At 43.3% G+C, this 69,410-nt stretch overlaps 1 pseudogene; it reads right to left on the reverse strand.

The window, feature by feature from the left end:
* Window positions 1–41,381: 41,381 nt before the first annotated feature.
* On the reverse strand, window positions 41,382–42,871 carry LOC139831551 (uncharacterized; annotated as a pseudogene).
* Between the last annotated feature and the right edge of the window lie 26,539 nt (window positions 42,872–69,410).

A 69,410-nucleotide genomic window follows, 5' to 3' on the forward strand; every position in this document is an offset into this window, starting at 1 on the left:
AGTAGATATGTGTTCGTTGACCATCCTAGCTTGCCTCAAGTTACCGTTGAGTCACCACTTCTCCCCAAGAGTGAGACAAGCATCCAATGCATATCCATTGTACCTAACACAAAGGTAAGTACAAAAAGGTCCCCAAACTAATTGGGTCCAAAGTAGTTAGACACACTACAACATATAGGACAAACTCCACAATACTATGTGCATATAGATATGAAATTGAATTTCATGCACATCTTAGCCAAATTAGGATTTGATGGAGTTTACCCTATATATTGGATTAAAGAAAGTAACACATGCCATAAGATATACATATATTAAATATGCATGCACAATACTTTCAAGAACCAAAGGAAGATACAATTTGGACAAAACACCAAATAAATCAAGAGACAATGGTTGTCCAAATTATATCAAAGAATCAAATCAACACAAGATTGACCCCAAAGACTTATCTCATTATAAGAAGCTAATTAAACCTAAACACAAATGAATGAGATAACCAACTCCCAAGAGAGCAAGGTTCCAACAAATAAACCAAACCCTCGAAACTTTTTATGATGGCATAAAGTACCCAAAAAAATTATGTCTCCCAAAACCAAATTTTTGATAATGATCAAGAGATGTTAAGCATTCTAACAAATATAGGAGAGCTCCCCCAATATTAGTGCATTATCTAGGATTTTGCATATGAATACAAAATGCACAAAACTAAGATCATCACGCTACCTATATCTACTAAAATGCTAAGAAAGTTTGAATAGACAAATTAGATCCATAAGATGCAAGGAAGACACATGGGAGTCAAAGCACAACACATTAATGGCAATAAATAAGACAATTTAAACACAACACTACTAGGAAAAGGCCTAGCCGTAAGATGGGTGTTAGTGGCGCACCAGGAGGGCCGTGCGCCACTACTACTTAGCAGTGGCGCACCGGAAAGTGGTGGGCCACTATTAAAAATGTAGTAGTGGCGCACCTCTTCTGTGGTGCGCCACCACTAAGTTTGACCATGGGTTTGACCCAGCCTTATACATAGCAATGGCGCACCATGTAGAGGTGCGCCACAGCTATTTTATGTAGCAGTGGCGCACCTCTACATGGTGCGCCATTGCTATGTAAAGGGGATGATGGACATGTTTGGGCATCACTTAGTAGTGGCGCACCATGCTTGGTGCGCCAATGCTAAGTGGTGCCTAAACATTTCCACCCCCCCCCCCCGTGATCGCAATCGCCTTTTCGGGTTTGGAAAAAATAAAAGAAATAGATAGAAATTTCAAAAAATAAAATCCTTCGAGATGCCCATGTAATATGTCATCTAGGTTTAGTGAAATTTTAAAAAAATGAATTTTGATATATTATGCAAAATGGCGTCATCTTTCGGTAAAACGGGTTTTCTGGTTGCATACGACCTCCGATGAAAAACTTTTTTATATCAAAATCTATCTACGCGAAATTTCCTATTCGAATTCAACCGCCTACGGCCGTTTCGACAAAAAATGGATTCCTCAATTGGAAAACAGAAACAGGACTTTTTTCAGGTTTTAGATTTTGGGCAAAAAATAGAAAAAAAATAGCGGTGGCGCACCCATGCCTTGGTGCGCCACTGCTAAGCTTCCCGCCCACGATTTTCAAAATGGGAGGAGCCGGCCACTTAACCCCCTCCTCCCTCCTCCCTCCTTTCATTCTCCTCTCCTCCTCCTGCTCTCCTCCTCTCCTCTCCTCCTTTCACTCCGACGACCTCCTCCTCTCCTCTCCTCCTTTCACTCCGGCGACCTCCTCCTCTCCTCTCCTCCTTTCACTCCGGCGACCTCCTCCTCTCCTCTCCTCCTTTCACTCCGGCGACCTCCTCTCCTCCTTTCACTCCGGCGACCTCCTCCACTATGTCGAGCTCCGGTGACCTTACTTTCCGGCGAGCTCCTCCACTATGGTGACCTCCGGTGACCTTACTCTCCGACGACCCTCCGGCGACCCTCTAGCCTCCATTACCTCTGGCCTTCGTCCTCTTGTTCATCCTCTCCTACATCTCCTCACCTCTCTTCACCTCTCCTACGTCCCTCATCCATCATCACCGGCGGCTAGGCTAAGAAAAATGAGAATGAACATTGCACAAATAATTCTAGGAACAAGAACGAGAAAAAATAACGAGCCAAAAAAATCGAAACAAAATGTGCCAGATCCAGATCCAGATCCAGATCCAGATCTAGAAATTTCAAATTTTAGTAGTGGCGCACCTTTTTTCTATCCAGTGGCGCACCTCAGACGTTTAGGAGTGGCGTACCATGAAGCTAGTAGTGGCGCACTACCTGGTGCGCCACTGCTAAGCCAAATAGCAATGGCGCACCACTAGTGCGCCACTACTAAAAGTTAGCAGTGGCGTGATAGCAGTGGCGCACCACTAGTGCGCCACTGATGGGTAAAAGTGGTGCGCCACTAATTGCCCTTTTCCTAGTAGTGCAAGAGCCAATGTAAATATGATCAATAAATTTCTACCTCATAATAGATTGCCAATTGTCCTAGGACAAGAGTTATTAGGAAATATTTCCCGGTGGTAGTTTGTAAGTATATGTAAGATCATATTTACACCAAATAAAGCATATCGTAAAATATAAGAGTTAAACATCATGCAAAGAGAGTTTCTTGATAGCTTCAATTAGTCATACCAACATGCAAAGCAATTAATAGTATTCATACCAACATGCAAAGCAATTAATAGTATTCATACCAACATGCAAAGCAATTAATAGTATTCATACCAACATGCAAAGCAATTAATAGTATGACTTGAAGCATATGGTATTCCAAAAATGTATTGAGGGACACATTGTGAAAAACCATGCCAAGAAAAACTTTCACAAATAAGATCCACAAAGATATTAGCAATGAAGCCATTTAAGCAAATTGGAACTTGTTTGAGAAAACATGCCACATATGAGAGATAATTTACAATATCAATTCTATGTGATACAACCTCAAATGTTCACATTTCCTAGGCTTGTAATATGCACAAAGCTTATTACTCCCCCATAATGTGATAAAGAATTTATTTTCACAAGAGGCAAATAAGATCCAACTAGAGATATTAATGGACATTGGAATTTGAATTTCTCATGAAGATGACATACCACATAGAGACTAGATAATCTTGCAATATCAATTCTAAGTGATATTCCTCATGTACACACATTGTTAGGATCATGAAATTCCCAAAGGAATATCACTCCCCCAAAACGGGACAGTCCATTAATCTCTCATAAGATCCATATAAGATACAACAAGATGCAAAGAGGCTCCAACACAAACACAAGTACACGGTGTGCAACCCAACATACATAGAATTGATTTCTCAAGAAAAGGAATTAGGAAGCACAACATATACAAACACATGCTAGGAACAAAACTAACACATGCAAAGGGGCGAGTAACTTTCAATATAAGTGAGTTGAGAACATGTTACCGCAAGGAGGAACATTGAAAACATGATAGAAGCAAGATAACCAAAAGACTTGGCTTGAGATAATATAAATGATGAAGATCCCTTAATTCTTCACGATGTAGCCAAGTCTCCAATGCCCTCCAACAAGCACCTATTGATCAAATTTTGGATTGTTGGTCCCCAACTAAGTTGGGTCCTAAGAGGTTAGTCACAATAGGCTTGGCAACCCAAATGGTTCTTTTCTTGACACCACTTTGAGAACCAACATATTTGGCAAACACATTGCCACCCTCATCCTTACGAAGAGAATAAACATCATCAACGGTGATAGAGTTGGATGAGGTACCAATAGTGCACAAGGAGGAGATGTGGCCCTTCTCACGGCATATGTAGCAAGTTCTTTTCTTCTCCTTCTTCTCACTACATTTCTCCACAATGGGAGCATTGGCTTGTTCCTTCTTGGGAAGTGGCATTTCTTCAACTTGAGGTTGAATATGAGTTTGAACCTGAGGCCGCTTCCCTTTTTTCTTCTTCTTCAAAGGGCAAGATCTAACATGGTTCCCTTCAATTTTGCACTTGAAGCAAACAATCTTGGCCGGGTCTTTGACTTGTACTTGGCCCTTCTTCTTCTTCTTGTTGTTGTTCTTGGACTTGTTTTTGTTGTTGGATTTGAATCCAAGTCCACTCTTGTCATTGGGGGATTGTTGCATTCTTAACATCGTGTCAAGTTTGCATTTCCCTTCATGACTCTTTACCAAGTCATTCTTCAAAGAATTGGCTTGGGCCTTGAGCTCTTTGATTTCCTCTACATGGTTAGTAACAACACAAGTACTAGAGGAAGTAGAACCTTCATTTTTAGAGCAACAAGGCAAGGAAGAGAATTCATCACAAGATTTAGCAATATTATGAGTGGATGAATTACTAGGACTAGCACATGGCAATATAACATTTTGAGTACTAGTGCTAATATCCACATGAGGCTCACAAGGTGTTGCCTTTGATATGATAGCCTCATGAGCTAACTTTAGCCTATAATGAGAAGCTAGAAGATCCTCATGGGAGCTAGAAAGCTTTCCATGATTTTCTTCCAATTTCCCATAATTTCTAGTTAGCAATTCAAGTTGAGCCCTTAGCTCAACATTCTCCTTCAAGATAGATGCTTCACAAAAAGTAGAGTTAGTAGCACAAGCATCATCACAAGACATATCAAGAAGAGAGGGTAACATAGCATGCTCTTTTAAATAGGAAGCTTGAAGTTTCTCATGGGACTTGGTGAGGATAGAGTGATCGCTCTCCAAGACCTTGTGGGCCTTGTCTAGATCATCTAGATCCTTAACAAGTTTATCATGACCAACGCCAACTTTGGAATTTTCCTTTTTAAGCATTTTTACTTGAGCTTTAGCATGGTCTCTTTCCTTAGTTAGTTTAGAAACTATTTCATTTTGAGACACTTCAAGGGTTTCAAGTTGCTCTTCAAGAGAGGCTACGGTCTCTTGTTCTTCTTCAAGATCATTCTTTAGGGATGCTACATCATTGGCATACTCTCGCTCAAGAGCACCCTTTTTATCAATGGTGTTCTCATGCATCCAAATAAGTTTTTGGCTCTCAATAGCGATAGTCAAGATTTCAAAGAAGTGGGAGCAAGCAATTTTATCTTTGCAAAGAACCTTGAATACATTCTTACCCTTATCGCGTAGAGAGACAACCCAATCATCTTCTTCATATTCATCCTCATCCTTATCACCACGAGAAATATTAGGTTCCATGGTTGGAGGTACCGTGGAACCCTTGGCCATAAGGCATATATGAGGACCGTGAGATAAAGATGAGGAGTTACTTGAGGCTCCTTTTAAGATCTTGTCTTGACCAATAGAATTTTTGGTTTCCTCTACATTGTTAGTCACTTAACAACTAGAGGAAATAGAAGTATTTTTATCATGGCCACAAGACAAAACAAGCATATCATCATGAGATTTATTCAAGCAACTTACACATGATATGCAAGGACTATTAACACAAGCATGTAGATGATTTATATTGCTATATGTGTTTATGTCCATAGATGAAGCATTGCAATGAGCTAGATATGAAGATTCATCAATACTAAGCTCAATATCAACATTGCAATTTTCATCACCACTCACCATATCATTACCTTGTGTCTTGCCACACATTGGTGAAGTGGAAGAAGATGAGAACTCATCACGGCCGGAAGTGGAAGCAATACAATCATCCTCAATAATATTGGACACATCATATTTGTCTTGAATCTTTGTCCATAATTCATGAGCGCTCCCAAAAGGCATGATTGAAGAAGTAACTACATTGCTCACAACAATGGAAAACACATGAGAAGCAAGAGCATCGAAACAAGAGTTTTTCTTCTCCTCATAAGATAAATTTTGGGGATCCTTAGGAGAAGAAAAACCCATGTCAAGAAATCGCTCCATGTTCGGGGAAATACCCCGCAAAATATTAAGCACATAAATTTTCCATAGATCATAATTTGTGCCATCAAATATAAACAAGTTATTGTGATCTAATCCCCTAACCGACATCTTTACTCTCAAGGCGGTGAAGCCTAACAATGAGAGACCTTGCTCTGATACCAATTGAAAGGACACAGATGTCGCCTAGAGGGGGGGTGAATAGGCGATTTAAAACTTTCACGAGATGGGCTTAACAAATGCGGAATAAAACTAGCGTTTACTTTTTGTCAAGCCCAAAGCTTATATACTATTGTTCACCTATGTGCACCAACAACTTATTCTAAGCAATGGTTCACCTATGTGCACCAACAACTTATGCTAAGCAATACAAGCAAGTATGTGATAGCAAGATATATATAACTTCAAGCACGATGGCTATCACAAGGTAAAGTGCATAAGTAAAGAGCTCGGGGCTATCACAAGGTAAAGTGCATAAGTAAAGAGCTCGGGTATAGAGATAACCGAGGCACGCGGGAGACGATGATTTATCCCGGAGTTCACACTCTTGTGAGTGCTAATCTCCGGTGGAGAGGTGCGGTTGCTTAGTGCTCCCGAACGCCACAAGAGGCTCACCTTGAGGTGTGGTTGCTCGATGCACACCAACGCCACAAAGGCCTCACCCCAAGATGCGGTACTCACACCACACACCGAACGCCACGAAGGCGCCTCACCTAAATCTCCGGTGACCCTCGCCACAAAGGCCTAGGTCACGGTTCCACTAAGGGATTTCCTTCGAGGCGGAAACCGGGCCTTACACAAAGGTTGGGGCACACATCCACAACTTAATTGGAGGCTCCCAACAAATCACCACAAAGGTCTAGAATCCGTCTAGGGTTCCAAGAACCCAAGAGTAACAACTTTCTTGCTTTCAACTCCACGAATCACCGTGGAGAACTCAAACCGATGCACCAAATGCAATGGCAAGAACACCACAAAGATGCTCAAGTCCTTCTCTCTCAAATTCCAACAAAGCTACAAAAGCTATTGGAGGAATAAGAGAGGAAGAACAAAGGAATTCACAAAGAACACCAAGATCAAGATCTAGAGAGTTCCACTCACAAAGAGATGGATTTGATTGGTAGAAATATAGATCTAGATCTCCTCTTCCTTTTCCCTCAAATGGATTCAAGAATCATTGGAGGAGTAGAGGGATGTGGGAAGCTCTCAAGGTCAACAATGGTGGAGAGCAAAAGGGGGAAGAAGAAGTGGGGAGAAAGAGGAGGAAGAAGGGCTTAAATAGGGGTCTCAGATTTCTGCCCGTTGGGGCCAAAATCGCGACAGGCCGGCAGTGCCGGCCTTGAACCACCGGCAGTGCCGGGGTGGCCGGCAGTGCCGGCCTTGTTCCACCGGCAGTGCAGGGGTGGCCGGCAGTGTCGGCCTTGGCCACCGGTAGTGCCGGGGTGCTCCCGGCGGCAGTGCCGGGGTGTTCCCGGCGGCAGTTCCGGCCCCCCAGTTTTTGCCCAAACACCCGATACGAAAACCTTAATAACTTTTACATCCGGACTCCGATTTCGATGATCTTGGGCTCGTTGAAATCACAACAACGAGCTATACAACAATATGCATAGAAACATCATAGTCCAGCAAAGTAGGATAGAAACAAATGGATAAAGGTTTTACCTATCTATAAACAGCAAACCGGTAAAACCTCCAATATGGAAAATGCAACAACTTGAGTTAGGAAACTCGCATTTAGGTGAAACCAATTTTGTTGTAAAGAAGATGACAAGAGCTACCCCACAAAGATTGAAAAGCTTAAGAACAAGTGGGGTAGGTTTTTCTATGTATTTTAGAGTGAAACCTCTCAATACGAGAAACCGAGAAAAACTCCAATATCGAAAACGCAACAAGTGATTCATGCGGAATCCGTTTTCGATGAACTAGAGCTTGTCATGAGAATAAGCACAAGCTCTAAAACACCATATGGATAAGATCAAATAACAACCAAGAAAGATGATGCAAGGATGCAAAGGTTTGAACTCTCTCCAAACGATACGATCGAGTTACTCACTCGAGAGCCCTCTTGATAGTATGGCAACTAAACTATAAACCGGTCTCCAACTACACTATGAGACCGGTGAGAAAGAAACCCTATCAAGAGAAAACCTTATAATTGCGCATTCCACTTGAGCTCGATGATGATGATCTTGACCGCAACAAGATGGAACGCCTTTCTTGATTGTGCTTGCTTGATGAAGTCTTGTGGATTGCTCCCCCATAATCCATCATGGGAGAGCTTCTTCTTCGGCGCATCTTCACATATCCATGAACACTATATGGATGGCAAGCTTTAAGCAAATTATCTCTTCGAGATGGCTCATCTTTAACTTGCACATCATTTCTTCATTCTTCATCATGTTGATGTCTTGAAGTAACTTGAGGGCTCACTTCATCTTCATCTTCAAGACATACTTGACACTTGATATCCTTCATCAATTTCTTCTTATTGCAACCTTGAAGCCAACATATGGTTCAAGCATTGCCTATGGACAACACCTACAAATATAACTCAATGCAAACATTAGTCCATGGGGATTGTCATTAATTACCAAAACCACACATGGGGGCTCCATGCACTTTCACTAGTGGCACATCCGCTTATCCAATAATTTTGCAAAAAGAGCTGGCAACGGGGTTCCCAGCCCCAATTAATTAACCTTCATTAATAATTCTCTTCACGTGTTTTGCCCTGATTTATCAGTAAGCAACTTAACCTGCAAATAGACACTCCCCCATGGTATGTGAATGTTGGAAGGCACCCGAGGATTCGGTTAGCCATGGCTTGTGTAAGCAAAGGTTGGGGGGAGTGTCATCCATAATGAAACTAAAATGCATGTGTAAACAAAAGAGAAGAGGGATGATCTACCTTGCTGGTAGAGATAACGTCCTTCATGGGAGCCGCTCTTGAGAGTCTGGTTGGCGAGGTAGCTAGAGTACCCACTATCATTCGTTGACAACAACAAACACCTCTCAAAACAATTTTACTTCTGTCTTTGAAAAAATGAAAAGCTCTAGCACATGTTAATCACTGCTTCCCTCTGCGAAGGTGATGACCCACAAGTATAGGGGGTGTATCGTAGTACTTTCGATAAATAAGAGTGTCGAACCCAACGAGGAGCAGAAGGTGTTGACAAGCAGTTTCGATGAAGGTTTCACTGTAAATGCTCACAGACAAGTATTCAGGGGGTTTTGATATTGCAGATAAATAAAGTACAAGTAAATAAAATGCGAGAGAAATAACTGCAGCGAGTGGCCCAATCCTTTTTAGCACAAAGGACAAGCCGGTTTGATTACTTATAATGACCAAACGTTCCTGAGGACACACGGGGATTTTAGTCTAGTGCTTTCGCTACATACAGCTGATTAATCTTCATTGTTTTGATAAGTGTTGTGTGGGTGAACCTATGCTAATGCACCGCCCTTCCTAGGACTAATACATACTTGTGATTATACCCCTTGCAAGCATCCGCAACTACAAGAAAGTAATTAAGATAAATCTAACCACAGCCTTAAACTCTGAGATCCTGCGATCCCTCCTGCATCGATATACTAACGGGGGCTTAGGTTTCTGTCACTCCGGCAACCCCGCAATTAGCAACCGAATACAAGATGCACTCCCCTAGGCCCATAAATGGTGAAGTGTCGTGTAGTCGACGTTCACACGACACCACTAGAAGAATGACACCACAACTTAAATATCATAACATTGAATATTACTCAACCATAATTCACTACTAGCATTTAGACTTCACCCATGTCCTCAAGAACTAAACGAACTACTCACGAGACATCATATGGAATACAATCAGAGGTGATATGATGATGAATAACAATCTGAACATAAACCTTGGTTCAATGGTTTCACTCAATAGCATCTACAACAAGTATAGAATAACACCGGGAGAGTTTCCCCTATCAAACAATCAAGATTTAACCCGAATTGCTACAGCGATGACGAGGTGCAGCGGTGGTGATGGCGGTGTAGATGGTGGAGATGATGATGATGATGATGGAGATGATGTCCCGCTCGATGACGATGGCGATGGCGTCGATTTCCCCCTCCGGGAGGGAATTTCCCCGGCGGATTCCTGCCCGCCGGAGAGCTCTGTTCTCTCTGGTGTTCTCCGCCCCGCAGAGGCGGCTGTAACCCTTCGTGAGGATCCCTCTGTGGCTTAGGTTTTCGGGACGAAGGAGTACGCGAAGAAAAGGAGGCGAAAGAGGTCATGGGGCCCCCCGAGCACGGGGGTGGCGCGGCCAGGCCTTGGGCCGCGCCGCCCTGTGGTCTGGGCCCACAGTGGCTCTTCTCCTCTTCCCCTTCTGGCTCCCTCCGTCATCTGGAAAAATAGGAATTTACGTGAAATTCCCTTCCACAGTTGATCTTCCGAAATATTGCGTTCTGACGGTGCTTTTTCCAGCAGAATCCTGGCTCCGGTGCTTGATCCTCCAATGATGATGAAACATGTAAAATAGATGAAATAACATAAGTATTGTGTCCCAATATGAAATATATCAATGAATAACAGCAAATTATGATACAAAATAGTGATGCAAATTGGACGTATCAACTCCCCCCAAGCTTAGACCTCGCTTGTCCCCAAGCGAAACTGAGCTCGATAAACAAGACCACATGTTTATGGAGTGAAGAGTCGATAAATAAAATACGGACAAGAAGCATCATATTCATTCACACAAGACATTATAGTAAACAACTTCCTCATATAACTCATCTCGAAATAAGTAAAGAGAAATCACAAGTAAAGGTGCATAAGAAATCATAGTTGGTGATGGCAAACTTTGTTCTTGGTCAGAGAACTGCTAACGGATTGTACTTCTAAGCAAAAGCTTTCATATTAGAATTTATAGCTGAGCCTTCATATTTAAGCATAACAATCTCTTCATAATCATTGATAACTTCAAAGTCATATTCATTCAGATAAAATTGGTACTAAACAAGAAAGTATAAAAGACATGATCAACTGAATCATAGCATAAATGATTGGTTCACAACAACTCAATTGCTTGCTTAGGATAGAGGGAAATAGGTATACTGACTCAACATAAAAGTAAAAGACAGGCCCTTCGCAGAGGGAAGCAGGGATTAAATCATGTGCTAGAGCTTTTCAAGTTTTGAAATCATATAAAGAGAATAAAAGTAAAATTTTGAGAGGTGTTTGTTGTTGTCAACGAATGGTAGCGGGCACTCTAACCCCCTTGCCAAACGAACCTTCCAAGAGCGGCTCCCATGAGGGACGGCATCTCTACCAGCAAGGTAGATCATCCCCCTTCTCTTTTGTTTACACATGTATTTTAGTTTTATTTAGGATGACACTCCCCCCAACCTTGGCTTTCTCAATCCATGGCTAACCGAATCCTCGGGTGCCTTCCAACATTCACATACCATGGAGGAGTGTCTATTGCAAAATTAAGTTGCTTACTGATGAATCAGAGCAAAACATGTGAAGAGAATTATTAATGAAAGTTATTAATTGGGGCTGGGAACCCCGTTGCCAGCTCTTATTGCAAAATTATTGGATAAGCGGATGTGCCACTAGTCCATTGGTGAAAGTCCGCCCAACAAGATTGAAAGATAAAACACCACATACTTCCTCATGAGCTATAAAACATTGACACAAATAAGGAGTAATAGTTTGAATTATTTAAAGGTAGCACATGAAGCATTTACTTGGAATGGCAGAAAATACCATGTAGTAGGTAGGTATGGTGGACACAAATGGCATAGGTTTGGTCTAAGGTTATGGATGTATGAGAAGCATTCCCTCTCGTCTGGTCTTTGGCTAGCAAGGTTTGATAGCAAGCATAAAGGTTGAGGGAAACAAACAAATATACATATGATAGAAACAATCATGCATCTTTCTCATAAGCACAAGCAATTTTAACTTAAGAATACTAAGCATAGAGATAATGGAGCAATGTATCTAAGTGTATTTCTCTCTTCTATCAAGATGTTGTTGTTATTGACCAATGCTAAGTTTGCCAAAACCAAATAGATTTACTTAATGTTCCCAAAGTGATATCAATACTCATGTCAAGAGTAATCATATAATGGAGATTGCAAACTAAAATAAGGTGTGCAAAAAGTAAATGATAAGACTTCTCATTAATATTCCATAACGATAACTCACACCAACGGATACATCGATAACTAACTAAGAGAGATACTTCCACATTGCATACTATTCTATATGATAACTTCCCTACTCATGATATGACGCTACTTGATAGTAAAAGATAAAGGTGGTGATGTGATACCGCGGCACTCCCCCAAGCTTGGAACAAACCAAGGGGATGCCAATACCGATGATGAATTACTCCTTCGGCGATGGTGGTGATGAATTCCTGACAAGCTTCTCAATAAGCTCCTGGAGCTCGTCAATCCTGTATATGAGATTGCGAATCATCTCTGAATTGTGCTCGACGCGGTTAAGGAGTCTGTCCGACGGTGAGTCCCAACTCTTGGAGTTATTTCCCCACTCTTCAGCCTCAGGCTCCTTCTCTCCTGCAGTGTTAGAGCGATCTATATCCCACTGGCTAGGCAATGCTGCCTTGGGAGTCCCTTCAATTTGATTATTGAAAATTAGATTGTGGAAGGGTCGATGAGTGCCTGATAGAGATGACTTTGGAGCTAGGTAATGACGTGGAACCGCTCCTCCAGTGCGAATTCTTGCGCTCTTGTTTGCGCTAAAAGGGTTGTCCACCACCTTGATGCTTGCGATAGTAGCACGCGGGTGCGTGCGCGAATCTTCATCCACCTCTTCTTCATCCTCTTCCTTGACGTCCTTGTCTTCCTCTTTCCGCCCAAGATCTTGATTATCTTCTTCCGGAAACTCCTTGCCCTTGTTCTTGGAGACCATGGCGCTTCTAAACTGAAAACAGATCTGGCAGAAAACAGCTCGAAACAAAACACGACGAGAAAACGATATTACGGACCTCCAGGGGTCCGGGGAATTATATAGCAAATATTTTTACGACAAAAGGAAGGTTCCAGGCCGAAAACGAGTGGAAACGGGACGCCGAGGTGCCGTCACCATAGGTCGGCGCGGCCAGGGTGGGGCCCGCGCCGGCCTGTGGTGACGGGCCCTCGCGCGTCTTTTCCACTCCGTTTCGATTCCGTAATTTTTCATATTTTCCAAAAACAGCAGAAATAATGTTCGGAAAGGTAAACGCGGACTCTTTATTACCTATACTGTTACCTATTCAAAGTCCAGTTCTGGCGGACTGTCAATTTGTCCTTTGATGAAAGCCTCCGGTGTTTCCACTTGAATAATATCGACATCAACATTATAAGAATCACCCGAGATATAATGCTTGAGTCTTTGTCCATTCACCACTTGCGTGGCATTGCCTTGGAGAGAGCTAATTTTAATTGCTCCTGAACGATACACCTCCTCAACAACATATGGTCCTTCCCACTTCGAGAGTAATTTCCCTGCAAAGAATCTGAGACGAGACCGATATAATAGAACTTGATCTCCAACATTAAATTCTCTTTTGATGATCCTTCTATCATGCCACTTCTTAACTTTTTCTTTAAAGAGTTTAGCATTTTCATAAGCTTCACTTCTCCATTCATCTAGAGAACTTAATTGCAACAACCTCTTATTACCGGCTAATTTAGGATCTTTATTTAATTCTCTAACAGCCCAATAAGCTTTGTGCTCTAGTTCTAAAGGTAAATGACAAGCTTTTCCATAAACCATTTTATAAGGTGACATTCCCATAGGATTTTTATAAGCAGTTCTATAAGCCCATAACGCTTCTTTCAATTTGCTAGGCCAATTCTTCCTAGATTTATTAACAGTCTTACCCAAGATAGCTTTAATCTCTCTATTTGATAATTCTACTTGACCGCTAGTTTGAGGGTGATAAGCAGAAGCAATTCTATGATTAATACCATACTTAGCAAGAGTTTTTCTAAAACCTCCATGAATGAAATGAGAACCTCCATCAGTCATAATATATCTAGGTACTCCAAATCTAGGAAATATAATATCTACAAGCATTTTTATAGAGGTCTCACCATCAGCACTTTTTGTAGGTATAGCTTCTACCCATTTAGTAACATAATCAACAGCGACAAGTATATGAGTGTTACCGTCTGAAGAAGGGAAAGGTCCCATGAAGTCGAATCCCCAACAATCGAATGGTTCAATAACAAGAGTATAATTCATAGGCATTTCATTGCGTCTGGAGATATTACCAACTCTTTGACATTCATCACAAGATAAAATAAATTTCCTTGCATCTTTGAAGAGTGTTGGCCAATAAAAACCTGATTGTAGAACCTTTTGCGCGGTTCTATCTCCAGCGTGATGTCCTCCATAAACACTTCCATGACATTTATTCAATATCTCCTGTTGTTCATATTCAGGAACACATCTTCGCATAATACCATCCACTCCTTCTTTATATAAGTGTGGGTCATCCCAAAAATAATGCCTCAAGTCATAAAAGAATTTCCTCCTTTGCTGAGCTGAAAAGGTTGGAGGCAAATACTTCGAAACAATAAAGTTAGCATAATCTGCATACCAAGGGCTCTCTCGCGAGCTCACCTTTATTACAGCCAATTGTTCATTTGGAAAACTATCATTAACAGGAACAGGATCATAAGCAATATTTTCCAATCTAGACAAATTATCAGCAACAGGATTATCGGCACCTTTCCTATCTATAATATGTAAATCAAATTCTTGCAACAGAAGTACCCATCTAATAAGCCTTGGCTTAGCATCTTTCTTTGTCATAAGGTATCTAATTGCAGCATGATCAGTATGAATTGTAACTTTTGAATCAACAATATAAGGTCTAAACTTATCACAAGCAAAGACTACAGCTAACAATTCCTTTTCAGTTGTAGCATAATTTCTTTGAGCAGCATCAAGAGTCTTACTAGCATAATGAATAACATTTAATTTTTTATCTACTCGCTGTCCAAGAACAGCGCCTACAGCAAAATCACTAGCATCACACATAATTTCAAAAGGCAAATTCCAATCAGGAGGTTCAACTACAGGAGCAGTTGTTAAGGCTTTCTTTAAAGTTTCAAAAGCTTCCTTACAATCATCATCAAAAACAAAAGGTACATCTTTTTGAAGAAGATTAGTAAGAGGCTTTGAAATTTTAGAGAAATCTTTAATAAATCTCCTATAAAACCCAGCATGACCAAGAACACTACGAATACCTTTAACATCCCTCGGATAGGGCATCTTCTCAATCGCTTCAACTTTAGCTCTATCAACTTCAATACCTTTCTCAGAAATTTTATGTCCCAATACAATTCCTTCATTAACCATAAAATGGCATTTCTCCCAATTAAGAACAAGGTTAGTTTCTTCACATCTCTGCAAAACTTTATCGAGGTTTCGCAGGCAATTATCAAAAGAATTCCCATAGACAGAAAAATCATCCATGAACACCTCTACAATACTTTCGCAAAAACCATGAAAAATAGCAGACATGCATCTTTGAAAAGTAGCAGGAGCATTACATAAACCAAAAGGCATACGCCTATAAGCATAAGTTCCATACGGACAAGTAAAAGTGGTTTTCTCTTGATCTTTAGCTTTAACAGCAATTTGTGAAAACCCAGAATAACCATCAAGAAAGCAAAAATGAGTATTTTTAGACAACCTCTCTAACATTTGATCAATAAAGGGTAAAGGGTAATGATCTTTCTTAGTAACTTTATTAACTTTTCGAAAATCAATGCACATTCTATAACCTACAACTATTCTTTGAGGAATAAGCTCATCATTATCATTAGGCACAACAGTCATTCCTCCTTTCTTAGGGACACAATGAACAGGACTAACCCATCTACTATCAGCAATAGGATATATAATACCAGCTTCAAGGAGTTTTAATACCTCGTTCCTTACCACCTCCTTCATCTTCGGAATTAGACGACGTTGATGTTCAACAACAGGCTTTGCATCATCTTCCATATTAATAGCATGTTGGCAAATAGAAGGAGAAATCCCCTTCAAATCATCAAGAGTATAGCCAATAGCTCCTCGGTGTTTCTTCAATATTTCCAATAACCTTTCTTCCTCAATCTCTGAAAGCTTAGAACTAATAATAACAGGATATATTTTCTTATCATCAATATGAGCATATTTAAGATTATCAGGTAAAGGCTTTAGATCAAAAACAGGATCTTCCTTCGGTGGCGGTGTTGTACCCAGATCTTCCACCGGTAAATCATGCTTGAGAATAGGTTGGCGACGAAAAATTTCCTCAAGCTCATCTCTTTCTTTCCTAAAAGCTTCACTTTCACTATTCTCCAAATGTTGCTGCAAAGGGTTATTAGGAACAAGAACAATAGATGCACACTGCTCCATTTTAAAATCATTACTAGGCAAGTCAACTTTATAAGGAGTTTTGGTAAATTTAGAAAAGTTAAATTCATAAGGTTCACCAGCAAATCTAGTCAAAATTTTCTCTTTCTTACAATCTATAATAGCTCCACAAGTATTTAGAAAAGGTCTACCAAAAATGATAGGACAATAATCACTAGCAGCAGAACCAAGTACCAAAAAGTCAGCAGGATATTTAATCTTACCACATAGAACTTCCACATCTCGAACAATACCAATTGGAGAAATAGTTTCTCTATTAGCCAGATGAATAACCACATCAATATCTTCAAGTTCACAAGAACCAATTTCGTGCATAATCTCCGTGTAAAGTTCATAAGGTATAGCACTAACACTTGCACCAATATCACATAAACCATAATAGCAATGATCACCAATTCTAACAGATAGCATAGGAACACTAACTTGTTTGGATTTATTAGGATGTGAAACAATATTAGAAGCATCTTCACAGAAAATAATATGACCATCCTCCACATTTTCAGTCACAAGATCTTTAACTATTGCAACGGCAGGTTCAATTTTAATTTGTTCTTCAGGTTCTTTAGGTTTCTTTTCACTTTTATTAACTGCACTAGATATGACAGAGTACTCCCTCATTTTAGCAGGGAAAGGAGTTTTTTCAATATAAGCTTCAGGAATAACATTATCAGCAGTTTCAATCACTACACATTTGTTTACAGATGAATCAATTTTATCTTTATACGGTTCATGATACTTATCAAAATTCTTCTTAGGCAGTTCATAATGAGAGGCAAAAGCTCTATAAAGATTTGCAACAACTTGGGAATCAAGACCATATGTAGCACTCATATTACGAAATTTATCAGTATCCATAAAAGCTTCAATGCATTTATAATCATAAATTATACCTGATTCTCTATCTCTGTCGTTCTCCCATCCTTCAGTATTTTCTTGGATCCGATCAAGAAGGTCCCTTTTAAACTCTTCATTCTTGCGTGTAAATGATCCAGAACAAGAAGTATCCAGCAAGGTCTTGTCTTGAAAAGAAAGTCTTGCATAGAAATTATCAATAATAACATTACCAGGAAGCTCATGAATGGGGCATTTGAGCATTAAAGACTTCAATCTCCCCCAAGCTTGGGCAATACTTTCTCCATCATGAGGCCAGAAATTATATATGCGGTTCCGATCTTTGTGAATTTCACTTGGAGGATAAAATTTGGAATAAAATAAAGGCACAATGTCCTCCCAATCAATAGAATCACCATTCTTCAGCAATTTATACCAGTGCGCCGCTTTACCAGACAGCGATATAGTGAATAGTTTCTTCCTAACTTCATTCATGGAAATACCTGCACATTTGAATAACCCGCATAATTCATGCAAAAATAGTAAATGATCACCAGGATGGACAGTTCCATCCCCTTCATAGCGGTTATCCATAACACGTTCAATAATTTTCGTAGGTATTTTATATGGTACTACTTCCTCACCTGGCGCTTCATCCACTACCGTTGCAGTAGTAGTAGATTTCCCAAATAGAAATTGAAGAGAAGATCTCTCCATAATGATTATAGCAGCAGAAATAAAATCAGCACAAACAGTAAAGGTTTTCCTTACCAATTCCACTTACCAATAGCGCTTCACTCCCCGGCAACGGCGCCAGAAAATAGTCTTGATGACCCACAAGTATAGGGGTGTATCGTAGTACTTTCGATAAATAAGAGTGTCGAACCCAACGAGGAGCGAGAAGGTGTTGACAAGCAGTTTCGATGAAGGTTTCACCGTAAATGCTCACGAGACAAGTATTCAGGGGGTTTTGATATTGCAGATAAATAAAGTACAAGTAAATAAAATGCGAGAGAAATAACTGCAGCGAGTGGCCCAATCCTTTTTAGCACAAAGGACAAGCCGGTTTGATTACTTATAATGACCAAACGTTCCTGAGGACACACGGGGATTTTAGTCTAGTGCTTTCGCTACATACAGCTAATTAATCTTCATTGTTTTGATAAGTGTTGTGTGGGTGAACCTATGCTAATGCACCGCCCTTCCTAGGACTAATACATACTTGTGATTATACCCCTTGCAAGCATCCGCAACTACAAGAAAGTAATTAAGATAAATCTAACCACAGCCTTAAACTCTGAGATCCTGCGATCCCTCCTGCATCGATATACTAACGGGGGCTTAGGTTTCTGTCACTCCGGCAACCCCGCAATTAGCAACCGAATACAAGATGCACTCCCCTAGGCCCATAAATGGTGAAGTGTCGTGTAGTCGACGTTCACACGACACCACTAGAAGAATGACACCACAACTTAAATATCATAACATTGAATATTACTCAACCATAATTCACTACTAGCATTTAGACTTCACCCATGTCCTCAAGAACTAAACGAACTACTCACGAGACATCATATGGAATACAATCAGAGGTGATATGATGATGAATAACAATCTGAACATAAACCTTGGTTCAATGGTTTCACTCAATAGCATCTACAACAAGTATAGAATAACACCGGGAGAGTTTCCCCTATCAAACAATCAAGATTTAACCCGAATTGCTACAGCGATGACGAGGTGCAGCGGTGGTGATGGCGGTGTAGATGGTGGAGATGATGATGATGATGATGGAGATGATGTCCCGCTCGATGACGATGGCGATGGCGTCGATTTCCCCCTCCGGGAGGGAATTTCCCCGGCGGATTCCTGCCCGCCGGAGAGCTCTTTTCTCTCTGGTGTTCTCCGCCCCGCAGAGGCGGCTGTAACCCTTCGTGAGGATCCCTCTGTGGCTTAGGTTTTCGGGACGAAGGAGTACGCGAAGAAAAGGAGGCGAAAGAGGCTGTGGGGCCCCCAGAGCACAGGGTGGCGCGGCCAGGCCTTGGGCCGCGCCGCCCTGTGGTCTGGGCCCACAGTGGCTCTTCTCCTCTTCCCCTTCTGGCTCCCTCCGTCATCTGGAAAAATAGGAATTTACGTGAAATTCCCTTCCACAGTTGATCTTCCGAAATATTGCGTTCTGACGGTGCTTTTTCCAGCAGAATCCTGGCTCCGGTGCTTGATCCTCCAATGATGATGAAACATGTAAAATAGATGAAATAACATAAGTATTGTGTCCCAATATGAAATATATCAATGAATAACAGCAAATTATGATACAAAATAGTGATGCAAATTGGACGTATCAGAAGGGTAAATCTTTTACTTTTATGTTGAGTCACCATCCTTTCTTTGAGCACCTTCTTGAGAGCATAACTGTCATTCTTAGTATAGTATGCTTGTCCCAAAATATGATCAGCTGTGGTATAACTTTGATGCTTTTATCTCTGATAATCCTTACTTCTAGTCTTTCCATGAACTTCAGAGGTGCCTGGGCATTTATGTTTTGCTGTACAAATACGGGCAAGCGAGATACCACTTTATCATATCTTTCTATGAACATTGCAATCCTGCTTACGGAAGTGTTTCATGATGCTTGTTATTAGTTTGTTGGTATTTCTTTCATGATTGACACAGCTATTAGATGACTTTATTTGCATGTATCTTATTATGAATTGCTTAAGTACTTGCCCATATCATGAGAATATTTACATCATATGAGCAAATGTGTTCGTGAAAGTTCTTTTATCGCACTCAGTTGTTAACTGAATTGCTTGAGGACAAGCAATAAACTAAGCTTGGGGGGAGTTGATACGTCCAAAACGTATCTACTTTCCCGAACACTTTTGCTATTGTTTTGCCTCTAATTTGTGTATTTTGGATACAACTAACACAGACTAACGCTGTTTTCAGCAGAATTGCACTGGTGTCTTGTTTTTGTGCAGAAACTCAACTTTCAGGAAAATCCCCGGAAATAATCGCAATGAGCCTATTTTCACAGTGAACATACGAGGCCAAAAGGGCAAGCCAGGGGGGCCCACGGCCCCCACACCATAGGTCGGCGAGGCCTGGAGGGGGGGCGCGCCGCCCTATGGTGAGGGCGCCTCGGCGGCCCCCCGACGCTCTCCTTCGGACTACAAAACCCTTTCGACCTAAAAATGCCAGGGGGTTCGACCATATTTCCAGAAGACGTCCAGAATTCCGCCGCCATCGCGAAACTCCGTCTCGGGACCAGAAACTCCGTTCTAGCACTCTGCCGGGACGGGGAATTGGAGGAGATCATCGCCGCCATCACCACTGACGCCTCTCCATCTGCCATCCATGACTCCCCCATCCATGTGTGAGTAATTCCCCCGCTGTAGGCTGAAGGGGATGGTAGGGATTGGATGAGATTGATCATGTAATAGTCATAAGATTGTTAGGGCATAGTGCCTAGTATCCGTAGTTGGTACTTTTATGATATTGTTGCAACTTGTTATGCTTAATGCTTGTCACTAGGGCCCGAGTGCCATGATTTCAGATCTGAACATGTTATTGATTCATGAAGATATTCATTGTTTTATGATCTTACCTGCAAGTTGTATACACATATTGTCGTCTGGAACCCGAGGCCCCAAAGTGACAGAAATTGGGACAACCGGAGGGGAAGGCGGTGATGTGAGGATCACATGTGTTCACGGAGTGTTCATGCTTTGCTCCGGTACTCTATTAAAAGGAGTACCTTAATTTCCAGTAGTTTCCCTAGAGGCCCGGCTGCCATCGGCTGGTAGGACAAAAGATGTTGTGCAAGTTTCTCATTGCGAGCACGTACTACTATATACGGAACACATGCCTATGGATTGTTTAGTACTTGGATACCGTTTTATTATTATCTGCAAATGCCCTGCCTTGATTGTTACATGAATTCTCTCATCCATGCAACGCCCGTTCATCCATCCCTGTGCCTACAGTATTTTAATCCTGCTGTTTACTAAAATCACTACTGCTGTCATTGTTACACTGTTGCTGTTATTTCACTACTCCTACTGCTATAAAACTGTTGCTACTGATAAACTCTTGCGAGCAAGTCTGTTTCCAGGTGCAGCTGAATTAACAACTCCGCTGTTAAGGCTTACAAATATTCTTTGGCTCCCCTTGTGTCGAATCAATAAATTGGGTTTTACTTCCCTCGAAGACTGTTGCGATCCCCTATACTTGTGGGTCATCAACATGGCAAGAAGACGAAGAACAAGGAAAGTTTAGACATAGAACTCTTTGTAACCTAGGCGAACCCGGACAGAACTCTCGAGACCTGGCTTACAATATAAGGGCCAGGAGAGGGTCTGCCGAGGGACACACAATCACCACAGCCAGATTCACAGCAAGTCTAGATCTAGGTCACTAGAAATCTTAGCCTCTCGACGAGATCTTAGTCTTAGCCTTCGGCTACCCTATTGTAACCAGATAATTTCGATAATCAAGATCAGACAGCCAGGAAGTAAGGGTTTTACCTCATCGAGGGCCCCGAACCTGGGTAAATCTCTCTCCCTGTCAGTTTGGTATCCGATGTCTCGTGTCAGCCTACATGATTCCATCAACCCTAAGCCCCAAAAGGTGGGCATTGCCAAGGAGCACCCTCGTCAATTGGCGCCATCTGTGGGAAACCTGTCGGTACACGTCATGTCATCGGCAGCTCCGGTCACATCAGCAACGTTGGTACTGACTTCACCAATACCTTCAGGCCCAAGAAATTTGGTTCGTTGCTGCTCCTTCGAGTTCACTCCACGCGCTGAAGCATCGCATCCGATCCCTTTGGAGCTTTGTAGAAATATGGATGCAACCTTCGGCGGTGTCCACTTCATCATTGATTCCGGAGGGTTCCTTCGACTTCCAAATTCAGCTGCATCAAGCTTAAGGACTTCGGCTCCAGAAACCATTGTCACACCGATAGCCTCAGTGGGCCTGCCTGGGAACAGCAACGGGAGCAGCCAAAGGATTTTCGGTAGCAGAGAGGAGCAACGGAAGAGGCGACTTCGCTGCGAGGAAGAAGAACGAGCTGCGAGTCTCCTCCGCCTGTGTGATAAAGGATGTTATAGCGCGCAATTAAACAAGAATCGCAGCCGCACACCTTATTTACCAGCCGCGGAGCAGCTTGTCGCACCATGTTACTTGCACTCTTATATCGACCCAAAAGATAACATCGAGAAGGCCACACATTTACTCAAATTGTCGGCAGTTCCTCGACATTCATAAGCTGTGTGAAGAGCCAAGGTTTGATTCGGAAGCAAAAGCTCATTCGGCGAAAGGAAGAGCAACATCTTACAATTACTCTCAGCAACAGCAATATGTGCCAGACGAAGATATCTACATACCAACCGAAGTTTACCCTGCATCTCGAGGGCAAGTGAACATGATTCACAAGACTAGCTTTTCAAAGAGGGGGCCAAGAAGTTTTCACGAGAGATAAAATTTGCAAAAGTGGCCATGGCAGCGCCACCCGATTATATCGATTGGTCGGATCAAAACATCATGTTCAACAGAGCAGATCACCTGATAGCCGTTCGAAGGCCCGGTCACGCTGCCCTAGTCCTTGAAGTACAGATCAGAGGATACAATATGAGCAAAGTGTTCATGGATGGAGGAAATGGTCTAAACCTTTTGTTTGCAAGTACAATGAAAACAATGGGATTGTCAGCCGATATGTTAAAAGAATCTGACACTGGTTTCCATGGCATCATCCCAACCCGACCCGCTTATCCCCTTGGTAAAATTTCAGTGGATGTTGTCTTCGGCACACCAAGCAACTTCAGGAAGGAGAAACTCTAGTTTGAGGTGGTAGATTGGGAATCATAGTACCACGCCATCCTCGGCAGGCCAGCGCTCGCCAAGTTCATGGTAGTTCCTCATTACGCATATTTGAAGCTGAAGATGCTAGACAATAATGGGACAGCAATAACTGTTCACGGGAGTTTTTCTCGTTCTGATAACTGCGACTGAGATTTCCAGAAGACCGCTTCAAAGTTTGGAGTCAGGGAAGAACTTAATGCACTTGACGTAGTCACCGATCATACACAGCCACCTGCCGACAATCGGAACACAAAATACGACGAGTTTGACGTTGCCAAGGAAGCAAAGAAGCATCAAGTGCACCCCTCTGATTCGAAGAAAATGGTCAACACATCGGCAGATCTTACTACCGCATAGGAAAGCGCGAGTTCCTCCGTGAGCGTTGGGAAATATTTGCATGGGAACCATCCGACATGCCAGGTATTCCCAGGGAACTCGCTGAGCACGCCCTCAATGTTGACCCTAAAGCCAAACCTGTACAGCAGAAGTTACGTCGTTTCTCAGAACCAAAAATAAAAGTTATTGGCGAAGAAGTTAATCGGCTCCGCAAGGCTGGTTTTATTCGAGAGCTCAAGGAAGCTGAATGGGTAGCCAATCCAATCATGGTGCCAAAGAAAGAAATGATAGTTCTTCGTATGTCTATCGACTTCACAAGCCTCAACAAGCATTGCCCAAAGGATCATTTCCCGTTGCCTCGCATCGATCAAATAGTCGAATCCACAGCAGGCTGCGATCGCCTCTCCTTTCTCAATGCTTACTTAGGATATAATCAGATCAAGCTCAAAAAAGAAGACCAGGAGTTAACTGCATTCATAACTCCGCATGGTGTTTACTCCTACAACGTCATGACCTTCGGATTAAAAAATGCAGGTGCAACCTATCAGCGGTGCATGCAAGCCTGCCTTAGAGACAAAATTGGCCAAATATTGAGGTTTATATCGACAACATCATCGTCAAAACCAGAAACGCGGCTACGCTCATCGATGATTTGAGAGAAACTTTCGACAATCTCGACAGATACAAAATCAAGCTGAATCCGAAGAAATGCTTCTTCGAGGTACCAGGAGGCCAAGTACTTGGGTACTTTATTTCAGCCAGAGGAATAGAAACTAACCCTTTAAAGATTAAAGCTGTCCTTGACATAGAGCCGCCCAAGAGTCTACAACAGGTGCAGCAATTGGCAGGACGATTAGCAGCTCTTAGTAGATTTATTGCAGAACTGGGAGAAAAGGCCTTGCCATTTTATCAGTTGATGAAAAAATCTGAAAAGTTTGAGTGGACAGTAGAGTCACAGGATGCTTTCGACAACTTGCAGAAGGTTTTGTCAACCTCTCCAGTCCTCGTGACTCCACAAGACAGGGAGCCAATGCTGCTCTATATAGCCGCAACTATTCAAGTCGTCAGCACTGTGCTTGTCATTGAACGCGCAGAATAAGGGAAAGTACATGGCGTGCAACGCCCCGTCTACTACCTTAGCGAAGTACTCACACCAGCAAAACAACGGTACCCTCACCACCAGAAGTTGGCATATGTTGTGTGAAGGACAACGCGAAAATTACGGCATTACTTCGCGGAGCATCCAATTATCGTTGTCCCTGAGATTCCATTGAAAAACATACTCACAAACATGTCGAGTTAGCACCGCATGATATTTCTTATTTTAATCGAACAGCTATCAAATCCCAGGTCCTTCCTGATTTCCTGGTCGATGGGATTCAGTCGCAAATTCCGGCGGCACCCGACATGTCGGGTTCATGGACAATGTATTTCTAAGGATCTAAGCAAAGTACAGGCGCAGGAGCTGGAGTAGTGTTAATCTTGCCGCAAGGAGACAAAATGAGATATGTTCTAAGGATGAATTTCTCATTACTGACGAATAATGAAGCAGAATACAAAGCATTACTACACGGTATGCGTATGACCAAAGCATGTCGAGCTACTCGTTTGGATATTTATGGAGATTCAAATCTTGTAGTTCAGTAGTCGATGAATTTATGCGGCGCTATTAGCGACAATATGATTGCTTATCGCCAGATCTACCAATCAATGGAAGCTAAGTTTGAAGGCTGCGAGCTAAAACATATAGGGAGAGCTAGCAACGAGGAAGCCGACGCTTTGGCTAATATCGGCTCTACATGCTCTTCTATTCCAGATGGAGTCTTCTATGAAGTAATTACTCAAAGGTCTATTAAAGTAAAAAACTTCAGCACCTCCATAAATATCGGCTACTGACCCGGGGCCTACGCTCTAGGAAGCTATCGAAGATATTACTGATGGATCTAAACAACAAGTTCTTCTCGAGCCTTTATGGACTGAACCTTTTCTAGCATATTTGATGGAGCAGCGCTTGCCAGATGATCCAACGGAAGGTAGACGCATCATACGACGATCTAAACCATTTATCATAGTGGATGGTGACCTTTATAAACGAAGCATCTCTGGCATCTTCCAACGGTGCATCGCCATCAACTAAGGAAAGGCTCTGTTGCGAGAAATACACGAAGGGACATGTGGTCATCATGCAAGCAGCATAGCACTTGTGGCTAAAGCTTTTAGAGCTGGGTTTTATTGGCCAACAGCAGCAGCCGATGCAAGATACTTAGTTCGGAAGTGCGACCCTTGCCAATGTTTTGCACCAAAACCACACGCACCTGCCACGGATCTAATGACAATACCTTTGGTCGGGCCCTTTGCACAATGGGGACTTGACCAAGTTGGTCCACTGCCGAATTCATCGCCTGGTGGTCATACTCACCTATTGGTGGCAGTTGATAAATTCACCAAATGGATTGAGGCCATACCAGTCACCAATCAGACATCCAAAATCCCTGTCAATTTTTTTAAAGGAATAACTTGTCGTTTTGGTGTGCCTCATAGCATCATTACAGACAACGGAACCAACTTTGATTCCAAGGGATTCCATCAATTCTGCAACAGCAATGGTATCAAGCTCAAATTTGCTTCGGTTGCACATCCTCAGACCAATGGGCAAGTGGAAAGGATCAATGGCCTAATATGTGATGGCATTATTAAAAACGTCTCACAGGTGCAACTGGAGCTTGGGTTGAAGAATTGCCATCAGTACTTTGGAGTTTGCGGACTACACCAAATAGGTCAACGTAATATACTCATTTCTTCCTTGTCTATGGAGCCAAAGCTGTTCTACCTGCCGATATTCGCTTTGAAGCACCTCGGGTGGCCGCATATAAAGAGACAACCTCTGTTCAAGCACTACAAGATGTTGTGGATCTTCTTGATGAGGCTCGAGACATCGCCTTAGCAAGAACAGCAGTATATCTGCAGGCGATACAGAATTACCACAGTCGAAGAGTTCACACTCGAAGTTTCAACGTTGGTGACCTAGTACTACGGTTGAAGCAAGAAAAATCCCTGAAACTTGAATCTCCATGGGAAGGACTGTTTATCATCACTGAAATTATACTAGGAGGAGCTTATCGCCTCAAATCCTACTTCGGGAAAAGATGTTGGGAACCCATGGAACGTCGCAGACTTGCGACGATTTTATGCGTAGGACTCGACCTTTTTCTTTTGTGCATTAAGGCTTCTTAGCTAGTTACGTATTATGAATAAAACTTCTGGTTCAGCTTAAATGATTATCTCCTCATCCGAAGAAATGTTTGGGATCTTTTTTATCGACTACTACTCCCATCGGGAGCTCCGGTTAACAACACGTCATAGCTTACCCGGCAATACTCGGGGGCTGCAAGAATACTACAATATCGTCATTGACTACTACTTCCATCGGGAGCTCTAATTATCGACGTAGCATGGTTTTTCCGGCAATACTCGGAAACCATAAGTTCTTATCAAAAATAAATTCCATCAAAGCATCAAATAAACATGTGAATGCTGCAGTGGGTGGAAACAATACAACATACGAAAGGCTCATACCGGTGCACCATGTTACGAAGCCGAATAAAAAACGCATAATTATCTCGTTTACTCGAAGGGTGTCGCTCTTACAACGTACATACGACTCTGCAAAAATTGCGATTACTACAGGGTCGTCGAGTAAGCAAACTGACCTGGTCACTCAGTTGCCATTGACAAAATAGAATACTATTTCGGCTGGACTTACGGTCCATCGATTCACAATGATGTTAAAAAAGAACATCAAATACACACAATGTTACTCCTTGCAACGCAAGGTCATCTTAAAAAGGAGTGATTCCTTACAAAAGAGCACTAGGTGCAAGAATACTTAAAGAATTTTTATCATGACGAGGTCCCTTGATCTTCTTGATTCTTCAAAATCTCTTTCGGTACCTGCCTCCATCCTAGAAATAATAATATGAGCAGGTTGTCTAGCTATGGGATAGTATTGATCTAGTCTCACATTAGCATTGCCTATGGATTCTAAATCCATGGTTGGATGACATGCTAAAACGGAAGCAAGTGCAAGCTTGGCTCCAACAAGAAGTTCTTTGCGCACCAAAGATCGAATTCTGACTCGAGTCTTGAATTGATTGAACAAAGCTGACAGAGTCTCGCGTGTTGGATCCAAAGGAAACATGGTTTTCCGTACCATGGTTAGATGAGCATGGTACTTATCAAAGTAATAATGAACTTTCTCAGCTTGATACTCAAACTTCGCCACGATTACAGTCTTTGATCTATTTGACCACAATTCACACTTCACGTGAGAGATGTCGGTCATCACTGCAATCTTCTCATGGATCCGCTTATTTTCTTCTGATTCATCGGAAGTAACAACTTTTGAAGACAAAGAGCAAGTTAGCAGAAGATCATTTACAGAAGTATCAATAAAACAAAAAAGAAGTGGTTGACTGCTTACAGCTTAGGCTCTCGGTAGCCACACGAAGGCGATCTAAAGCATGTTGTTCGACTACAGCAGCAATTTCGCTCTTCTTCTTCACCAATGCTGCCATAGTATGAAGGCCAACTATATCTTTATTCAGTCGAGAAATTTGATCGTGTAGATGACGCACAAGTTCCAATTCATCAATAGCATAAGAATTCAAAGAACTCTCAACTCGGGAAGAAGTCGAAGGAGTCTGCAAAAAAATATTTAATATACATCCCCAGAAAATTATCGAAAGGAAATTATCGAATGCAGAAAACTCCCATCGGGAGCCAGCAAAGCATCTCATTCAAAAGGATATGATGAAAGTTAAGTGCCGACAACAGAGCCAGCTTAATTCATTATAGAGCAAGGGTCGAATGTATTTAGGTTACAACTAAAAAGTTAGTAGGCCCAGCTTGATCAAGTTTGTGCTGATTAACTTGGTACAACTTCAGATACAGCTTTCTTCTTGTCTTCATCAACTAATTTTAAGAGTCGATTGGCGCACGATAGTGAGGGTTGCTTGAAAGGCTCAAGGTCAACAAGACAACCATTAGCGTCCACTGGTAGCGCTTTGGATAGTTTCTCCATGTCAGAACCAAGTCCATGCCCCATCAAAAGTTGAAAGGTGAGGACTGCTCGGTAAAGACGAGAACATCGCTTTAATACCTCAATAGCATCAGAGGAGTCGACGAAGAAAGTATCCGCCATCTCTCCAAGAGTCTTGTTTTGGTCCAGCTTTGGGAACATTATCGAGAATAACCTCGACAGAGCTCCTTTGTTCTTCTTCAAGGATCTTGGATCCGGTTGCTGGATTCAGTTGTAAATGAGAGGCATCCAACATCGAGTCCACTCGAAGTTTGTTTGTACGGTTGACAGGCATGTCGGCAGTATATGGAATATCATGGAGAAATAATTCATTACAACAGTAGAGTATTTTGAAGAAAAGGAAAAACATACAAGCATGGAGAAATCTTACTTAGCAAATTTTCAATGGACTCACGGAGAGCGTCTTCCTCTTCGTCAGCTTCAGCGAAAGCCTTTTGCCTTGCTTCCTGCTCCTCCTTCATCATCTTCTTCAACTTCTTCAGTTCGTCTTTTAGGCATGTGTTTTCGCTTTGTGCCTCGGCTGCTAGCCTGTTAGCCTCTAGCACTTGATCAGCCGAAGTTTTAACAGCCTTGCGAAGTTGGACGTTTTCTGCTCCTAGCAAACGAACTGATCAGCAAAATCTACCACATCATCAACTGCGGCATAAATTGGCGGCGGCAAGGGTATCAAAGGACTACATCAGGTTATGCAACAGGCATATCTTAACCTATACATGGCTTTTTTCAAAAAGCCAATCATCGGCTCGGGGGCTGATGGATACTAAGCTGGATACTGTTTACTAAAAAAGAAATGCTTACATGATCACTCGAAGACGGAGGAGCGGAGGCGCTTACCTGGAAACAGACTTGCTCGCAAGAGTTTATCAGTAGCAACAGTTTTATAGCAGTAGGAATAGTGAAATAACAGCAGCGGTGAAATAAAGACAGCAGTAGTGATTATAGTAAACAGCAGGATTAAAATACTGTAGGCACAGGGACGGATTTAACGGGCGTTGCATGGATGAGAGAAACTCATGTAACAATCAAAGCATGGGCATTTGCAGATAATAATAAAACGGTATCCAAGTACTAATCAATCAATAGGCATGTGTTCCATATTTAGTCGTACGTGCTCGCAATGAGAAACTTGCACAACATCTTCTGTCCTACCAGCCGGTGGCAGCCGGGCCTCTAGGGAAACTACTGGATATTAAGGTACTCCTTTTAATAGAGTACCGGAGCAAAGCATTAACACTCCGTGAACACATGTGATCCTCACATCACTACCATCCCCTCCGGTTGTCCCGATTCTTGTCACTTCGGGGCCATTGGTTCCGGACAGCGACATGTGTATACAACTTGCAGGTAAGATCATAAACAACGAATATCTTCATGAATCAATAACATGTTCAGATCTGAGATCATGGCACTCGGGCCCTAGTGACAAGCATTAAGCATAACAAGTTGCAACAATATCATAAAAGTGACATCTACGGATACTAGGCACTATGCCCTAACAATCTTATGACTATTACATGACCAATCTCATCCAATCCCTACCATCCCCTTCAGCCTACAGCGGGGGAATTACTCACACATGGATGGGGGAAACATGGCTGGTCGATGGAGAGGCGTTGGCGGTGATGGCGGTGAAGATCTCCTCCAATTCCCCGTCCCGGCGGAGTGCCAGAACGGAGACTTCTGGCTCCCGCGACGGAGTTTCGCGATGTGGCGGCTCTCTGGAGGGTTTTGGCGACTTCGACTTCTCTCCGTGCGTTTTTAGGTCGAACCCGATAAGTAGTCCGAAGGGGGGCGTCGGAGGCCAGCCGAGGGGGCCACACCATAGGGCCGCGCGGGCCCCCCCTAGGCCGCGCCGCCTTATGGTGTGGGGCCCTCGGGCCTCCACCTCTCTTGCCCTTCTGGCTCCGTCAGTATTCTGGTAAAATAGGGCCTTCTGCATAAATTCCGAGGATTTTCCCGAAAGTTGGATTTCTGCACAAAAACGAGACACCAGAGCAGTTCTGCTGAAAACAGCGTTAGTCCGTGTTAGTTGTATCCAAAATACACAAATTAGAGGCAAAACAATAGCAAAAGTGTTCGGGAAAGTGGATACGTTTTGGACGTATCAACTCCCCCCAAGCTTAGCTTATTGCTTGTCCTCAAGCAATTCAGTTAACAACTGAGCGATAAAAGAACTTTCACGAACACATTTGCTCATATGATGTATATATTCTCATGCTATGGCTAATACTCAAGCAGTTTATAATGAGACACATGCAAATAAGATCATCCAACAGCTATGTCAATCATGGAGAAGTACCAACAATTAATAATAAGCATCATGAATCATGTATGTAAGCAGGATTGCAATGTTCATAAGAGAATATGATAAAGTGGTATCTCGCTTGCCTGTATTTGATCGGCAAAACATAAATGCCGAGGCACCTCTGGAGTTCATAGAAAGACTAGAAGTAGTGATTGTCAAAGATAAAAGCATCAAAATTATACCACAATCAATTATATTTTGAGACAAGCATATTATACTAAGAATGACAGTTGTGCTCTCAAGATAGTGCTCAAAGAAAGAATGAAGAGACAACATAAAAGTAAAAGATTGACCCTTCGCAGAGGGAAGCAGTGATTAACATGCGCTAGAGCTTTTTATTTGTAAAGCAGGAGTAAAATTATTTTGAGAGGTGTTTGTTGTTGTCAACGAATGGTAATGGGTACACTAACTACCTCATCAACCGGACTCACAAGAGCGGCTCCCATGAATTATTTGCATGTTTATGTGGCACTCCTTCCAACCTTTCTTTCACAAACCATGGCTAACCGAATCCTCGGGTGCCTGCCAACAATCACATACCATGAAGGAGTGCCTTTTTATTTAAGTTTTATTATGATGATGATACTCCCCCCAAACTTTGCTCACACAAGCCATGGCTAACCGAATCCTTCGGGTGCCGTCCAACAATCACAAACCATGGAGGAGTGTCTATTTAAGTTAATTAATTCGGGACTGGGAATCCCATTGCCAGCTCTTTTCGCAAAATTATTGGATAAGCGGATGTGCCACTAGTCCATATGAGAATCCGTCAAAAGTAAATGACAAGGTTGAAAGCTAAACACCACATACTTCTTCATGAGCTATGAAACATTAACACAAATTGAGAAGTATTTTGAAAGCTTTAAAGGTAGCGCATGAGAATTTACTTGGAATGGTTTGAAATGCCATGCATAGGTATTTATGGTGGACACTTTTGGAACAACTTGGTTTTCAGGTGTTTGGAGGCACGAGCGGCGTTCCCGCTCAGTACAAGTGAAGGCTAGCAAAAGACTAGGGAGCGACAAATCAAGAGAGCAGTAACTGTCATAATCATGCTTGCGGCAAAATAAATTAACGGAGGCATAAAAGTGATACAAGAACTCTGAAGCAATATAAATCATCGAGGCTTAATTGACTTTTTGTTCAGTCATATGCATGCGTGAGCATGTGCCAAGTCGATATAAATGAATTATTCAGAGGAGGATACCACAATGCCATACTTACTTATGAATAAAACAATGCAAGCGAACATCCATGACATGCTACTCATATTAATAAATTGGAGCTAAACATGAGAGATCATGAACTACTAGACTTTCTCAAATAACATATACCTCACATGAACCAACCAAGCATGCTCATATGGATGAGTATATGTACAAAAATGAAAGCAAATAGAGTTCATACCAGCCTCTCACCACAATCAGATTGTCGTAGATCGTCATTATTGCTTTTTCACTTGTGTAGCTTGGATAATATGAAATGAAAACCGCGCTCCAGCCACCGAAGACCATTGAACTCATGATGAACTTTACAAACCAAAGAAGAAGAGCAAATATTTTTGGTGTTTTAGAATTGGAAACAAGAACAAAAGAAACAAGAAAACAAAACAAAATCTTTTTGGGTTTTCTCATAGCAAACTAACGATAGCAAATAAAGCAAACTAAGATCAAGGAACCAAATAAACAAATGGTGAAGAGAAACAACAGAAATAGTTTTGGTCTTTTTGTGTTTTAGGAAAGAAACAAAGTGAAAACAAAAGAATGCAAACTAACAGAAACACAGAAAAGCAGGATGACAGAAATCTGCCAAATCCTGACAGCAGTACAGAAATCGAAATTAACAAAAATCTTCCATTGCTCAGACCAAAAAGTGTTCAACTAATGAAAGTTAGATAACTACCTGGGGAACATGCTCAAAAATTGGCAACTCAAAATAACGTTCTGGCTGTGCGTACGAATTTTTTTGGTAACAGCACAGAATCTGTTTTTGGACAGCACTTCCCCAAATATCATCTCCCTCTCATTAGAAAACCACTCTAAGAGACTAAACAAGTATGTACAAGTATCCAGCAACCATAATATGCAAAGAATGAGTGATGCCGGTATACCTCCCCCCAAGCTTAGGCTTTTGGCCTAAGTGGAGTTTATTCCCACGGTTCCCATGAAGTGGTGTCTCCGTAGTATGACGAAGAACGACCCGGTTCCAGGTATGTGCTGGAGGAAACGTCGGGGTATGTGACGGTGTAGTCGTAGGAGGGCTCGGCGTTCTCGGAGTCATGTTGCTGGTGGAATTCTTGTATCTTCATATGTTCCTCCACCGCCTCCTTAGTGAGCGACCATGATTGCCTGTCAATATTGAACAAACCTGGCTGGGGAAGAGGGATTTCCTTCTCATTCCCATCAGCAAACAACATTCTATAGACCATATTATCTATAGTGGAGTCAGTAGTAACAAAATGATGGCTCTTCATAGCAGCAATATCTAGTCTCCTAGGGGTTAATGGTACATCATTAGAATCAAGAGGAATCTCTAGATGTGTTAAAATGCGCAGTGCAATAGTTCCTCCAAAAATAGGCCCCCTGCTAGACAGGCGGCGAGCAATAAGAGAACCAAGATGATAAGATGTCTCTCCAGTAAGTGCAGCATTCAAGAAAGCAAGATGGTAGCTAGAGATATTGCTAGTATTTTCTCTACCCAAAATGCTAGTAGCAATGTAATATGCGAAATATTTAATAGCGGGGAGTTGAATGTTTCTTATCTTCCCTCGCTGGATGGTGCGGCAATCATCCTCGGTGATCCCTCGGTAGAGCTCCAACAGGTCCCGGGGGTTGTCATCAATCCTCCTTGCTGTACCTACAGGGGCAATATCCAATGCACGACAAAATTCTTCCAATTTCATAGTAACAGGAATATCATAGATCTTGAATGCAACTGTCGGCTCGAATTGCGCATTGTGGAACTTGAAGCTCTCAACGAAAACTTTGGTGAGCCTGTAGTATTGTTCCCTTTCATCTCCCACGTAGGTGGCTAAGCCTGCCCTGTTGACAAGGGTGAAGAAATCATCCAATATCCCTGCATTTGTCAGAAAATCATAACATGGGAAGGATGAAGCATTAGGAGCCCCATTGTCCTCCTCGGGCGCGAAGCTAGGCGCGATGACATCCTCATTGTAGGATCGCCTAATCTGAGTAGACGCCCTCGAGGGCCTACCGGTGCTGGTTGTGGCTTTCTTGAACAATTCTCCAAATTTGAATTTCTTCATCTTCCCCTTCTGAAATTTTCAACAATCATTATAAAATTTGATTTCAAGGTATATAATTGAAGGGAACTACTATAGGAACTTGCTAGAGTACTAAACATGCATCAAAACTAATTTCTTCCACTTAGAACAAGCATGCAAGCTCACTAAACATGTTATCTACAGCAGCAAAATATTCAAGATATACTCAACCAAATGAAATTCTAATTGGACAATCGAAGGAGTCACATACCAAGGAGTAAAAGTGCCAAATTTCAAACAGAAATCTGGGCTGAGCAAGGAGATCGAAAAATCGCGAGTTCTTGAGCAGAAACACGAGTGAGAGGAACTTGGTACGAGTTTTTTCGGGAGAGAGAAGATGCTGGGAGGAAGAGATGATGTAGTGGGGCAAGGAGGGGCCCACACCACAAGGTGGCGCGCCCACCTCCTTGGCCGCGCCGGCCTGTGGTGTGGCACCTCCTGGTGCCCCACAGGTCATCCTCTGGTGCTCCCAGGTGCCTCGTCGAAAAATAGGACCAACGGTGTAATTTTTGTAATTTTTAGAGAACTTCGAAAAATGCACATTTCTTGGTATTAAATTAATGATTACTGCGCAGGAAAATGATTTCCAAAATCTTAAACAACTAAAGCATATTGCAAAACAAAAAATGCTACAGCGAGTAAAATAAGTGGAGGGAGAAAGAAAGAAAGAAATGTTGTTTAGCTCTTTTATGCAATAAAATATACTTGTTAACAAGGTTGATCAAGTCTTGCTACCAAATAAATTTTATATGACATAAGAAGAAATAAACCTCAAATTAATCATGTTACCTTATATTGAATTGATATGGATCCAATCACAAGAGTTTGATATTCTTCTTTAGGCTCATATATAGGACAATCAATGGATCCCACTTTGATAGTTTTCACATTAAAAATTGTATTGACTCCACATACTTTATCAATCCTCTTGGGAAAATAGACAGTGTGTTCCTTATCATCAACATTGAAAGTAACCATGCCTTTATTGCAATCAATAACAGCCCCTGCAGTATTAAGAAAGGGTCTTCCAAGAATAATGGACATATTATCGTCTTCAGGCATTTCCAACACAACAAAATCAGTTAATATCAAGCAATGCTGAGTAACTTGAACAGGAACATTTTCACATAAACCAACAGGAATAGCAGTAGATTTATCAGCCATTTGCAAAGATATATCAGTTGGTATCAATTTATCTAAATCAAGTCTCTTATAAAGAGAAAAAGGCATCACACTCACGCCTGCTCCCAAATCACATAGAGCAGTTCTAACATAATTATTCTTGATGGAACAAGGAATAGTCGGTATACCTGCGTCTCCAAGCTTCTTTGGAATCTTACCATTAAAGGAGTAATTAGCGAGCATAGTGGAAATTTCCTCATTGGGGATTTTCCTTTTGTTAGTAACAATATCTTTCATATACTTTGAATAAGGAGGCAATTTAATAGCATCAGTCAAAGGGATTTGCAAAAATAAAGGTTTCATCCAATCACAAAATTTATTATAATGTTCCTCCTCCTTTGATTTTAGTTTCTTAGCAGGAAAAGGCATTTGCTTTTGAACCCATGGTTCTCTTTCATTACCATGTTTCTCAGGAATAAAATCTTCTTTAGTGTACTTTTTATTTTTAGCAGGCTTTTCAGGTTCTTTTTCAATTTCTTCTTTATCAGGAGTATCATCCTTATCATTATCTTTATCATGTTCATTACCACTTTCAGTTTCAGCATCAGAAATAGAAATACTATTAGGATCATTAACAGGTTCAGAGGATTCTACAACATTCTTATGTTTCTTTTTCTTTTTCTTAGATGGAGCACTAGTTTTAGTTAGTTGAGAATCTTGTTCAACTCTTCTGGGGTGCCCTTCAGGATATAGAGGATCCTGGGTAGAAACACCACCTCTAGTTGTTACTTCATAAGCATGTTTTTCTTTAGAATTATTTCCCAACAAGTCATTTTGCACTTTAGTAAGTTGATCAATTTGAGTTTGAACCATTTGAAAATGTTTAACAAGTATCTTAACATCATTGGAGGTTCTCTCCAGAATACCATGCAATTCACTAATAGCTCGAGAATTTTCCATTAAATGATTCTCTACTCTCATATTAAAGTTTTGTTGTTTAACAATATAATTATCAAACTCATCTAAGCATTGAGCAGGAGGTTTTGAATATGGAATATCTTCCCTAGTAAAGCGTTGAAGCGAGTGTACCTCAATCATGGATGAAGGGGGAGTTATCTCACATAAATCTTCTATAGGAGGTAAATTCTTCACATCTTCAGGTTTAATACCCTTCTCTTTAAGAGACTTCTTGGCTTCCCTCATATCTTCATCATTTAATTTAATTATACCCCTCTTCTTCACTATCGGTGTTGGGGTTGGTTCAGGTGTAGACCAATCATCATGATTCCGGCCTATTTTAGCCAATAATTCTTCAAATATTGCCCTGGAGTTCTTTTCCTGAAAACACAACCAGCACAACTATCCAGGTATGCCCTAGACTCAATAGTTAGTCCACTATAAAATATATCAAGTAAATCATGCTTTTCCAAATCATGGTCAGGCTGAGCTCTAATAAGAGAGAAAAATCTCGCCCAAGCCTCAGGCAATTTCTCTCCATCTTCCTGGTCAAAATTATAAATTCTCTGCAAAGCAGCATGTTGAGCACTAGCAGGAAAGTATTTACGGAAGAAAACATCAAGCAATTCTTTTGGGTTTTTAATAGAACCAGGAGGCAAATTATTATACCAAGTTTTAGCATCATCCTTTAATGAGAAAGGAAAAAATTTAGCGACAAAATAAGTACGCATCTTAATATCATCAGAAAACAAGCCACTAAGAGTAGATAATTCAGTCATGTGTTCAACAGCACTTTCTTTTTCAGTACCACAAAAGGGTGTTTTCTCAACAATAGCTATATGAGATAAATCAAGAGAAAAATCATAATCTTTATCCCTAATGTTTATAGGAGATGTGGCAAATTTAGGATCAGGAGACAGTTTATATCTAACAGCATGTTCCGCAAGCAACTTTTTAATTTTTCTTGCATCAGTAGTAGCATTGCATTTTTCAATAAAATCATCATCAAGCTCTACATAATCTTCATCAAGATCATCACTAGAATATTCAACAGACTCACGTGAATTAACAGGTGTAGCAGCATTTTCATTAGGAGTTTCAGTATTTTCAATTTGTCTAGACTTAGCAATTGTAGCATCTAGAAAAGATCCTAACGAACCATCATTATCAAGCACAGCAGAAGCATCATCACAATTATGAGAGGAATTTTTAGATTCAGCAGAAGTACCAGCATTTGAAGCTTGTGGTGGTGAAACAAGTTTACTTATCACAGATGGTGAATCAAGAGCAACAGAGGTACTAAGAGTTGTACCTTTTCTTGTAGTGGATGGTAATATGGCGATCTTAGTATCGCGAGGTTTACCCATGATGGAGAATTTGCAGCGAACAATATCAATCCAAGTGAACTTCCAAATAAAGCTATGCTCCCCGGCAACGGCGCCAGAAAATAGTCTTGATGACCCACAAGTATAGGGGATCGCAACAGTCTTCGAGGGAAGTATTACCCAATTTATTGATTCGACACAAGGGGAGACAAACAATACTTGTAAGCCTTAACAGCGGAGTTGTCAATTCAGCTGCACCTGGAAACAGACTTGCTCGCAAGAGTTTATCAGTAGCAACAGTTTTATAGCAGTAGGAATAGTGAAATAACAGCAGCGGTGAAATAAAGACAGCAGTAGTGATTATAGTAAACAGCAGGATTAAAATACTGTAGGCACAGGGACGGATTTAACGGGCGTTGCATGGATGAGAGAAACTCATGTAACAATCAAAGCATGGGCATTTGCAGATAATAATAAAACGGTATCCAAGTACTAATCAATCAATAGGCATGTGTTCCATATTTAGTCGTACGTGCTCGCAATGAGAAACTTGCACAACATCTTCTGTCCTACCAGCCGGTGGCAGCCGGGCCTCTAGGGAAACTACTGGATATTAAGGTACTCCTTTTAATAGAGTACCGGAGCAAAGCATTAACACTCCGTGAACACATGTGATCCTCACATCACTACCATCCCATCTGGTTGTCCCGATTCTTGTCACTTCGGGGCCATTGGTTCCGGACAGCGACATGTGTATACAACTTGCAGGTAAGATCATAAACAACGAATATCTTCATGAATCAATAACATGTTCAGATCTGAGATCATGGCACTCGGGCCCTAGTGACAAGCATTAAGCATAACAAGTTGCAACAATATCATAAAAGTGACATCTACGGATACTAGGCACTATGCCCTAACAATCTTATGACTATTACATGACCAATCTCATCCAATCCCTACCATCCCCTTCAGCCTACAGCGGGGGAATTACTCACACATGGATGGGGGAAACATGGCTGGTCGATGGAGAGGCGTTGGCGGTGATGGCGGTGAAGATCTCCTCCAATTCCCCGTCCCGGCGGAGTGCCAGAATGGAGACTTCTGGCTCCCGCGACGGAGTTTCGCGATGTGGCGGCTCTCTGGAGGGTTTCTGGCTACTTCGACTTCTCTCCGTGCGTTTTTAGGTCGAACCCGATAAGTAGTCCGAAGGGGGGCGTCGGAGGCCAGCCGAGGGGGCCACACCATAGGGCCGCGCGGGCCCCCCCTAGGCCGCGCCGCCTTATGGTGTGGGGCCCTCGGGCCTCCACCTCTCTTGCCCTTCTGGCTCCATCAATATTCTGGTAAAATAGGGCCTTCTGCATAAATTCCGAGGATTTTCCCGAAAGTTGGATTTCTGCACAAAAACGAGACACCAGAGCAGTTCTGCTGAAAACAGCGTTAGTCCGTGTTAGTTGTATCCAAAATACACAAATTAGAGGCAAAACAATAGCAAAAGTGTTCGGGAAAGTAGATACATTTTGGACGTATCAGTCTCTCGGGAAGGTGCAGGAGAAGGAATTGCATCAACATCATCATCATCTCGTCCGCTAGGACCCGACTCCGCTGGTGCCATCAGGTCTTCATTAATCTTCCTGCGACGCATAGATTTGACAAGTGCGTCATCTTCAGGGGCGTCATCACCCAAAGCATCGCTATCCTGAAGAACATTCTGGTCATCCTCATTTTCTTCGGAAGCGTTGTCATCTTCCGGAGCTGCTCCACTTTCGGGCGTCGGTGGATAGCACTGAGCGATGGTAGAAGCCTGTCAAAAGAAAAATAATAGGTCTTAGGTTCAGAAGCAAAATGACATCGGATTGAGAGACAAATAAAGCAATTACCTCGGAAGGAAGGTGTTTAAGCTTAAAAGGAGGGCGAACCGAAGTCATAGCTATGTTATCCTTCTGGCTGAAGCAAGTCAGACGCCGCACCTTGTCCCGAAGATCTTCTTCAGAGAAATCATTCGGCCTGACCCTCGATTTGTTCTTGGCACCAGTGTATAGCCAGAGCTGTTGATCCCTTGACATTACTGGTTGCACCCGACGCTTTAGGAACAGTGTGACCACTTCAGTGCCACAAATCTACTGACCCTGCACTCTTTAGATCTAAGATCTTTTCGTACAGTTGATCGACTACTTCGCTCTCCTCAACAGTCAAGGTGTTTTGCCAAGATTTCTTCGGCACAACAACAAGAACATCTTCGAATGGTGGCAGATTAGAGCGATGGCCTGATGCTGGGATGTCCCAAAGATAGAACCACTTTTGCCGCCAGCCTTGGACAGACTCCCTCATCGGGAAGTTGAACTAATTAACTTCCTTCCTGACGATGAAGTCGACGCCGCCGACCACGTGAGGGCCCTCATTACCACTATGGCATTTAACATAAAAAATCTTCCTCCACAGACCCCAGTGGGGGTCGATGCCGAGGAAAGCTTGGCACACGGTGATAAAGATGGAGAGATGGAGAATGGAATTTGGAGTCAGCTGTCAGAGCTGAATTCCATAGAAAAAGAGGAGAGAACAAAGAAATTCGTGGGCTGGAAGAGAAAGCCCATGCTGCAGAAAGGCAACGAACATGACAGTAAAACCCTTTGGAGGCTTTGGGCGAGAAGCGGAACCTGGATGAGCGAAGTCAGATTCGGCAGAAGAATGAGCCCTAGCAACCTCATCTTGTTCTCCTCACGCTTGGAGATGGTGGATGATGTCCAATCGAGGCTGGCTTTGGATGCACTTGCGGTAGCACCGGAGCTGGCGGTACCCTTCTTCCTGCCCATGGTTGCTGGAGAGCTCGTGGAGGCAGAGGCAATGGTGAGAAGGAGGCAAAGGAAGAAGATGAGCAGTATGGGAGGCGTAAAAAGTGAAAACGTAAGAGTTCCTCTATTTATAACAAGAAATGATTGAGGATCGTGGCCATTATTTCAGCATCGTTGGAAGATGGACAAAGATCCAGTCATACACGTGTCAAGAAGAGAGAGAAACCGACGACCCATTACTCCCACTACGTGCGGAAATCGAGGAGATGCCTTGGTCAACATGCAAGGACTAGTCATTTCCTAACTGGCCGCGCAGAAGTAGGGTGGGCCCATCAGGTCACATCCTGTCAATCGAACCGCCGCAGTGGCCACGTCACTAGTGATGTCATCAAAAGCATCGACTCCTCATGAAGCATCCGAAGAAATCTATAACATCCGGTTGCTCGACTTGAGTCTACACACAGTTGCAAGCATCCGTCCCTAGACTCAGGGGCTACTCCCATCGGGAGCGCTAGACATGCACCCGATAAATATTATGGGCTCGAAAATTTCAGAAGATCCAGGATCATGCCCGGGGACTTGATTCTGAGTAGAGTAATGTTGTTTTGCCATCGGCAGTTAACCAACATCGATCTATCGAGTAAAACTGGGCACGTTACTCAAATCCCTTACGTACTATCAATTGGCATGAATTTACTCAAAGTTATGGAAGACATGATATAAAAAAGATATCGGATGATTACGACAGCTTGCAAAAAACACCGACATCCAAAAACATTCGAGTAGCACAACTTGAGTCTACACATGGTTGCAAGCATCCGTGCCTAGACTCGGGGGCTACTCCCATCGGGAGTGCTGGATGCACACCCGATAAAGATGAGTGTTTGGTTTGAAGAAATCAAGATCTTCCGGCAATTATGGACGTTCGATAGAAGACAATTTTAGTCCCTGCCTGAAGCTTTACTTTGGCCAATCACTCGGGGGCTACTGATGTGGGCATTACCCTTCGGGTAACCAATGTTATGCTACCTCCTACGGCCCAACCAGGGGCCATGAAGATCATCCACCGACCAAGGTGGGCCGATATGTCGGTTCCGAAGAAAGACTCTTGATGAACAAGGCAAGAAGACGAAGAAGAATGAAAGTTTAGACATAGAACTTTTTGCAACCTAGCCGAACCCGGACAGAACTCTCGAGGCCTGGCTTACAATATAAGGGCCAAGAGAGGGTCTGCCGAGGGACACACAATCACCACAGCCAGATTCACAGCAAGTCTAGAGCTTGGTCATTAGAAATCTTAGCCTCTCGACGAGATCTTAGTCTTATCCTTCGGCTACCCTATTGTAACCCGATAATTTTGATAATCAAGATCAGACAAGCAGGAAGTAAGGGTTTTACCTCATCAAGGGCCCCGAACCTGGGTAATTCTCTCTCTCCCTGTCAGTTTGGTATCTTATGTTTCGTGTCAGCCTCCAGGATTCTATCAACCCTAAGCCCCAAAAGGTGGGCATTGCCGAGGAGCACCCTCGTTAGAGGAGGACCAGCAGATGTTGGTGGAGTAGCAGCAGGTGGTGCTCGTGATGCAGGTGCGGTGTACTTGGAGGTAGTAGGTGCTGGTGTAGCCCCACGAGATGGTGGTGCTGATTGTCGCGGAGACCACAACGTTGTACGACCTGCAGATATATTATATCTTCCATGGTGGTTGACGATCCTGCACTTCACGTTCAGCTTTGCAAGCAAGATGAAACAAGCGAGTAATAGTGTTGTACTCCTTATAATCTAAAATATGCTTAATCTCTTTATTCAAACCACCAAAGAAACGTGCAAGCATAGATTCATTATCCTCTACAATCCCACAACGAATCATGCCAGTTTGCAATTCTTGATAATAGTCTTCTACATAATTTTTTCCTTGTTCTAAACGAGACAAATTTTTAAGCAAATCACGCTGATAATATGGAGGAACAAAACGAGTATGCATAGCAAATTTTAAACCAACCCAAGTAGTAGGAATATTAGCATGATGTACTCTACAATGCTCAGATCACCAAATAGATGCAAAATATGTGAACTCACAAGTAGCAACACTAACACGCATATGCTCAGGATATCGTAAACATGCAAAGTGTTGCTCTACTTCCAATTCCCAAGTAAGGTATGCATCAGGATTATGTCTACCCTCAAATGGCGGAATATTCAATTTAAATCTAGTAACATGATCATCATCATGTACCGGTCGTGGAGGTGGGCGAGCATTGCGGTTGTATTGCCGTGGACGACCAGGTGCAGGTTGTTCGACCTCCTCGTCGTCCAGCACGTTCTCATCTACCAGCTCGTCATCGTCCCCTCCATATTCGTCGTATCCTTGATCAGAAGGCGCGTCAGGTGCGGGTGCTGCAGCAGGAGCGGTACCCGCATGCACCTCCACACGAGGAACGCGGTGTGCGCGTCGTCGCACGTTGTCGCGAGGCTGCGGTAACCGAGACAACACCTCCTGGAACTTGCCGTCGAGCTTGGAGTTGAAAGCTGCCTCGAGGCCATCCATCTTGTCCAGCGCGTCGATGACTTGGGCGTCAACATCACCAAGGCGCGCATCTACGTCGTGTGCATGCCCACCTAAAATGTGGGTAAAGTGAGCATGCAACTCCTTGTTCGTCATCTTAGACGGGTCAACATCGTCCGTCGTGGTTCCTGTCATGATTAGTAATCAAAAAGCACAAATGTATATGCCTACAAACTATGGAATATGGTGGTTCACACGCAATTCGTCAAGCAAAATACAAAGCTCTTACAAGTTTTTACCAAACAGGAGGAAGGTGATATGACAACCAGCAAAATCAGCGTCTCCAAAGATTGCCAAAGCGATTACCAGGTGTCGACACAGAGCGCGTGGAGACAATATGTAGAGCTGTAGGAAGGCTAATATATGGTAGCAAAATCAGCAATTGTCAAAACAGCGATGCAGTATTGAAAGTATGCTCAACAACGGTATTGTGCTGGTCCTAGGCTAGACCGTACTAGAGACGCGAGCCTAGAACACTAACGAGGTCACATCGTGGCACACAAGCAACGAGCAGCGATGAGGTGGCGAACCGAGATGCGAAAAATCACTATGATGGCGAGTGTCTCAAACTGATTCCCGAGGTCTAAAAACAGTATAGCCTCAGAAAAAAATTTGTCGGAATTTCTGGAAAGTTCTCCGGAAAGCGCGCAATGGGGGTATGGGGGTATTTAAAGGAGGAAAATGTGGTGTTTCTGCCAGCCACGCATATGGTGGCCGAACCAAACCCTAGAAGGACTTTCCCCCTTCAATATGAACTCTAAATGGGGCCTGACTTAATTCCTGCGAAAATTACATGGGCCTGACCCAAAAATAATGGTGTCGCAGCACCATGTACTCATATGGACGAAATTATGAAGTGAACAACTCTATATTTTGTCCATGTCTTCATCTCCAATTATGGTGGCTTCAAAGTTCTGAAATCTCCACTCGCAACTTCCTCTTCAATCCTCACATGTTTGCTGCCATCTCCTCCATGTCTGATCATGCTCCAATGCTTGTCCTTCTCATCCATGCTAGGTCCATCATTCCTAAGAGTAACAAACACATCTGATTTAGGCAGCATCATATTCTCATGTATGTGAGGAATAGTTCCAAGAAACGAAAGTACCTGATAGTTAAGTTGTTTGGCACGAGCTCGAGTGATTAGTCCTTTTATTTGTCTGGTTGTAGGTACATCGGTTGTATCAACAAATGGGATGTACTCATCACATTATCCCCGAAAACTCTAAAAATAGGCCGATCTTCATGAACGTGTGAAGGTTGGCCGCGCGCTCTATTCTCGATTGGCCGATCTCCGCACACTTCTAGTGCCACGAAACTTCTAGGAATTGGTCTCCTTGCTGGTCACTTGTCGTAGGAAGAAACGAAATGGGATGTCATATTAGAGAGATAGAGATGGGAGGGCCACAGTCTCTAGTCTCTGTTTCCCCCTTTCTTTAGGAATTGATTTCTTGAAATCAAATATCTTTAGAACCGTTTATTCAAACTAAAAACCGTTGTACTTTTAGACATCTGGAATTGCGCCTTTGTTGCAGTTGTGAGTACAGCTATGCAACGATGCACTTCCAAAATACGCTCCGTGAAGGTACTATACACTCGCGAGGACCGCTTCACGTTTGACACGTGTCTACATAGGAATGCCCCATGCTGTATCAACATGCCTATGCGTTACCAGATGTCGCCCTAGCATTTTCATTATTGAGTGGATGTGATGGCCCAAGCTAAGTTGAATTGTGTTTCTGTTGCCTGCCAAAACCCACCGGCGAGCAGTGGTTAAGCAACACGAAGAGCCGGGAGGCTTGCAAGGCTGCAGGGGGCCCTGGTCCCTCGACGTCGTCCCGCAAATGTTCCGGCACACGTCCTAGCGGTTGCAAGGGCGTGCCACCTGACCTATACCTGGCCAGGAAGGTGTTGGATTGCTTCGATTAGTTTCCTGCATGGCAGACACGTAAACATTAAATACGAGCCCGATCGGCTCTCAGGTTGCCATGTGGATCGGCTCACAAAGCCGATCGCCCCATGGTTCACGTCGGGTTAACGATGACATGGGGCTCCTGCTTGATCAGTATAAAGCTAAACCAATCTACGACAGTTTAGGGTTTTCACCGTATGATCGGAACATCCTACGCGTAGTTGAGCCTAATAGACACGAAAGATAATGGAAAACTAACCCTAAAAGAGGCCTAAAAACCAACATTAAGTTAATTCCCGGAACATACCTCTTAGGACTAACAAACCATACCTAACGCAGTACCGGATCGTTCAACCCGTTTGCAAGGCCTAACCATACGGATATTAAACCAATCCTTGAGGAATCAAGGAGCAACTATAACGGATCGGATCTACTAAACAACGAACAAGCAAGACGCTGCCCTTACACCTGGATAGGTGTAAGGGCAGCTAGATATCGAGGGACGGCACAGCTAAGCAGATATGCGTAAGAAAAGCATCTATGCAAGCCCCAAAACATCTACGGTAAGTAGTGCTACTCGCCATCAACAACGCTTCAGCACGAGCAGCACAAGGTAAACGAATAAACGTGTGCTGCCTAGATCGCAAGATGCGATCTAGGCAGCATGATGCTTACCCGGGAGAAACCCTCGAAAGAAGGGGTGGCGATGCGCCTGATTTGTGTTTGTTGTGAACGTGATTGTCCTCCTTTTCCGATAACCCTAGATACATATTTATAGTCCAAGGGACTTTCTAATTCGGGCGTGCACCTAACCATGCACGATTTAAACTCTATCTTTTAATTCTAAACTAAGATACGATCTACTATGTTACAGATACATGGGCAATTAAGCCCAAACTCTTCGTGCAGGGCCGCTTCAAAGATGCTCCACGCGTGTATCCTTCAAGCCCATCTTCACTTACGGCCCATCTCCTGATTTGGCCAAAATCTGGTGATAACACATGCCCCCCTGGTTTTGGCAATGATAATTTCAAAACCACTCTGTTTTTTCTTCGAAGGGTCATGTCGTGGCAGAGCAGAACCGTCGCAGTATTCTTCATCATGATACCTGGCCTTCTCAACTTCTTTGCACGATTTGACAGTTTTGGCACCACATCCTCGGAAACTGCTAAAGCATTAAATCTCCGCTATATCCCCTTTTATTTAGCCACTTCTTGCAGTTCCCCTCTTCATCCCCTTCGCATTAGCACTCCAAAAGCCCTCCTCTGCCACCATGTCTTCCTCTTCTTCCTCCTCTTCTTCGTCGGGCCTTTCCGTCCACTCCTCCCCCCCTCCGGGAGCCGGCGCCGGAGTGGGACCCGATAGAGGCCCACGCGGCCCACATTCTCCGCGCCATAGAGGACGGGGACGAGTCTAGCCATGACTTCTCCGTCTGGTCTGAGGACGACAAGTCCTCGACCGACGGGGAGAGCGACCTCCATTTCCTCACCAACGGGGAATCGGAGGAGGAGAGCGATGACGATCGCTTCTCCTCGGGCGACTTCACCTCCTCCGAGGAGGCGAAGGAGGAAGAAGAGGAGGAGGACGACACCTCCTCCGACGAGCCGCCGGCCAAGCGCTTCTGCCCCTGGCCGGGCAACCTCAGCGACTTTGACAGCGACGACGACGACGCTGACGAGGAGGACGAGGACAATGAGGGCCCCACCGGTGGCTGCGGCAGCAGCGACGACGAGCTCGCCGAAAGTAGCGCCGACAGCGGCGGCGACGGCGATGACGAGGGCAGCGACGGCCCGTAGATAGGATCCTTAGAATAGGATCAGTAGTAGTAGATGGGGCAATGTACCCCCTAGTTCTTCCTTTTGAGAGCAATCAGCTCTTTTATGTAAGAAATCTTATTATCAATGAAGAATTCCTCCAATTTGACTTTGCCGATTTCTTTCATATCGATTTAGCCGATTCTCCCTTATCTTGACTTTGCCGATTGTCAACTTGGTCGATGCTCAATGAGCCGATGGCAACGCATCAGTTTTTCACAATAAATTGCAAGACAGGTCAATCCAGTTATCCCCTCAGACGGTAACTTGCAATCCTTGCTCAAATTCAGATCCCAAATTTCCAATCGAACAGGTCCAGCCCACAGCCTTCGGACCCCTAGATTTTGGACTCCAAATCATCCGATCGTGATGTTAGACCTGACGGCAAAACTCCTGAATTAACGCCTCCAGGAAAGCTTCTAGGACCGTAGCTGAAACAACTTGTTGCTGAAGCTGATAATTCTGCAGAACAGGTACCATTTGCCCACAAACTCCCTTGTGATAGATAACCCTACTCTGTTTCTCTGCAGCAACAAGATGGCCCAGAGCCTATCAATGATGATGGCTCCCTCTTCAAATTTCTCCCACCAGCTCAGATGGTTTTCTCCTGCAAGAACTCACCACCTTTCAACACGGTTGTGATGCAGAGACAGCCGATTTCAACACAATCGGCTCCAAAGAGCAAAGAATCTTCAGGGCCAGCTGCCCCCCGAGCCTCAGTCAAGGCGAGAATAGTAGTGAAAAAGGTGGCTGCCAGGAAAATTCGAAGGGCAAACACCCCTCTAGGCTTTAGTAGCCTATTAAGCCCAGTAATCCTGCTCTTGCAGACCTCTACTGAAGATAATATCAGCGAGGACATGCAATCCAGCTGACGAGGCTCCAGCTTGGGCACCTCTGGGTACACCACCATGCAAACTCAGCCAGATGTGCTACCATCGGCTTCTGAACCTGCTGCACCTCCCGCTCAGCCATAGCTCAATTCTTGTGATTTACTGCTCCGATTGGCTCACCATCCTCTTTGATCTGCATGCTCACGCTGCCCTCGTTGTTTGTCAGGGTTGAGATGAACTCCAACGCTTCAAAGTACTGCTTTCTTCACCCATTGAGACATTAGTCGAAACTCTGAGGAGGTGAAGAACGTCCTTGAAGAAATCCAGCTCCACATCCCAACAATGTTGTGGTTGAAGCTCTGGCCAATCGTAACGTTGTCTCGCCTTCCGGACAAGGGTGCAGTTGGCTCTGTAATTCTAGAGTCGATGTCCGACCATCGGCTGTGCTGAATTTTTTTTGAATTTTCAATTTTTATTTAGCCGATCGATTTCATGAATCGGCTTCCCCTGGGTACATACTTCGTGCCCTTGAACCTTCTCTGTGTGTATGCCCCCCAAGCCGAATCCTTCAAGTGATTGAAGATATCGGCTTTTCAGCCAATTCAAGCTTGTCTCACAACTCACCATGCTAAATAGCACAACAGTGAACACGTTTGGTGAGAATAATTTTAGCCGATTGCTGGAATCGGCTTCCCTTGCAGTTGTCGATCCGACTATTTGCTGATAAATGTTGGTCGTGGCTTATCCCCAGGACCAATGTCAATCTCTTCTAGTCCATCAGCTGCTGTAAACCCACACCCCAGCTTTCCATCACCTGCTAAATCAATGATGAACACAGGCAGAAGGCATGTTGAGGCTAATTTTGTGGCCGATTGCTGGGATCGGCCTCCTTTTCCATTGCAATGCTTAATGAGGGTTCACAACTTCTTAGTTCTCTGCTATAGCGACGTGGCATGCTTGAGGTGAGATCCTTGCTTCTTATTTTTTGGGGCCGATCGCAGGGATCGGCCTCGCCACGTACGTGTTGGAGATATGCCCAAGAGGCAATAATAAAAGTGGTTATTATATATCTTTATGTTTATGATAAATGTTTATATACCATGCTATAATTGTATTAACCGAAACATTGATACATGTGTGATATGTAAACAACAAAGAGTCCCTAGTAAGCCTCTTAACTAGCTTGTTGATTAATAGATGATTAGTTTCATAATCATGAACATTGGATGTTATTAATAACAAGGTTATATCATTATATGAATGATGTAATGGACACACCCAATTAAGCGTAGCATAAGATCACGTCATTAAGTTATTTGCTATAAGCTTTCAATACATAGTTACCTAGTCCTTATGACCATGAGATCATGTAAATCACTTATACTGGAAAGGTACTTTGATTACATCAAACGCCACTGCGTAAATGGGTGGTTATAAAGGTGGGATTAAGTATCCAGAAAGTATGAGTTGAGGCATATGGATCAACAGTGGGATTTGTCCATCCCGATGACGGATAGATATACTCTGGGCCCTCTCGGTGGAATGTCGTCTAATGTCTTGCAAGCATATGAATAAGTTCATAAGATACCACAAACCACGGTACGAGTAAAGAGTACTTGTCAGGAGACGAGGTTGAACAAGGTATAGAATGATACCGATGATCAAACCTCGGACAAGTAAAATATCACGTGACAAAGGGAATTGGTATCGTATGTGAATGGTTCATTCGATCACTAAAGTCATCGTTGAATATGTGGGAGCCATTATGGATCTCCAGATCCCGCTATTGGTTATTGGTCGGAGAGAGTTCTCAACCATGTCTACATAGTTCACGAACCGTAGGGTGACACACTTAAGGTTTGATGTCGTTTAAGTAGATATGGAATAAGGAATGGAGTTCGAAGTTTTGTTCGGAGTCTCGGATGGGATCCAGGACATCACGAGGAGGTCCGGAATGGTCCGGAGAATAAGATTCATATATAGGAAGTCATATTCCAAATTTGGAAATGATCCGGTGCATTTATGGCAAGTTCTAGAAGGTTCTAGAAAAGTCCGGAAGAAATCACCATGGAAAGTGGAGTCCCGGAGGGACTCCACCTAGCATGGCCTGCCAAACCCTAAGGGGGAGGAGTCCCAGGTGGGCTCCTCATGGTTGGCCGGCCAACCCCCCAAGGAAGGGGTGGGAATCCCACCTTGAGGCCTTGTTTGGTAGTGGAGTATTAGTGGGGATTAGTGGGGATTATTTCTAGGGGATTGGGTGAATCCCCACCCATCACCCAATCCCCACTAATCCCCATCCCCACTAATCCCTAATCCCTACTCCTAAAAATTGGCATTTGGTTAGAAGGGATTCACTACTAGGGAAAAGCCTATAGGTGGAGGCAAGTGGTGCCGGCGCACCACCTTGGACATGCGCCGGTGGAAAGGATTGCCGGCGCACCACATCTCAGACGCGCCGGCGATGAAGGGCTACTCCCGGCGCACCCCGGGTGAGGGCTCGCCGGCGCTATTTCCTGGCATGGCCCCGGCCGATTCGGGCCAGGCCCAGGAATCATTGCCGGCGCACCGGCCCAGTGGTGCGCCGGTGGAGAAGTTGCTATTGCCGGCGCACCCCTGGGCCGGTGCGCCGGCAATGATTCTTGGGCCTGGCCCGGGGGTGATATAGCCGAAAGGGGCATATGTTGCCGGCGCACCATGGTCCAGGTGCGCCGGCAATAACCTGGGAGTTATTTCAGCCACCAACCAGCACACTCACTCACACACTCACTACACTCCACTTCTCCACACAAACCCGAGCCTTCTCCCAACCCAGCTCATTTTTGCCCATTTCTATCCCCAATTTCACCAATTTGACCAAACAAAATCATATTTTTTGAGCAAATCTTCCCTTCCTACATGCATCTCCCACATCCCCCTATGTAGATCTAGATCTACTATCCCGCATTGACCGCTCAATCTAGATCTAGATCTAGAAAGTCGGCATCCATACGCCATTATCGCGGCGCGTCGTCTCGATCTTATCGACGAATATATCAAACAAGTAGGTGATTAATGAACAAATTAAGGAATGTATCAATGTATGTTGGACATTTGAAGAAAAGCTCTCGTGTGTGGCATATATATATGTTGTGCTTGTGCTTGTGTGTGTGTTGGCGTTGAAAATGAGTTGCCAACGTTGCGCCAAAATTTTGATTCTTCAAGTTTCCGTTTCGGCACATTTCTGGCGCTCCTATGTCCTACCGTGTAGGAAGGTCATGCCGAAATTTTCCGTAAAAACTACCGACGGATGCATGGTTCTAATGAATTATGTAATCTTACCATGCAGGCGATAATGGTTATCGAGATGAGTGAAAGCATCGTGATGAGATATCTGAAACACGCGATCATCGACATGTATGAAAATAACCGCACGGAGGTATTGTGTCCGTGCCGGAGATGCAAACGAGGGAAATGGTTTGACCCGTATTCAGGCAAATTGCAGGGGCACCTGCTCACTAATGGTTTCATGCATGGACACACTCAATGGATGAGCGATGATGGCGCGGAGGTCAATGGGGCGACGGCAGCAGGTGGTAATAATGGCCGGCAAGAAGGAGGGCATCATGACATTGATGACGATGAAGAGTTTGTCGCAGAAGACGATAACCTTGACGACGATAATAACCTTGACGATGACAATAACCTTGACGACGACGAAGAGGTGCCGCTAGCTTCAGTCGTGCGGGACCCTCATCTTCAAGATCTGCTTCTCGAAAAGACGAAGGGCGCCAAGCGGAAATCAAAGCTTGAGCAACTGGAGATAGACTCGAATACTCCGTTGTACGACTCAGGTCGCGGGTTGGGGGAGTCTCGCTTGAGAGTAGCTCTCGATGTGCTGCAGATGAAGGCGAAACACGGATGGACGGACACAAGCGTCGACGACATCCTGGAATACGTGAAAGATCTCCTTCCTGCCGGGAACACGTGTCCTGGTAGTCTAGCCGAGGCCAAGAGAATCACGTGCCCTCTCGACTTACCCCACGAAAAGTATCACGCCTGCATCAACGACTGTATCATGTATCGCAAGGAGCACGTGGACAAGACCAAATGTCCTGTGTGTGACGCTGAACGGTACAAGAAAGGGAAGAAGAAAGCTCCTCGGAAAGTTGTGTGGTACTTCCCGCTCGCCCCCCGGCTGCAACGGTTCTACGCGGACCGCAAGGAAGCAAAGCTCATGCGCTGGCACGCTGAAAGAAAGGAGGCAGTGTTGAATGATGAAGATCGGATTGAGCACCCAGTGCTGACACACCCTTCGGATGCAAGCCAGTGGAAAGCATTAGACAATGAATTCGGAAGTTTTGGGGCAGAACCCAGAAACATCAGGTTGGGTGCGAGCACGGACGGATTCAATCCGTTCGGAAACCAGAGCAGCACACATAGCACATGGCCCGTGTTTGTATGGATCTACAACCTCCCGCCCTGGCTGTGCATGAAGAGGAAGTACATACAGATGAGTATGCTAATTCAAGGGCCGACACAGCCAGGAAACGATATCAACATGTATCTCGAACTATTAAAGGAGGAGCTTGAAACGTTGTGGGCGGAGGAAGGGGTAGATACATGGGATGCCGTCGCGGAAGAATATTTCCCTTTGAGAGCCGCGTTGATCACGACGGTGCAGGACTACCTCGGATACGGTTACATTTCGTGCCAGGTGTGCCATGGACACAAGGCATGTGTCAGGTGCATGGAAGAGACGATGTTTTTGCAGCTTGGTAAGGATCCCGGCTCTTCGAAAACAGTTTACATGGGGCATCGAAGGTGGCTACAGAAGACTGACCCGTGGAGAAAGCGTGGAGATCTGTTCGATGGTACAAATGAACCCCGAGGACCTCCACGGAAGAAGAGCGGCGAAGAGATCGATACATTACTGAAAGGTTGGAAGGAGTGCCCTCCGCCGGGAAAGATACGTCAAAAGCCTGGAGAGAAGAAGAAGAAAAAGGCAACGGTGACGACGCCGCTCATTGGTGTATGGAAAAGGAGGTCCGTGTTTTGGGACTTGCCGTACTGGAAAATTCTCGATACACCTCACTGCCTTGATGTCATGCATATTACAAAGAACGTGTGCGAGAGCTTGCTTGGCACTCTTCTCAACATGCCGGACCGGACCAAAGATGGGCCGAAAGCAAGACACGACCTGAAAGTTTTGGGCATCAGGGAAGAGCTTCAGATCCCGGTGGCCCAAGAGGGACAGTCGGAGGAGGAGGCGGACGGCGGTCAGAAGCGCAAAAGGATTAAGCAGCCAGACTATTACTGTCCCCCCTCCTGCTTCACTTTTAGTCCGGCCGAGGTCGATCAATTTTTCAATTGCCTTCTAGGAGTCAGAGTGCCCTTCGGTTACTCCGGGCTAATAAGCAGATACATGGACCCCAAGAAACGAAACTTCAGCGGCATGAAGTCTCATGACTGTCACGTGATGATGACGCAGATTCTTCCGGTTGCAATCCGAGGTATAATGGATGACCATGTCCGTGCAACGCTGACTGGCTCACCGAAGAGTGCATCTCTTTCTGCACGAATTATCTAGACATCGAGGACCCTGTTGGTTTGCCTCAAAACAAGCACCTCCGCAGGTTCGAGGGAGTAGGCCACAAAAATGGAAGGAAGGAACTGCACGTGCACATGTCTGGTCGGACTTCCGACTTTGACAGGGCCAACTTAGTAGCGCTACAACACATTGACTTGATCGATCCTTGGTTGAAAGAGCACAAAACCATGATAGAGAACAGTGGCAAGCCGATGATGACGGAAGCAGAAATATACAGAGAGCACAACTCCTCTTTCGCGCGCTGGTTCAAAGACCACATTGATGCTAATCCCCCACCAATGGATTCTGACAAGGATAAACTAGTATTGGCCTTGTCACATGGCCCCGCGCCCAACCTCATGACTTACCAAGCGTACGATATCAACGGGTACACATTCTACACGGAAGAAAAAGACAAGAACAGTGCTTACCAGAACTCAGGGGTAACGATGGATTCCTGGACGGGTGACGTAAAGACTAGATACTACGGAAGAATCGAGGAAATCTGGGAGCTTAGCTACGCTGGGGAGAAAGTGCCGATGTTCCGTATTAGATGGGCTAAGAACGTCACAAAAGAAGACCGGTATTTCACCACCATGTTTCTACCCGAAGCCAACAAATCAAAGTCCACGAACGCCACCGCGCAGAATGAGCCATGGGTACTGGCAGAACACGTGCACCAATGCTTCTTCATAACCGACCCATCCAGGCCTAGCCGTGTTATCGTGAGGAGAGGCAAGAGGACCATCGTCGGAATGGATGGAGTCGCCAACGAGGAAGACTTCGAAGGACAAGTCGGAGACCCAATGATGGAAGAATCCGAGGACGAAGACACAACATACACCACAAGAAGAAGCAGGACCACGCTACCGAGGTCAGGTCGACCCTTCAAAAGAAGAAGTCACGACACGGGGCTAAATTATTCAACCACGAGCAAGAAAAGCAAGAAGAAAGCGAAACACTCTTCTCAATCGATGATGTAAAACTTTATTTGCAATCTATAACTCATATTGCTTTTGTAATGCATAATTAACTCATATGGTCATGGCCAATATTTTATGTATGACTAATTAATATTGTGTTGGTCAATATTATGTGTATGTATAATCTCATATTTTTTGTTTTTACATAACTCATGTATATTGCTTTGTTCTTATATTGAAAAGATAAGAAAAATAAAATAGTATAGCATTTGGGGTAAAAGAAAAGAAACATAAAATAAAGAGAAAAGAAAAAAATAAATAAAATAGTAATGCATGTATAACTCATACTATACTGCTAAACAAGTCCCAGGTTACAGCTGTGCTAAGATTATTGCCGGCGCACCAGGTCCCTGGTTCGCCGGGGGTTTACTTGTCCCCGGCGAACCAGGAACTAGGTGCGCCGGCAATAACCTTGGCACAGGTGTAACTCGGACTTAACCGTTTTCCCTCTTCTTCTCCCCAGCCACACATCTCAATCGCCCCTGACCCCCCTCTCAAGCGCCGCCGGCCGGAGCTTCTGCCACCACCGTCCTCCACCCTCTCGAGTGCCGCCGTTCTGCCCCGCCACCGTCCTCCACCATCCCTCCACCAGCCCCCACCACCTACCCCGTACGCCGCCGCGGAAGAACCGTTGGAGAAGGAGTTGGACACGCGCGCGTAGCAGGGGACGTCGGCGCCGCCGTTGGAGAAAAAGGAGCCGTGCGCCGGCCACGGTGAGCTTCCCTCTCCCCTTCCCTCCCCCTTCCCTCTCCCCTCCTCGGTAGGGAATTACCTACTGCTAGTTAGGGTTAGGGTTCCTGCTAGATGCTAGTTAGGGTTAGGATTGCTCTCTGAAAACTAAATTCATGTTGCGGATACTGCTAGAGTTGGCCAAATTCTGTGAACCAAAGCTTCTTTCTCTGTGAACCAATTCAACTAATGATGCACCTACTGCTAGGATAGAAGAATAGAATGGCTGACATTTTAAATAAGTGAAGGGCTTGCAGATGCTTAGGTTTAGTTTCTACATGAAATGAAAATGACATTTATGAATAACCTTATTTAAAAGAAAAACATTGCCGCAGATTTGGAATAATCTTATTTATGCTAAGTTATTTATGCTAACTTGTAATAGAGTTGTTTCATCTGATTGAGGGCAGGGGATGGAAGCATGGTTTAGTCCTTGCAGTAGCTCTCTGAAAATTTGTACATTGAATTGCTTGCAGTAAGAAAAATTGATTTACCTACTGCTAAATTGGTTTTGCTATTGAAATTCAGATGCTTGCAAATGCCTAATGCAAATTTACCTAATGGGGCTTAATTGATAGCTTGTTGTGGCTAGGTGCCTTGCTGGTGACTTATTGATTACTTTGAATCATTCTGATTATGCCAAGCTTGATAGATGTGTATTTGTGCTACATATCCAGTGATGCTATTTTATATCTCTGAATTGGTATTGCTCCCTATCACTGGTTATATGATTTTGTAGCTGTTCAATATGACAGTAAGAAAAATTTCAATTTTTGAATGCTAAAATTGGTTCTCTGGTTTTGGCGATATAGAAATCACTAAATGAAAAATGCTAGCAGTAGCAGTAGCTAGTATTAGTAGGTTTAGTTGATAAAGTGGTTCTCATTTAGTTGATTTGCTAGCTAAAATTGGCAGAGACTAAAGTGGTTAAATGAAAATGGGCACTAGGCAGTATGTTGGTTCTTCATTAAATGAAAATGAAAATGAAAATGAAAATGGGTTTGCTAGCTAAATTGGTTTAGTTAAATTTGGGTGGTATGTCCTCATCATTTTTTTTGTCACCTGCTTAAAGAGCATGGCTGTTCAGTGTGTTTTTGTTCATTGGTTGGTCAGTTTGATTTTTCTTATGGATCTGGTTCATTTAAATGCCTACTGCCAAGAATTGGTTGATATATAAAATTCATTGGTTGATATATAAAATGAAAAAATGATCTGGTTCATTTAAATGCCTACTGCCAAGAACTGCCAAGCATCAAATGCCACCAGTAGCAAGTGTTAGGGTTAGGCATGCCTCACATTTATTATCTGATTTAATAATGCTTAATGAAAAAATGTGCTATTCTCTGGTTTGAAAAAAGAGCAAGTGCTATTCTCTGGTTTGAAAAAATGTGCTATATCAATGGATGTTGTCAAGTGTTCACTAGCAGTAGGTTGACTTAATTTAAAAAGAACAAGTGCTAGCAGTAGGTTTAGTTCATACAAAGAACAAGTGCTATTCTCTGGTTTGAAAAAAAGAAAAGAAAATGAATTTGTTCTCTGGTTTGAAATTTAGTTCATTTAGTTCATTTTTCACATCAAGGAAATATAATTGGAGCTTTCTGATAATCCACAAATGAGAAATGACACTAAACCAATTTTAATTATGTAGCCACTGACTCACTGACTCACTGGATGATGAAATACAGTAGGTTTATTTAATTACAGTAGGTTTATTCACTAGCAGTAGGTTTATTTAATTATGTACCAATTTAAGTAAAATGCTAAAGATGGTTTGAATTCTGGTTTACATTCATCTACTGTAATGCTAAAAATGCTACAGAGAACATAGCCAGTAGTTACTGTAAGTGCTATTACTGTAAGTGTCCAGGGCTCTAAAGCTGTTGTTGTCTGAGTGTGAGAATTTGATTTACATTCATCTACTGTAATGCTAAGTGCTACTGTAATGCTACTGTAGTGCTATTACTGATGGTTATTGTGAAATGAAAATGAAAATGAAGCTTCTCCCCTACTGTAATGGTCAAGTTATACTGTCTCTCGTTTATGGTGATGGTTATGGTGTTCATGGCTATTTATATATATGTGAATTGCATTTCTGTTACAGGGATTGAGTTGCTATTGAGTGCCGGAATGTCGATTCATTTCCGTTCCGGCAATTCTAGCACTCGGCATGACCAATTTTTAGCAAAGGTCATGCCGAATTTTTCCGGTGGTCAGCGCCCCACCACAACAGCCAGCTGCGCCGGTGGTCAGCGCCCCACCACAACAGCCAGCGGCGCCGGTGGTCAGCGCCCCACCACAACAGCCAGCGGCGCCAGAGGCCGAGGAATACGAACGTGAAGACTTCCTATGGGATATTCCTACGTCTTCACAAGTTGTCCATGAGGATGCGCTGGCCCCGAAATATGGGTGCTCCAAGAAGCTGTTCGATTCTCAAGAAACGGCTGAGGAGGAAAATCCTGAGGAGGTCGCCGCCGCCACCGTCAAGAAGATGCTGAGCCCTAACACACTCCGTGCTACGGTTACGGCGGTGGGAGATGGTCCAGTACTACAACCCAAGAAGAGGAAGAGGCCAGCTAAGAAGGACGCCAAAGACAAGGCGGCGGCCAAAGACAAGGACAAGGTGGCACTCCTTGACAAGTTGCCAAACAATTGGCGACCTCTGCATCACTTGGGTGAACCGATGCTGCCGGAGCATGTCCTCAACCTACTCACCGGGGATATGGCGAGCTTGCATAACCAAGTCCAGTATTTGGAGAGGCAGCTTCTCAAATCAAAAAATCCTAGTTACCCTCTCTTCGTGGCGAAGGTGCCAACTGGCATGAACTTCGTCGAGAAGTACCCCGCGGACTTGTGCTTCATCCGGTTCAATGACATCTTCAGCATCTATCGCATGCAAATGCTCCACTTTAGTGTGGTTCGCCTAGTTGCTCTTAGCTTGTCTTCCCAGATCGTTAAGGAGGGGACGCCGACCATCGCGATAATGGACCCCTTCTATATGCGGGAGAGCATCATCTGCAACGCTGGGGATCGGGCGATTGCCACACGGCAGGTCGAGGATTTCATGCTGGCGAACATTAAGAAGGGCGCCATTCTCATCCCTTACTTCCCCGAGTAAGTAATCACTCGCTAGTCCCCATCACCATTCTATCCTATATCTCCATTTGCATTTCCAAAGGTTAATCCGTGTGTTTTCCGCAGAGACATGTACTGCACCCTCATCGTCGTGCACCCGCAACACTCGCATGCAGTCTATCTCGACTCGGGTAGGGACAAGAAGAAAGACTACACCAACATCAGGGCCCTTCTCAATGATGCTCTCACCGGCTTCGCCAACAAGGCAGGCCCCCTCAAAGTAGAGAGGAAATCCCGAGGAGGCTTGGTCTTAACCCACACAACCAACTTCCCCTGCCTCAGGCAGTCGAAGCAAGACAATGGGATGGACGCGTGGTACGCCATCCTTCAGATGCAGGAGTACATAAAGTACGCAGATGACATGTTGCTGCCAGAGAGTCTCAGAGAGAGGTTTGTAAACATGGCGGATGCCCCCGATAGAGAGATTAGAAAGAAGCTGAGTCGCATCCGGCGGTTCATTTGCACGGTAATCGTGCATGATGTCAACAAAGGTGCAGCGAGTTCTTCTACGGCTACGGTCTACCACCTAATGACGAGATAGAACTCCGCTTGGAGATGTCGCGTGATGAGAGGCCGTTCAACACGCTTGAGGGCTGCCGTCCATTCCCCCCTAGGCGTACAACCTGATCCTACGACGAGAACAATATTGCTACAGCTTGAACGATATGTCTTTGAACTTCCGTATTGTAATACTTGCTACATATTCCCATAGAATCGACTTGTTGCTTTTATTTAGTTGTATGGATGTGCATGCATGTGAACATGTGTCTATAGTTTCATTTACTTTGCTATATATTTCAAGATTATGGCGTAGATACCTTAATAATTATTTGCATTTACTCGACCCCTACTTGCCTCGTATTTGGAGTTCGCCGATGATTAGAATGTTCGGTCACTAGTACACTCGGGGGTGGAGCCAGTGAGCCTTGGTGCGATGGCCACAAGTATCAATCTATTGTGCATCCTACCTAGCCTCACTGACTCCATCCCTGGATGTTAATATGTGTTTCGACCGACAAATTATGAGGCACGCTATTTAATTCGTACTACTTGTCTTTTATTTGAGTTCGCACTTCTTAATTGCATTGGCCGATGATTAAAATGTTTGGTCACTTGTACACTCCGGGGTGGGGCCAGTGAGGCTTGGTGTGATGGCCACAAATATCAATCTATTGTGCATCCTACCTAGCCTCGCTGACCCCATCCCTGTATGTTATTATTTATTTCGACCAACAAAGTATGAGGCACATGCTATTTAGTTCATACTACTTGTCTTTTATTTGAGTTCGCACTTGTTCATTGCATTGGTACTAACGTTTTACTTGTCTTGTGCATGGAGATGCCGACGACATATGTCGTGTACAAGGGGAGGGTTCCTGGAGTCTACGACGACTGGGAGGACTGTCGGAGACAGGTGCACCGCTTCAGCGGCAACAGCTACAAGGGATACCCCACTAGGGTGGAGGCGGAAGGAAGATACGCCCGTTATCTAGCGGGAGAGATGAGGGACATGAGGAGGAACCGGATGAAGACCATGGCCTTCGTGATGATGGTCATCGTGACCATGTTGTTCATGTTCTATGTGATTGTACTTTAGGTTAGGAGCTACATTGTGAGGTGTATGACGACACTTGTGACGACTACCGAGACTTCTAACTTTGTGAAACTTAGTCCTTTGGTGTTGCATATGCACATGTTGTATGAATCACCATTTCGAAACGAGACTAGCGTATTTGTGTATTGATACCGAAATGAGACTTGGCTCTCTATGTGCTTCTCATATTGCATGTTCTGCTGTCAAAATATGAACTGTGTTGTACATATATACTGCTGTCAAATATGTATTCTAATATGCTGGAAAAAAGCTGAAAAAAGAATTTTCGAATTTTTTGCCGGCGCACCTAAATGACCTACTGCCGGCGCACAAGGCATGCGCCATTGCTCGCCGCACTACTGCCGGCGCAGCTGCTGGCGCGCCGGTGGAACATGCCCCTTTGCCGGCGAATGAGCGATGGCGCGCCGGCAGTATCCACACTATCGCCGGCGAACGGGCTGGTGCGCCGGCAATGGCCAGTTATCACCGGCCCGTTCGCACCGGCGGGCTCTTGGTGCGCCGGCAATGGGCTTTTTAGGTGCGCCGGCAATGAGCCTTTTCCTTGTAGTGATTGGTGCGCAACAGAAAACCAAATAAAATAATTCAAACCAACATACAATAGCAAAGATTCAATTTTTATGGCAGCAGATGAAAATAAGCCTGTGAAGTCGTTATCAACATTCAAAAACACAAGAGTTTCAGTCACATAATTCGTCATAGTTTGTCATAAATTACAAATTCCATACAACCATTCCCGACAAAATAATTTCTATCAGAAAAGACGACTCTTGGAAACTATGTTGATTTAGTCCATGCGATCTTCAACGAACACAAGTCAGGGATTGCCTGTAATCATATGCAAAGATGTTAGATGTTGGTGCATAATCCTGTTCAGGTAATGGATGACTGAAAGCATATAGATATCCATTGTATACACATGCAAGCCCTTTTGATTGCAGCAAGCGACAGCAACCAGTGTTCCTGCTCTCATTCCCATGCTATATCAGTCTATGTTCTCACTGTGTCCGATTGAGCTTAGTCCAAGGAGGAACTATATACAGCTTGGTGGCGTGGTAGGTCCAATATACACAACTAACAGACTGCTTTCAACGTTTCAAGCAACAGGAAGAAACAAAATCCAACTAATGCCTCTCCACTACTGGTCAGGCTATGCATTTTGAGTATATTCATTCACTGGCTGGCTAATACACTAGATGCAGACTGTATATCTTAATCTATTTTCTTGAACTTTTGTTGCACGAGATTAAGCAGTTCTAAAAATGTAGAGTTAACTAAAACTGAGAATGCCAGACTCTTCTTGTCAATAACGATCATCTTAATAACCAACTAGGCTGAATGCATCCAACTAGTATAACATTGCTTAAGAAATGCATAACACAATTTAATAGATGTTTCCTTCAGAGCACAGGCAGAACACAAGCTAATTTACATAAAGTAGTTTTAACGAGAGAACACAGATACAAGCAGGGGCTTTTTGGTTTAAGTTCGTCAGTAACCAACACAGATACAAGCTAGAAAATGCAACAGGGATCAGCCAGGCAAAAGGGGAACAAATTGAAAACTATCCTGCGCTTTCTCTGATTGTTTTAAGTAACAGTGGTGGCATGCAAACAACAATATAATACTACTACTGATCTTCTAAGCCCTAAAATCTTCTGAATGTACATCATATACACAGATTCTGTAAATATAAGTGCTGTAAATTCACAATATGTTCTTGTCACTGTAGATATTCAAGCATTGAGGCACCAATTCGGTTTCAGGAAGACAAAATGTACTAATCAATTTAGAGACCCATTGACAAGCAGGTAAAGTGCCTTACCCTGAAAAGTAATCTAACCAAGATGGTGCATAGTCAGGCATGTGGGGATTTTCTCATTCTGTAGGCCTTTCGGGGTGCTCACGAATATTTCAGAGCACTGAAGCTACTACAAATGTTCTGTAATCTCACGAGTAAGTGACTAAAGCACCGACACAGAATGCATACACATGCCAACCATTCCGCAGCAGCACAAGGGCAGGTTTTCAAATGAAGCACTACCTAGAACTAGAAGCCTAGCACAGCTCCAACTCGACCTGGGCCTGGAGCGAAAACAACAGCAATCCACAATTACCCAAAACCGTACTCCTCCCGAGGTCTGAGGTCACACCCAAATCAGGCAGACACCATGTTTTTTTGCTGTAAAATCGACCAAGTCCTACCCGGCCAGGGACCATGAAGCAAGGAAGAGGTGCGGAGGTCGCCGCCATGCGCGCGCCGCAGGGGCAGGGGCCTCCTCCACTCACGCCATGTATCAATTCCAGGCAGACAGGAAGAGAGAGGGAGAGAGAACGGGGAGGTTACCGGAGAGGATACCGAAGTACAGGAGGTGGCGTCGCCGGTCAGGTCCCAAGAACGGCGGCGGCGGCGATGTGGAGCGGTGATGTGGTACTGTCTTCCCCGCAGATGTTCCTCCCCTCCGGCAGCTACCGCCTCGTGCACCTCCACTCGGTAGTGCCCGCTCGCCGCCGGTACCGCTCGCAGCCGGTACGCTTGCCGCCGGCCGCTTGAGCGCTGGATCGGGGACGGGGATAATACGCGACCCCTGGGACGTGGATTGAGCCCAAGGCAAAAAATGGATCGGGGACGGGGTTTTCCGGGGATGGCGGGGATTATTTTGGGCCAAAACTCTAGTACCAAATGGGCTATCGGGGAAAACTGAGGATTCGAAAATGGGCCGGGATAATACTCGCCTATCCCCGCTAATACTCTGGAACCAAACAAGGCCTGAGTGGGATTCCCCCCTTGGGAAGGTTTCCCACCTTAGGCAAGTATTGGGTTGGGGTCTTATTCGAAGACTTGTAGCCTAACTCTTGGGGGTTCCACCTATAAAAAGAGGGACAAGGGGAGGGGGCCGGCCACTTCAAGCCACAACCTTGGCCGCCCCCTTTGTGGCCGGCCAAGCCCCCCTCTCCCCAAACCCTAGCACCTCTCCTCCACATACAACTCCCGCATACGCTTAGGCGAAGCCCTGCAGGAGTTCTCCACCACCACCGCCACCACGCCGTCGTGCTGTCGGGATTCCGAGGAGGATCTACTACTTCCGCTGCCCGCTGGAACGGGGAGGAGGACGTCGTCTTCATCAACACCGTACGTGTGACCGAGTACGGAGGTGCTGCCCGATTGTGGCACCGTGATCAAGATCTTCTACGCGCTTTTGCAAGCGGCAAGTGATCGTCTACCGCAGCAATAAGAGCCTACTCTTATAGGCTTTGGAAATCTTCAAGGGTGAGTCTCGATCATCCCCTCATTGCTCCCGTCTTCTAGATTGCATCTTGGCTTGGATTGCGTTCTCGCGGTAGGAAATTTTTTGTTTTCTATGCAACGAATCCCTACAGTGGTATCAGAGCCGTGTCTATGCATAGATGGTTGCACGAGTAGAACACAATGGTTTTGTGGGCGTTGATGCTTATGTTGTCTTTAGTTTGAGTACTTTGCATCTTTGTGGCATAGTGGGATGAAGCGGCTCGGGCTAACTTTACATGACCGCGTTCATGAGATTTGCTCCATGCTCGACATGCAACTTGTATTGCATAAGTGGCTTTGCGGGTGTCTGTCTCTCCTACTATAGTGAAGATTCAATTTACTCTTCTATTGACAACACTAGTATCACCGTTGTGGTTCATGTTCGTAGGTAGATTAGATCTTACTCGAAAACCCTAAACCACGTAAAATATGCAAACCAAATTAGAGAACGTCTAACTTGTTTTTGCAGGGTTTGGTGATGTGATATGGCCATAATGTGATGATGAATATTTATGAGATGATCATTATTGTATTGTGGCAACCGGCAGGAGCCTTATGGTTGTCTTTAAATTTCATGTTGAGTAGTATTTCAAAGTAGTTGTAATAGTTGCTACATGAGGTGAACAACCATGAAGACGGCGCCATGGACCTTGACGCTACGCCGACGATGATGGAGATCATGCCCGTTGATGATGTAGATCATGTCCGTGCTTTGGAGATGAAGATCGAAGGCGCAAAGACTAAAGGGCCATATCATATCACATATGAATTGCATGTGATGTTAATCCTTTATGCATCTTATTTTGCTTAGAACGCGACTGTAGCATTATAAGATGATCCCTCACATTAATATCAAGATAATAAAGTGTTCTCCCCTCGTATGCACCGTTGATATAGTTCGTCGTTTCGAAGCATCTCGTGATGATCGGATGTGATAGACTCAACGTTCACATACAATGGGTGTAAGCCATGTTGCACACGCGGAATACTTGGGTTTGCTTGACGAGCCTAGCATGTACAGACATGGCCTCGGGACAACGGAAACCGAAAGGTTGAACACGAGTCATATGGATGATATGATCAACATGTTGATGTTCACCATTGAAGCTACATCATCTCACGTGATGATCGGTTTTGGTGTAGTGGATGTGGATCATGTACCACTTAACAAATGAGGGATGTTGTATTAAGTGGGAGTTCATTAGTAATTAGATTAAAACATGAACTAATTATCATAAACATAGTCTGAGTAGTATTTTGAATTAATTTGTAGTATTGGCATCCGTTTTTCTACCAAGCGCTAGTCTTGTTATTGAGATAGAAATACTGTTAAAATCTGAAAAATAAACTTTACGGACTGGTACCGTATTGTTAAAGAATCGGGAAATGATTAAGTCCTATTGCAAACTTTTAGTAAACCTCACATTGTTGATTCAAAGAGCTATGGTTTCAATTAGTACCTAAAGTTATCTTGTCTCCGTAAAACTTGAAGTTCAAATTTGTTTGAAAAGTAAGGAGCTGAAAATTTAGTTTTCAGAAATAATCAAGGTATGAGATATATGTGATATCTAAAACCTTGTTGCAAGGTGATAGAATATAATTTAGTGAGACTGCATAAACTCATAAGTTTTATGGGAATGTACGAAGGTTGAAGACGCAAGGCGTCCCAATCCTCCAACTATTGGGGCACTAACGATATTCGTATATCCATGAAGTGATCGTCCTTAGTATGCACCGTTGCTAAGACTCGTCGTTTCGAATACTGGGGTATAGATTCTACGTGTACATACAACGGGTGCAAGCCAGATTTGCACATGCGAATACTGAGGTTAAACTTTACGAGCCTAGCATGTACAGACATGGTCTCGGAAAGTCGTCATGAATTGATGGATAAAATTATGAGTGAAATTGTTCATCATATTACAAAGTTACTAATAGTGAAATCTGGAACACTTGTCATATGATGATCAACTTCAAAGTAAGAACCTCAAGGTTATTGGTATTTGACCAACAAACCTAGAAGTTATTGAAGGTGAAGTGTTTTCTAAATAATGAGGAAAGCTAAAAGAAAAACTACAAAAGATATTTTGGCAGAAAGAAAAGAAAAGACTAGAAAGTCTAGCTCAGGTGTATATAAATGATATACATGTTATGGTTGTATTCCTAGTTTGGTCACACAATGAAATTCTTGGGTATTAGTACCATATTGGTTGGTGTGAAGTGTCATACAAAACAACACAATACAAGAATACAGTGGCCTAAGTGACTGACAAGGAATATGATAGAAATGCACGTCTAGAACAAAAATAAAGTGTTATTATGTTTGTCGTTGGCCTTCTATCTAGCCCTTAGAATTTATAATAAAGAACTTAATAATTGTTATTTTGCTCTGGTCAAATGAAAACAATGAGTTGTTCAAATTATGACATTACTCCATGTACGATGGATAAGTTATTATAAATCTTAATGGTGAAAACACACATACATAAACACTGACGCTAAAATGCCATAAGGCAACTGATTTGAATTCCACTTATTTGTGGAACCGCCATTTAGGTCATGTTAGAGAGGAACGCATGAAGGAACTCCATGCAAATGGATTTTTGGAGTCATTTGATTTTTGAATCATTTGACGCTTGCAAATCTTTTCTAAAGAGAATGACTAAAATACCGTTCATAGGCCAAGAGTTGAACGGGCAACTAACCTAGTGGAAAAATACATGATGATGTATGTGGTTCACTGAGCATAGTTGTGTGCGGGAGATTCTTCTACTTCATGAAAACTTCCAACAATGAATTGAGTATATATGTATATATTCGATAAGGAAGAAGTTTGAAACATTTGAATGGATTCAAATAAATTTCAGCATGAGGTGGAAATCATCGTAATAGAAAAAGTCAAATAACTACGATTGGATCATAGTGGAAATATTTGAATTACGAGTTTTAGTGAACATCTAAGAGAGTTATGAAGTTGTTCTACAACTCACATTTTTTGGAGTATCATAGTGATGATGGAGTATCTGAGAGATGTATCCAAATCTTGTTGGATCAATGATGAGATAAAATATTGATGCCATTATAATTTTGTGGATTATGCTTTAGAGACTACCGCTTTTACACTGAATAGAGCATCATCATGATCCATTGAAATGACACCATATGAGTTATGGCATGGGTATAAAACCTAATAGTTATTTCTTAAATTTTGGTATGCATAGCATAAGGTAAATAAAGTTTACAACCAAAATCGGATGAATGTCTTTGTTGGTTATCCCAAAGAATTAATTGGGAATTCTTCCACCATGGAAACATAGACAAAAGTGTTTGTCAATGTTTCTTACTTATTTCCAAGAAATTGTTTCTAACGGAGTATTTGAGTGGGAGGACAATAGAACTCGATAAGGTTTATGAACCTAAGCATAATAATCGGAGTAGCGCAGCATTGGAATTGGTTCCGGAAGCGGCCACGACGATCATGGCTCCCATGACTACAAAGTGTTTTAGCCATGGAGATCGAAGTACATATTGAACCTTGTAGGTATGGTTTACTTTGTGATCAAATAAATGATTTGTGGACAAAGGATTGATTTTGAATAAAGATAAACCAACTACAAACAAAGAAGTTATGATGGCCCCTGACTCCGTTAAAATGGTATGCGCCATGAAATCCAAGATAGATGAATACTTTTTGAAAGTAAATGGATCTATAAAATTGATGGACTTGGATGCAATATCCTTGAATAAGCACGATTTGTCGAAAAGTTGCTTACGACAAAGTTCAAAGAGTTGACTACGATAAGATTAGATCTTCCGTAGCAATTCTTATAGTCTATGTGGATTATTCTAGTAATCACTACATATTTCTTTATGAGATATGCTAGTAGGATAGCAATATATATTACTTAACAGAAGTGTGTATTAAAGGTATATACAAGATACAACCAAGAGTTTTGCTAGTCCGTAGAATACTAGATAAGAATACGAACTTCAATTGGATGAAGTGAGTATTGCGGAGTTAGAATCTTCATCGGATGAAATAGTCAAAGAGTTTTGGATTTCATCAGAAACGATGAAGATGCTTGCATTTGCAAGAAATTAAGTGGGAGCGCTGAGACATATTTATAATACGTTATGTAGATGACATATAGTTGGTTATAAATGATGTAATTATTATAAAAGGTTTCATTGAGAATTAGCTTCAATGAAAAGATATGGACTGAAACATATTTAGTGTCAAGATCTATGAAGATAGATTGAAACACATAATAAGTTTAAGTTAAAGTATATAAAGAAGGTGTTCTATTCATGTGAAGGATTAACAAGACTTGAGTGTATATGATACTCAATGAGTTGAAACACATGAGTGATTATAGATCACGTATAATATGTACATAATCAGATGTCCTATGCTCTAAAGTGTTATGAGCATATACCAGAATGATTCATGTGATGATCATTGGACAACAGTAAGAATATCCTTGAGTACTTCAGAAGAATCAAGGATATATAAATATATTTTTGTATGGGGTAATGACAAACAAATCGCTGTAAAATGTTGCACCGATATTAGTTTGGTCACATATAAAAATGAATTTCAAATCTCAATTAGGCTAAGTGTTGTTTAAAAGGTAGCACAATGCTAGATTTAGAAGAGTTCTAAAATGTTGTGACGGATTCTACAAAAGAAGGCAGAATATGTCATTGTTTTGACAATGACTGAGGATATTAAGTCAAGAGGTTCTTTGAGAACTTGGTGTAGTTCCGATAGTGTCAGAACTTTGAAGCTATATTGTGTATGACAATATTAGTGACATATTTCAGACCGCGGAATTAAGGTTTCACCAGAAGACCAAACATATTTAATGCCGACTCATTTGGAAAATGAGTGATGCGTAAAGACGCAAATGAATTGCAAAATACATACGTTTCTGAGTATGTCAGAACCGTTGACTAAAACCTCTCCCGTGAGCAAAACATGATAAAGCACCAGAAGGCCAAGGTGTTATATCTTTACATATGTAAACTAGATTATTGACTCTAGTGCAAGTGGGAGACTGTTGGAGATATGCCCAAGAGGCAATAATAAAAGTGGTTATTATATATCTTTATGTTTATGATAAATGTTTATATACCATGCTATAATTGTATTAACCGAAACATTGATACATGTGTGATATGTAAACAACAAAGAGTCCCTAGTAAGCCTCTTAACTAGCTTGTTGATTAATAGATGATTAGTTTCATAATCATGAACATTGGATGTTATTAATAACAAGGTTATATCATTATATGAATGATGTAATGGACACACCCAATTAAGCGTAGCATAAGATCACGTCATTAAGTTATTTGCTATAAGCTTTCAATACATAGTTACCTAGTCCTTATGACCATGAGATCATGTAAATCACTTATACTGGAAAGGTACTTTGATTACATCAAACGCCACTGCGTAAATGGGTGGTTATAAAGGTGGGATTAAGTATCCAGAAAGTATGAGTTGAGGCATATGGATCAACAGTGGGATTTGTCCATCCCGATGACGGATAGATATACTCTGGGCCCTCTCGGTGGAATGTCGTCTAATGTCTTGCAAGCATATGAATAAGTTCATAAGAGACCACAAACCACGGTACGAGTAAAGAGTACTTGTCAGGAGACGAGGTTGAACAAGGTATAGAATGATACCGATGATCAAACCTCGGACAAGTAAAATATCGCGTGACAAAGGGAATTGGTATCGTATGTGAATGGTTCATTCGATCACTAAAGTCATCGTTGAATATGTGGGAGCCATTATGGATCTCCAGATCCCGCTATTGGTTATTGGTCGGAGAGAGTTCTCAACCATGTCTACATAGTTCACGAACCGTAGGGTGACACACTTAAGGTTTGATGTCGTTTAAGTAGATATGGAATAAGGAATGGAGTTCGAAGTTTTGTTCGGAGTCTCGGATGGGATCCAGGACATCACGAGGAGGTCCGGAATGGTCCGGAGAATAAGATTCATATATAGGTAGTCATATTCCAAATTTGGAAATGATCCGGTGCATTTATGGCAAGTTCTAGAAGGTTCTAGAAAAGTCTGGAAGAAATCACCATGGAAAGTGGAGTCCCGGAGGGACTCCACCTAGCATGGCCTGCCAAACCCTAAGGGGGAGGAGTCCCAGGTGGGCTCCTCATGGTTGGCCGGCCAACCCCCCAAGGAAGGGGTGGGAATCCCACCTTGAGTGGGATTCCCCCCTTGGGAAGGTTTCCCACCTTAGGCAAGTATTGGGTTGGGGTCTTATTCGAAGACTTGTAGCCTAACTCTTGGGGGTTCCACCTATAAAAAGAGGGACAAGGGGAGGGGGCCGGCCACTTCAAGCCACAACCTTGGCCGCCCCCTTTGTGGCCGGCCAAGCCCCCCTCTCCCCAAACCCTAGCACCTCTCCTCCACATACAACTCCCGCATACGCTTAGGCGAAGCCCTGCAGGAGTTCTCCACCACCACCGCCACCACGCCGTCGTGCTGTCGGGATTCCGAGGAGGATCTACTACTTCCGCTGCCCGCTGGAACAGGGAGGAGGACGTCGTCTTCATCAACACCGTATGTGTGACCGAGTACGGAGGTGCTGCTCGATTGTGGCACCGTGATCAAGATCTTCTACGCGCTTTTGCAAGCGGCAAGTGATCGTCTACCGCGGCAATAAGAGCCTACTCTTATAGGCTTTGGAAATCTTCAAGGGTGAGTCTCGATCATCCCCTCGTTGCTCCCGTCTTCTA

This window comes from Lolium perenne, chromosome 5, assembly GCF_019359855.2.
Source record: "Lolium perenne isolate Kyuss_39 chromosome 5, Kyuss_2.0, whole genome shotgun sequence".
Classification (NCBI taxonomy): domain Eukaryota; kingdom Viridiplantae; phylum Streptophyta; class Magnoliopsida; order Poales; family Poaceae; genus Lolium; species Lolium perenne.